The sequence below is a fragment of the Peromyscus eremicus genome, chromosome 6, assembly GCF_949786415.1.
Source record: "Peromyscus eremicus chromosome 6, PerEre_H2_v1, whole genome shotgun sequence".
Classification (NCBI taxonomy): Eukaryota; Metazoa; Chordata; class Mammalia; order Rodentia; family Cricetidae; genus Peromyscus; species Peromyscus eremicus.
In genome coordinates this window covers 128,661,935-128,734,023 of record NC_081421.1, presented here as the reverse complement: position 1 = coordinate 128,734,023, position 72,089 = coordinate 128,661,935, and the positions used below count along the sequence as shown (strand labels likewise).

At 41.8% G+C, this 72,089-nt stretch overlaps 2 long non-coding RNA genes across 2 annotated transcripts; both read right to left on the bottom strand.

Annotated features, from left to right (window-relative positions):
- Positions 1 to 24,339: 24,339 nt before the first annotated feature.
- Positions 24,340 to 45,489, bottom strand: LOC131912777 (uncharacterized). The gene is made up of 3 exons (XR_009379719.1): positions 45,322 to 45,489; positions 31,259 to 31,459; positions 24,340 to 25,179 (listed from the first exon to the last, which is right to left on the bottom strand). It is a non-coding gene; the product is annotated as an uncharacterized LOC131912777 (long non-coding RNA).
- Positions 45,490 to 55,634: 10,145 nt separating this feature from the next.
- Positions 55,635 to 56,124, bottom strand: LOC131912776 (uncharacterized). Its single transcript, XR_009379718.1, has 2 exons — positions 55,890 to 56,124; positions 55,635 to 55,792 (listed from the first exon to the last, which is right to left on the bottom strand). It is a non-coding gene; the product is annotated as an uncharacterized LOC131912776 (long non-coding RNA).
- Positions 56,125 to 72,089: the final 15,965 nt, after the last annotated feature.

Genomic DNA, 72,089 nt, shown 5'->3' with positions numbered 1-72,089 from the left:
GCTTATAACTAATACAAGAAAAATTATATCCAGTAAGTATATACAATATACACAGTCAAGATTACACTAACGATGTCTAGTCCATTAACATTTGACAGATTCAGATAAAACGTGTTGGCAAGAGTTTCCACCTAAAACTTGAGAAAAAAGATACTAAAACAGAGCTAAAAACAGTTCCTAGTTGTCTCTTTCAAGTTAGCAGCAGCCTGCGTGTTTGAGCTACTATGGTGGGTTCCTGGCGTTGGCGGGAATGAGGCCTCTGCAAGTGGCACATTAAGCTTCGTGGTGGATTTAGCCTTTGCTAGTACAAAACAAAAAAAGAGGTTTCTGGGCTACACACTGCTTTGATAGAAGCATAGACCCACTATTTCTGAGAGTTGATGGCTCCCAGAGCTGGCGGAAAACGTACCACCACCATGTTGGGAAGCTGAAGTGGGCGGAGCCAGCAGCCACAGCACCTTTTCAGTCTTAGAATGCTGCAGTTTAAAGCAATAGACTCAAGGTAATATAAAAAAAAATAAGCCACGTAAAGATGGCTACCACACAGAGAATCTGGATTATGTACTCTTAGATATTCATAACTGAAGAAAAACATTTGATTGTAAAGGCTGTTGAGTTATGCCAAAATGTATATTTTAAAGGTACCTTGACTTCAAAATTTAGATGTAAGGATATGTTTCCTTGGAAAGGAGGCTCTGCTTTTGTTTCCACAGAAAGCCAGAGGCTATGGATTTGTTCCAGATTAAGATACATCAGGTTTGACCAGCCAAGACCCCCTGAAAGGTCTCCAATGACACCAAGGCCCAGATGATCCAACATCCAGAACCGTTTCAAGACAACTGGCTCAGACAATACAGCCTCACGGACTACTCCATAATCCTAAAATTTTCTTTTGTCCCCATAAGATACAGTGGCCCCCTCCAGCAGGAAGTAGTAAGAGAAGCTATGCCCAGACTCCCAAATATACCAAGCTGGCTTTGGAGATGTGTAAAAGTTAAAACCTTCCTCTTTAAAAAAAAAAGAAAGAAAGAAAAGGGGAAGTGCTGTGGGATGGTCTGTATGTCAAATTGCTCTGATTGGTCAATGAATAAAACACTGATTGGCCAGTGGCCAAGCAGGAAGTATAGGCGGGACTAACAGAGAGGAGAATTGAGAGAACAGGAAGGCGGAGAGAGACACTGCCAGCCGTCGCTATGACAAGCAGCATGTGAAGATACCGGTAAGCCACGAGCCATGGGGCAAGGTATAGATTTATAGAAATGGATTAATTTAAGCTGTAAGAACAGTTAGCAAGAAGCCTGCTATGGCCATACAGTTTGTAACCAATATAAGTCTCTGTGTTTACTTGGTTGGGTCTGAGCGGCTGTGGGACTGGTGGGTGACAGAGATTTGTCCTGACTGTGGGCCAGGCAGGAAATCTCTAGCTACAGTAGGCAGTGCTACCCTTGGGCAGGTGCTCTTGGGTTCTATAAGAAAGCAGGCTGACCAAGCAATGCTGAGCAAGCCAGTCAGCAGCATTCTTCATGGCCTCTGATTCAGCTCCTGCTTCTAGGTTCCTAACTTGAGTTCTTGCCTTGACTTCCTTCCATGATGGACTGTGATGTAGAAGTGTAAGCAAAATAAACACTTTCCTCCCCAAGTTGCTGTTGATCATGTTGTTTCATCACAGCAACAGAAACCTGGGAATCAAGAATTACATCAAGAATTTCCAAGATATGGAAAACTGGGCTCTGGTGGATCCATCCTAAAACATAGACCAAATAGGCCTTTCTCTCTTCCAGCTTTAAACCTACAGGTTTCTAGGAATGTAACCAAAAACTCCCTTTGCAGTTAAAAAAAAAGAAAAGAAAGAGGGAAAAAAGTCCGAAACCCTTGTTTGTTTGTTTGTTTGTTTGTTTGTTCGTTTTTAAGACAGAGTTTCTCTGTATAACAACAGCCCTGGCTGTCCTGGAATGCTCTTTGTAGACCAGGACGGCCTTGAACTCACAGAGATCGGCCTGCCTCTGCCTCTTGAGTGTTGGGATTAAAAGCATGTGCCACCAGCCACTGTAAACCCTTGTAAATCCCTTGTAGTCCTCAGTTTTACTTATCAGATTGTAACCCCATCCAAGGCATCTCCAAGAGCTGCCCTAGTCTCACTTACCAAAAAGAGAAACAGAAAAGTTTAGCAATCCTTTGAGATGTAACTTTGAAAGCTACCAAAACAGCATATATGGCTAATGTTAAGACATCCTCAACTCTTCCTGGAGAAGCCTCTACCCATCCTTGGGCATGTTTTATTCTTTCCCTGAGCATCTCTTTCTTAATCCCTGTGCGTGAAGTCAGTGTTGGGGGCTGAGAGATGACTCCATTGGTAAAGTGCTTTCCATGCAGGCGTGAAGACCTGAGTCTGGGTCCCTCAGCCTGAATAAAAAGCCAAGTGCGGCAGTGTGTGAGTATAATCCCAGTGCTGAGAGATGGGTAAGTGCCAGGATACATACATACAAAATTACATTTAAAATATCTTTTAATAAACTGCCGTTCTGTTTTCTCTAAAGCCAGAGAATAAATAACGCCTCTGGCATCTTATTTTTAAAAATATTGCAGAAATCCAGCTATGGCAGAACCCAGTTTTAACTGCAGCACTTGTCAGGAAAACCTCTGTGGGTTCAAGGTCAGCATGATCTACATACCAAGTTCCAGGCCAGCCAGAGCTACATATGGAAACCCTGTCTCAAAAAAAAAAAAAAAACCAACAACAACAACAACAACAAAAAGAAAGCACTGAGGTGAGGTTTAGTGGTAGAAGATGCACCAATATATGCAAGGACCTGGGTTCAATCCCTGGTACTGTAAATAAATAAATAAATAAATACATAAATAAATAAATAAAATTTTAATGCCTGGTATCCTCTTGATTTTCAGAATCAAATAGCCTGTGTGTGTGTGTGTGTGTGTGTGTGTGTGTGTGTGTGTGTGGTAATTTTTTTGTGTGTTTTGAGACAGGGTTTCTCTGTGTAGCCTTGGCTGTTCTGGAAATAGCTCTGTAGACCAGGCTTGCCTCAAACTCACAGAGGGATATCCACCTGCCTCTGCCTCCTGAATGCTGGGATGTGGGGAGCCATGCCACCCCCATTTTTCCCCAGGGTACTCTTGAGCAGGAGCACCAGGAAAAATTAGATACAGAGTCGAAAACACAAGATAGCCTTGAGAGGGCCTGGATCTAATCCATTGGGCCCTGACTGTCTCTGCCAAAGGGCTTTTAAAGGAATTCCAAGGGGTGGAGCAGAAGATCTTTCCCCAGCACAGCCGTGGACAAGCCATCCACTAATGCAGCCCTGCTGTGTAAAGCAAGCTCAGATCTAACTAGGAAACCTTTGTGGGCTCCCACACTGGGATTAAAGGTATGTGCCACCACAGTCCAGCTTCAAATAGCCTTTGTAAAAGGCAAAATACCACAAACTGTGGAGTTGTTTTGTTAGCGGAAGGGTGGCCCTTCCTGTGTTGATTATCTAGAGTCCATCCTACCTTCCTTGTACAACATATACTATACCCTAATATTCTGTTCTGTCTCAGGAGTCTCATGATGAGCATGGATGATCAGAAACCCATCCTGATGGTCCCCTGTCTATAACAGTGGCTCTATCTGAACCTTGGTCTAAGATCTCAGACTCTTATGGGAGTTACCAGAAAAAAAGTCTCATCCCCTGTGGCTTAAGCCTGCCAAGGTGTGATGTGTACCAGCAGAGCTACTTCCCCATTGTGAAGGGGACACCCATCTGAGATGATATGGCATCTCCAAGATACGGAAAACTGGGCTCTGGTGGATCCATCCTAAAACATAGACCAATGCTGGTACATGTGGTGTTGTGGAATATTAGTTGAAAATGTGTTACATTCGTTTATGCTACGGAATATTTGTTTAATTGTTGCTGGATTCTAATGGCTCCCTCAGGGAAGGGAGTGAGAAGGCATGGCGTCAACAACACAGACACCAGGAGTCAGTTGAAGGCAAACATCAAACTCCTTTATTTAATAATGGGGAAGGCCTTGTATACCCTCCTCCCAGCATCCAGTCTGTGTCCCAATCTGGTGGCATTGCGTGGTCATCCCTCATTGGCTGGGCACAATCAGGAACTCTGACAGTGACCAGGAACTTTGACAGTGCCTGTTGCTAGGCCCTCAGGCAGACTTCAGGTTGGCTCATTAGGAAGTATGCTATGTACATGTCTTGGCAACTTGTTTGAGCCAATTTCCTTGACCCTATGGGCCTGTCCTACTACATTTAATGATGCAAAGATGTGTTGCATTTGTTTAATTCTGTAAAGCCGTGTTACTTTGCCTGTTTAAAACACCTGATTAGACATAGAGAGCTGAATGGCCAATAACTAGGCAGGAGAGAGAAATGGGTGGGGCTGGCAGGCAGAGAGAATAAATAGAAGGAGAAATCTGGGAAGAGAGGAGCAAGAAAAGGATAAGGAGAGAGGATACCAGGAGTCAGCCATGCAGCCACACAACCAGCCATGGAGTAAGAAGAAAAGAAAGGAATAGAGAATAGAGAAAGATAAAAGACCAGAGGCAAAAGGTAGATGGAATAATTCAAGAAAAGCTAGCTAGAAATAAGCCAAGCTAAGGCAGGGCATTCATAAGAAAGAATAAGTCTCTGTGTATTTATTTGGAAGCTGGGTGGCAGGTCCCCAAAGAATAAGAGTTAAAAAAACAACTATGTGCATCCCATGAACAAGCCTCTCCCCACTCCTCTTTTTCCTGCTTCTCTTCCTCCTCTCTTCCTCCTGCCCCTTCCTTTCTACTCTCCCCCACTTTCTTCTCTTCCTCTCCCTTTCTCCTCCTACTCTTCCTTCTCCTGCCCTCTCTCACCCTCTTATCCCTTTCCTTTCCTCCTTCCCTTCCCCTCTCCTTCATTCTTTTGTTTTTACTTTTATTAAGCCAATTTTTCTTTTATCTTTTGTTGCCACTGCTTTTAGTAACTGAAAAGGTTTTATCTGATATTGAAATGAAGGGAACATGCATTATATGATTAGGTCAATCTCACTAGATGTTGCAAGAAAATCCGATCTTCCATCTCAAGATCCTTATTCTCATTCAGTCCTTGTAAGATATTATTTTAAAGACCCAGCCATACCACTCTTGGGCATATACCCAAGGAATGCTCAATCATACCACAAAGATATATGCTCAACTATGTTCATAGCAGCACTATTTGTAATAGCCAGAAACTGGAAACAACCTAGATGCCCGTCAACTGAAGAATGGATTAGGAAAATGTGGTACATATACATAATAGAGTACTACTCAGCAGAAAAAAAAAAATGACAGCATGAGGTTTGCAGACAAATGGATGGAACTAGAAAAAAATCATCCTGAGTGAGGTAACCCAAACCCAGAAGGACAAATATGATATGTACTCACTCATAAGTGGATTCTAGATATAAAGCAAAGAACCATCAGACTGCAACCCACAGAACCAGGGAGGCTATATCGCAGGGGGGACCCTAGGATGACTGTGGCTTATAATGAGTTTTGGTTTTACTCAATTACTGGGCAAGCCTCAATGAAACATTTCACTATTAAGATAAGAATTTATACTATATCAAACTGATAATAGAAAAATAAATAAATAAATTTTTTAAAAAGATGTTATTTTAGCTACATAAAAACTTTTCATAAGATGTCTAACTCCATCACTGGGGCTTCAACCCCATAACCTCATGTAATCCTAATTATTTCTCAAAGGCCCCACCTCAAGTCTCATGGCATTAGAGGTTAGGGAGGTAGGGGTAGGAACAGGGGTGAAGGGAGGGAACTATATTGCAAACATTGAGTCTATAACAGAGAGTTCAGGAAAGATTACTGAAGGATGAATTAACATTTGTCTGGTTAAAAATAATGTGTATGGAGATGTGGAGGACTGAAAAAGTAGCCCAGGCAGTAGAGGGCTTGCTTAGCATGTATAAAGCCCTGAGTTCAATCCCTAGCACTCTATAGAATGGTTGTGGTGGCACATGCCTCTAAGTCCAGCACTCAGAAGATAATCAGAAGTTCAAGGTCATCTTTCACTACATAACACATTTAAAAACGTGTGTATATGCATGCACACTCAGATAAAGTACTTTTAATACCAGGACTCAGAAGCTAGAGGTAGGATTTTTTTAAGTTCTCAAGTTCAAGATCAGTTGTGGCTATATAGCAAGGCTGTTTCAAGAAAAAAAAGAACTGAAGGAAATTAATTTTACTTCATCACTGCCCCTACGTTTCTTTCTTGTTTTAGACTGGAGAGTGCTGGGAATTTAACAGCTTGTGCCTATTTACCCAGATAAGGTTGGGCCTTGGCAATTTATCGTGGCATTTATACATATTGATCTTTTCAGAGGTAGACTTGGCAATTTGCTTGAGAACCTTTGAGCTAATGACTGTTAAGCCAGGTAAAAGAGGCAAAGAGGATTCTGCCTTCTGCTCTATTGCCCCAAGCTCATTGACACAGATAACATCTTGAGGTCAGAATAAATAAAACTCAGCTCTTGAGTCTAGGATGGGAGAGAAGGTTACTCCCATCTCAGCAAATGCAAGGTTGACATCTGCCCACCTTATGCTTCCTCAGACTGGGTCAGGGATCCAATCACCATGAAGGAAGAATCATAATTTCTGTTTGTGTGGTCACTGTTCGCATAGAGATGGTACATCCAGATACACTCTTTCACCATCCAAGGCATGATTACACTAGCAGCTCTGACACTGAAATTAAGTTCCTAACAGGTCATTGGCTACTAGTCGGACTTTCTTGCAAGATAGAAAAAAGTGTATACTTCTGAGATGAAGCCATCCATATTTGAACACAAAGGCTGCCTATAGAATTGCTTAGCTGTTCAGAAAAAATTAGGAAAATAGCTAAACATTCAAAACATTGATAGAGTAAACACTTTGACTTATGAACACAAACTCAATTGTAGCTTGAGTTTTCCTGCCTGGCCCACAGTCAGGACAAATCTCTCTCACCTGCCAGTCCCACAGCCGCTCAGACCCAACCAAGTAAACACAGAGACTTATATTGGTTACAAACTGTATGGCCATGGCAGGCTTCTTTCTAACTGTTCTTACAGCTTAAATTAATCCATTTCCACAAATCTATACCTTGCCACGTGGCTCATGGCTTACCGGCATCTTCACATGATGCTGCTTGTCCTGGCGGCAGCTGGCAGTGTCTCTGACTCAGCCTTTCACTTCCCAGCTTTATTCTCCTCCTTGTCCCGCCTATACTTCCTGCCTAGCCAATGGCCAATCAGTGTTTTATTTACCAACCAATCAGAGCAACACATTTGCCATACAGAACATCCCACAGCACTCAATTAATTAATTTTTTGTTTCAGGACAAGGTCTTTTCTTTATTCATTTACTCAACACACATTTATTAAACTTTTACTATATGCCATGCCTGGATCAAGGTGCTAGAAGTAAAACAGTAAATAAAACTGATAAAATTGCTTATCCAAACAGGTCCAACACAGGAGTGGGGTGTGTGTACAAGCTATGAGAACGCCCCCCCCTCCAAGACTTCCCACAGCAGAGAGCAGGGAGGGGGGAAGAGAGCTCTGCTTGATTGGATGGATGGCTTTGTGAATACGGCAAAGAATACTGATGTGCTTGTGTGATCACTGCCAGGTAACCTTGTCTACTACCCTTGCATCTTCACAAAAGCCTGATGCATAAGTTATCTGTTCTGTTCCTCTCGTCATCTTGCAAAAAGCAAAGAAATGACTCCAAGTTTCCATGATGAAATACATCATGATAGGTGCTAATGAAGAGTTCTTAGGATCAAGAAGTCAGCCTTGGAATGCATGGAAGCTTTGCAAAAATCCTGGCTGGGTATACAGTGGGTTAAAATTGGACTTAACTGTGTCAAGAAGGATAATAAAGCAAGTATATCTAAGTTGCCAATATTTTGCTGGAAAGAGTTTATCTTGTGTCATATTCCAGAAGGCAAGGAGCAGGGGCCCTGGGCAACCTCACTGCCTGGATGCCAATGAAGAAAAACCTGCGTATGGGCATGGGCGTTCCAGACTTGAACACAGAAAGTGTTGAAAAGTGGGTGACTACCCAGAGAATGTCTGTAATTGTAGCAACCCTTGGGTGCCTTCATGGTCTTACTAGTGAGGTGACCATGACAATGACTTCTGCAGATAATCATCATTTCTGTTCATGCAGATACTGATTTCAACGCCTGTTTACTTTGAAATGTACTTAAGGTAAAGTGAAATCAGTGTAGAATCTCTCTAGGAATTTCAATTCTTATCCAGTTACTTTAATGATTTAAAATGTATGACTTGGTTTTGTGTGTTTGCATTTGAACTGACTGGATCTTGGGTCAAAATCACTGTAGTCAATGAAATTTTAGAACCATTCACCCAGCAATGCTGCCACTAAGGAAAAATAGCTTTAGAGCCCACAATTTGGTAGCTTCATTAGTTTTTTAAATAAACCTATAGATCATAGTAAACAAAACAGTTTAATTATTGAGTGAGGCAAGGCCAGTTTCTATCCAAGTAATTCTACATGATCTGGTATGGCCATGTCAGAGCCAGTTATTAAATTCTGTTACTCTGCAAGGAAGGTAAAAATTGAGGAACAGAAGATCGGTGCCAGCCCCTATCCTGTGATAATCAGAAGTTCTGAAGCAAAGACTCAGGGAGAAGCTTCTATTAGCAGAGGCCTCCTGAGGCTGGGGTGGGCAAGAACTGTTCATGACACACTTTAAAGCAGTGGTTCTCAATCTTCCTAAGGCCATGACGCTTTAATACAGTTCCTCATGATGTAGGGACCCCAACCATAAAAATTATCCCATTGCTACCTCATAACTGTAGTTTTGCTACTGTTATGAATTGTAATGTACATATCTGATATGCAGGTATCTGATATGTGACCCTTGCAAAGGGGTCATTTGACCTTCAGGGGGTCAAGACCCCAGGTTGAGAAACATTGCTTTAAAGTATTAGGACATCTTGGGGGTACATTTGCTGTGATTAGATAGCATTTGATCTGTGCTGGAATGAATAGTTTCTGTCTTTCAATACTATGCTGCTTGAATAAGACTCATGGCAACAGTCAACACATAAGAGCCCTGGCCTGCTTTCTACTACAGACACAGTTGTTTTAAAACTGACATCTTTTACAAATACACACTGAAACTTTTGCATATAAAATTGTCTAGTGCCTTGGATTCTGTGAGAACATGGCCATATGCTGTCATTTCAATCTGGAATGTTCCCCAAAGTTTGGTGCTTTAAAGACTGCATCACAGAAAGGAGAGGAGGAGCTACCCCTATGCAGCCAGCTGGTCTATGGAAGACCTTAATGTTACTGGGGGCATGCCCTGGAAGGGTGTTATGAGACCCTGACCCTTTACTCTTTTTTTTCTTTTTTTCTGTGTGTGTGTGTGTGTGTGTGTGTGTGTGTGTGTGTGTATATGTTGGGGGTATCTCGCTGTGTGTATGTGTTGGAAGGCCTTGCTGGTCAGAGGTTGCAGTCTATCATGGCCTAGCAGCTTTCTTCAAAGCTTGACAACACAAGGACTCCCTCTCCCCTAGTGAGACTTCCTGCTCTCTACCTAACCTTATCTAGAGAATGTCTCTAATCCTGGATGCCTGATGTATCTCTAGGGTGGCTGTTGGCACAGTTTCCTGCTAGAAGCCTTTCCCCTACTGCTCATATGGCAACTAAGACTTGTACTAGGATATTTGCTATAGGGCCCTGCTGCCACATATGAAGGCTTATGATAGGAGCATGCCACTTAATACTAGGGTTTGTCCCCAGGCTCCCCAATCTATAGCTGAAAGTTTCTCTGGTCCCACCCTGCCCTGTGGTCCCACTGCCACTTATAAAATAATCACTCAGAGGCTTATATTAATTACAGACTGTATGGCCAATGGCTTAAATTTCTTGCTAGCTAGCTCTATCATCTTAGATTAACCCATTTCTATTAATCTATGTTTTGCCACATGGCTGTGGTATTATCAGGCGGCTGGCATGTTGCTCCTTGGGCAGCAGGCTGGTGTCTCTCCCGCCTCTGCCTTTCTTCTTCCTGTCTCTTTCTTGGATTTCCCACCTAGCTATAACCTGACTTGCCATAGGCCAGAGCAGCTTCTTTATTAACCAATCATAGCAACACATATTCGCAGCATACAGAAAGACCATCCCACAGCACCAATCCTACATGTTCCCTGTAGTCTGGAATAAAGCTGAGCTGATTTGTTAAAGTCCTCTCCTGGAGGGCCATCTCCATTGTACCCACAGCCATCTGAACCCTGTTCCCTGCTTCTGCTCCCTCCACCCTTGTGGACTAATGCACCAATGATCCCGAGGAAGAAGCAGAGCCACGTGTATGTGTGTGTGCATGCATGTGGAAGCACAGGATTGATGTTGGCTTTCTTTCCTCCATGACTCTACTTTTTATGATTTTGAGAAAGAGTCTCTTATTGAACCTGAAGCTTATTAAATACATTGTCTAGGCTGGCTGGCCAATGAACTTCAGGATCTACCCACCTCCCCAAAGCTGAGGTTATAGACATGCACTGCCATGTTGGAGTTTTACATGAGTTCTGTGGATCTCAACTCCACAAGATAGAACCCATACCCTGTACCACTTTTAGGGCCAAGAGCCTGGGGCTAGACAGCTCATAGGCCCTAGGGGAGAACCTAATGTTATTTTTCTGCAAAATGGACATAGCATTAAGATGATTCCTCATGACTCATTGCTATACCCATAAATTAGTGAGTTTCTCAACCCTCATCAGAGAAGATTCATCTTGCAGTAGATGGCAATTAACACAGACATTCACAACTTACCAAGGTACAGAGAACAAGAGACTGCAGATTGCTTGGCCCTAAATGGGACATCTAAATCACACCTCTCCCCACAAAGGTTCAGAGGTCTTTACATAGGAGGGGACAGAAAGATTGTAAGATCCAGAGGTGGTGGATGACTACAAGAAAGCAGTGTTTTTCAAATACAACAGGGAAGTTGAACATATGAACTCAGTGATTTTGATAGCATGCACAATAAGTTTGCAAGCTCAAGTCAGATAAGAATCCTAGCATGGGGGGTGGGAGGAAGGCATAAGGTCCCAGTCCTAACTGAAGAGCTATAATTGAAAGCTACTGGGAGAAGGAGGGTCAGTTTTCTTAAGAGTGTGACTCCTGGTAAATTGATCACACTCCACAGCAGGCCCTACACCCAAGAGTATTTGAGCAGCACAAACTAGACTTGGTGGATTTTCTTTGCTTTCTTTCTTTTTTTGGTTTTTCGAGACAAGGTTTCTCTGTGTAGCTTTGCACCTTTCCTGGATCTCGCTCTGTAGACCAGGCCAGCCTCGAACTCACAAAGATCCGCCTGGCTCTGCCTCCCGAGTGCTGGGATTAAAGGTGTGCACCACCACCGCCCGGCGGATTTTTTTTTTTTTTTTAAGAGAAAGACATGAAGTTCGGTGGATAGAAAGGTGGGGGTAGACCTAAGAGAAGTTGAGGGAATTACATGAATATGATCAAAACATACTGTATGAAATTCTCAAAAGAGTTAATAAAAATATTAAACATCACCAAAAACAACAAAAAAAAAACAGACGGCATGGCAGGTACATCTCCTTAGTTCATGGTAGTGGGAGTACTTGGAAATAATACTTTCCCAAAATATAAAATTATTTCAATTACACAGACAAATGCTACCAGTTTTTAAAAAAATTTGCCTTCAACACAAAATGTTTATCAGACCAGGCAGTGGTGGCACATGCCTTTAATCTCAGCACTCAGGGAGGCAGAGGCAGACAGATCTCAGTGAGTTCAAGGTCAGCCTGGTCCATGTAGAGTGAGTTGCAGGACAGCCAGAACTACACAGAGGAACTCTGTCTCGAAAAACCAAAAACAAACAAACAAACAAATAAATGTTTATTGGAGTGTTAGTGTATATGTTTGCAATGAAACGGATTAGGTACAAATCAGCCATGCCCTGTGTGAGCTGCAAGCCTTTCAGCAACACATCTTCAACTCAGCATCTGTCAAGCGGAGAATTATGGTTCTTTCCTTATAAAGTTGTGGAAAGCAAAATTCTGTGACTAAAAGAAAAAGCTCCCAAGTGGAACTTACTGTTATTCACAGAGATGTGTCCACTTTTGTGGACTCATGTAAGTTCCAGCACAGATGAGTCAGGAGCGGAGACTGTGCCCGTGTCAGGGAGAAGATGCAGACTTGGTTTGAAGAGTTATATCAAAGTTTCTCACGTGGGATGATGAAGAGAACAGGTGTGCCAGTTACTCTCTTGCTGCTGTGGCAGAATTCCCCACAAAAGCAAGTTAAGGAAGGAGTTTATTTCTATCATAGTCAGAGAATAGTTCCTCACTGTGGGGGAGGCATGGAGGCAGGAGGGTGAGGACTGTTCACAGTGCAGCCACAGTCAGGAAACAGAGAGATGAGTGCTGGTGATCACTTTCTCCTTTTTATTCAGCCCAGGACCTTAGGACCCACATTCAGGGCAGTCCTGACCACCTTTGTTAAGCTTTTATGGAAATATCCTCTTAGAGACTCCCAGAGAGTTCCACAGAGATTCTAAATCATACCAACAAGACAAGGGAGGTTAGCCATAACCAGTAGGAAGGTCCTTGTTTGAAATGGGGGGAACAAGTTAAGAAAGGAAGCAGAAAATATTGACTCCTCCAGGTCCACTGAGGTGTAAGTGAGTCACACAGGGGACAGCCAGATCCTGAGACCCCTCTGTCCTCTCAGGTGCAGTCATATCTTGTCTCCATTCCCCTGGAGCACCTTATCCCTTCGGTGGTTGGATGAGCTCTCAGTGTTCAACTTATTTTTCCTTGATTGGATGTTGCTATGTAACCCTGACTGATACGGAACCTGCAGCAGCCTCCTGCCTCCACTTTCCCAGTGCTGGGATCACAGGCATGTACCACCACACCCAGCTTTAGAGCTGTCAGTGATGTCCTATTTAAGGCAAAGGACAAGGCTCCACTTTGAGTGGTTGATGTGAGCAGGGTTGAAACTTTTTGAAGAAAGCCTGGGGTTCAGGAACGCACATCCGTATGTATGCTTGGGTTAGAAAGTTCAAATTCACGGTTTTCCTGTTCTGCCAGGAAACCTGGCCTTTGGCCACTTTTCTCTCCAGGCTGTGCTGCCTCTTCAGAGGTGGTATTTTGTTACTCATGTGACTGAACTATGTTAAACCTTTTCCTTCTCTGATTTCTTCTTCTCACACTCTGAAAGAAAAGCTGTTGTGAGATCTCTTGACTAGATCACTGGGAACAGGCATAAATCTCACTCTCCTGGGTATTTATTCTTAGGCTACAGATCTTGTGTCTCCAGCTGTCACTTTTCTAGCTCAGTTCTGTGGAGTAGTCTTTCCCATCAATTCTACTTCAGAGACAGCAAACTCAGGATGACATTCCCTGTTGCCAGGCCATGTCAGCTCTGGGACTTGATCCAGATTTTATGTACGGGCTTCCTGAGGTGTCAGTAACATACAGCTTTCCTATCATTGAGGTACCAAAGATCAGACTTGGTATGATACAAACTCTTATATCACAACAGGGGAATGAAGAAATGGCTGGAACCAAATAAGAACCAAATAAGGAGTTTACTCATTTTACAGTTTTACTCTTTATAGGTTCTTCCCAGACAAGCTGCTTAGAGGAACCTGACACAGGGAAGTAGAGGTGGGACTACTAATGTCCCATGACCCTAGCTTAGTTCTGCTTCTTGTCTATATAATTGTCCAGTTGTCTGGAAGCCACTGCAGAAGGCAGAAAGCTGGGCTTGGTTCTAGGCCAACAGTCTGTTTGGGTCTCTTTTACCAATTTTTATGTGCACAAAACTGAGTAAGAACACTGATTACTGTCTTGTCTTCTTTTTAGTAACACTTTAGACTCCCTTAATATTTTTCATCCAACACAACCCACATGGAATCATTAATAATATCTCTTTATACTTAGATATCTGGTCAGGATTTGTTTTTTTTTACAGCTCATCCTTTATCATGCTAAAAGTTATTCATTGCAAAAAAATCCATTTTTTTTTCATTTTTCTTTATTAAGAAATTTTCTACTCACTCTACACACCACCCCCAGATACCTCTCCTCCTACCCTCCCTAAAAAATAAAAATCAGTGGAGCACCCACATTCAGTAATGTGTAACTTGTTCAAGTCCAAAGTAAACATGTTTGTATTTCACCATAGAAGGCTGCTGGGAGTGAAGCATTGTTCACTGTGATGAGCATGGTGTCCCTGACCTTTCAGTACTGTGGAATTTATGAACTCACAAGAGATAAGGAAGGATGTCCATTGGCTAGTTCAGAATGGTGTTACCCAGTCATAAAACATTAAGAAGGGCATAGGTGGGTACCAACCACCATTGTGTAACCAGGGCATGACATATGAGGAGGGACTTACATGTGTACTGCCCAACTTCAGTCTCCAATTCAACTCATCAGCAAAATTTGAAAGTCTGGCCAGGGGTGGTGGCACACGCCTTTAATCCCAGCACTTGGGAGGCAGAGGAAGGCAGATCTCAGTGAGTTCAAGGCCAGCCTGATCTACAAAGTGAGTTCCAAGACAACCAGGACTGTTACACAGAGAAACCCTGTCTAAAAACAAACAAACAAACAAAAACAAAAAAACCCACCCCAAAACTTCAATGTCTGGCTTGGTGGTGGTGGCAGCATTCAGAGGCAGAGGAAGGCCTATATCTGTGAGTTCAAGGCCAATCTTGTCTACATAGTGAGTTCCAGGAACAGCCAGAACTACATAGTGTCTTCCCCCCACCCCCCAAAAAAAGAAATAAAACTCCCCACAAACAAAACAAAACAACAAACAAAAAGAAACCCAAATGTAACAACAACAACAACAAAACAAAACAAACAAAAAACCTTCCCTCTTCTCATAGGGGTCACTTAGGGATAGAGTGACAATTTTCAGCTCTGGCTTACATGGACCCAGTAATTGTATTGTGGGTATTCCTCCAGCTCTAACTCATCTCACTCCCCATGACTCATTATTTACTGGCCAAGACAGAATGTTTTTAATTCACTACATATGCCAAACTTATTCCTGCCTCAAGGAGTTTCTCTGCCTTGCTTTGCCAGAACTCTTTCCAGTGATCAAGTCCTCTTTGGCATTTGGACCTAGGCTCCTCTCCAGCATTCTGGAAGGTCATATCTTCTCTGTTGATGGACTCTGCTGAGTAGGGAAGATTCACTTCTCCTGCTATTTATGGAGTCATATGTTGGGAACCGTCAAATTTGGAGCTTAGCAAACCAAAGGCTTTTGGGCTTCCCCAGCCTTTTGTTTCTGTTCATGTGCACCACCCCTCCTATGAGCCTTCTCTTTGTTCACCCTAATAGGCAACATGGGAAATAGGAAGTTGCTGTGTTCCCAGTATGCCCATCACAGGCTTGGACTGTGGAACTACAGGAGCTGTTGTAGCTGGAGTTTTCTCCAGTCCTGCCCAGCCCTACGGACCCCACAACCACTTATAAAATAATCACTCAGAAGCTCATATTAATTAAACTGCTTGGCCATTAGCTCAGGCCTAACACTGTCTAGCTCTTACACTTAAACTCTGCCCATTTCTATTAATCTATACTTTGCCATGTGACTCGTGGCTTACCAGAAACTCACACCTTGCTACTCATCACAGCAGCTGGCAGCATCTCCTGACTCAGCCTTCTTCCACCCAGCATTCTCCTCTCTCCTTGTCCCACTTACACTATCCTTCCTACCTGGCTACTGGCCAATCAGCGTTTTTATTTATCAATCAATCATAGCAACACATATTCACAGCATACAAGACATCCCACAGCAAGCTGTCATGCTTCTCTACCATAGGCATGGTGTGTTCCCTCCCACAGCAACCCTACAGAGATAGAAATGACTATCACCCAATTTTACAGAAACAAACTGCTCAAGTTTGCACCCAGCCAAACCTCTAGAGCAGCACAGTCCAAAAGAAACTTACAGGGCTATGGTCAGCCTTTCACAAATCAACTCCAGGGAACTGGAAAGTTTTTTTTTTTTTTCTTAATGGAAAGGTGTTTGCATCTTTGAAGTTAGAAATTTCACTCCTGAGTTTTTATTTTTTTTATTTTATTTTTTTTTAAATTTTTATTTTGCAATACAATTCAGTTCTACATATCAGCCACAGATTCCCTTGTTCTCCCCCCTCCCGCCCCCCTCACCTTCCCCCCAGCCCGCCCCCCATTCCAATCTCCTCCAGGGCAAAGCCTTCCCCACAGACTGAGATCAACCTGGTGGACTCAGTCCAGATAGGTCCAGTCCCCTCCTCCCAGGCCGAGCCAAGGGACCCTGCATAGGCCCCAGGTTTCAAACAGCCGACTCATGCAATGAGCACAGGACCCGGTGCCACTGCCTGGATGCCTCCCAAACAGATCAGGCCAATCAACTGTCTCACCCACTCAGAGGGCCTGATCCAGTTGGTGACCCCTCAGCCATTGGTTCATATTTCATGTGTTTCCATTTGTTTGGCTATTTGTCTCTGTGCTTTATCCGACCTTGGTCTCAACAATTCTCGCTCATATAAACCCTCCTCATTCTCGCTAATCAGACTCCCAGAGATCCACCTGGGGCCTAGTCATGGATCTCTGCATCCAGATCCCTCAGTAGTTGGATGAGGTTTCTAGCACGACAATTAGGGTGTTTGGCCATCCCATCACCAGAGTAGGTCAGTTCGGACTGTCTCTCGACCATTGCCAGCAGTCTGTTGTGGGGGTATCTTTGTGGATTTCTGTGGGCCTCTCTAGCACTTTGTTTCTTCCTATTCTCATATGGTCTTCATTTACCATGGTCTCCTATTCCTTGTTCTCCCTCTCTGTTGTTGATCCAGCTGGGATCTCCCACTCACCCAAGCTCTCTTTCCCTCGACCCTCGCCCTTCACTACCCCCACTCATGTCCAGGCTGTTCATGTAGATCTCATTCCATTTCTCTGTCATTGGGCGATCCCTGTGTCTTTCTTGGGGTCCTGTTTTCCAGGTAGCCTGCCTGGTGATGTGAGTAGCAGTCCAGTCATCCTTGTTCCACATCTAGTATCCTGTTATGAGTGAGTACATACCATGTTTGTCTTTCTGAGTCTGGGATACCTCACTCAGGATGATTTTTTCTAGATCCATCCATTTGTCTGCAAACCTCATGATGTCATTGTTTTTCTCTGCTGAGTAGTATTCCATTGTGTATATGTACCACATTTTGTTTATCCATTCTTCAGTTGAAGGGCATCTAGGTTGTTTCCATGTTCTGGCTATTACAAACAATGCTGATATGAACATAGCTGAACAAGTGCTCTTGTGGTGTGGTTGAGCATTCCTTGGGTATATGCCCAAGAGTGGTATAGCTGGATCTTGGGGGAGATGGATTCCCAATTTTCTAAGAAATCGCCATATTGATTTCCAAAGTGGTTGTACAAGCTTGCATTCTCACCAGCAGTGGAGGAGAGTTCCCCTAGCTCCACATCCTCTCCAGCATAAGGTGTCTTCAGTGTTTTTGATCTTAGCCATTCTGACAGGCGTAAGGTGGTATCTCAGAGTTGTTTTGATTTGCATTTCCCTGATGATTAGGGATGTTGAGCAATTCCTTAAATGTCTTTCAGCCATTTGAGTTTCCTCTGTTGAGAATTCTCTGTTTAGTTCTATAGCCCATTTCTTAATTGGACTGTTGGGCATTTTGATGTCTAATTTCTTGAGTTCCTTATATATTCTGGATATCAGTCCTCTGTCAGATGTGGGATTGGTGAAGATCTTTTCCCATTCTGTAGGCTGTCGCTTTGCTTTGTTGACCGTGTCCTTTGCCCTACAAAAGCTTCTCAGTTTCAAGAGGTCCCATTGATTGATTGTTTCTCTCAGTGTCTGTGCTACTGGTGTTCTATTTAGAAAGTGGTCTCCTATGCCAATGCGTTCAAGACTACTTCCTACTTTCTCTTCTAGCAGGTTCAGAGTAGCTGGATTTATGTTGAGGTCCTTGATCCACTTGGACTTAAGTTTTGTGCACGGTGATAGATATGGATCTATTTGCAGCCTTCTACATGTTGATATCCAGTTTTGCCAGCACCATTTGTTGAAGATGCTTTCTTTTTTCCATTGTGCACTTTTGGCTTCTTTGTCAAAAATTATTTGTTCATAGGTGTGCGGATTAATGTCAGGGTCTTCAATTCGATTCCATTGGTCCACATGTCGGATCATCTCACTAGATGCTGAAAAGGCATTTGACAAAATCCAACACCCCTTCATGATAAAGGTCTTGGAGTGATCAGGAATACAGGGAACATACCTAAACATAATAAAGGCAATTTACAGCAAGCCAACAGCCAACATCAAATTAAATGGAGAGAAACTCAAAGCAATTCCACTAAAATCAGGAACGAGGCAAGGCTGTCTGCTCTCCCCATACTTATTCAATATAGTACTTGAAGTTCTAGCCAGAGCAATAAGACAACATAAGGAGATTAAGGGGATACAAATTGGAAAGGAAGAAGTCAAGCTTTCCCTATTTGCAGATGACATGATAGTATACTTGAGCAACCCCAAAGATTCCACCAAGGAACTGATACAACTTATAAACACCTTCAGCAACATAGCAGGATACAAGATCAACTAAAAAAAATCAGTAGCCCTCCTATATACAATGAACAAAAAAGCGGAGAAGGAAATCAGAGATACATCACCCTTTACTATAGCCACAAATGACATAAAATACCTTGGGGTAACACTAACCAAGCAAGTGAAGGACCTATATGACAAGAACTTTAAGTCCCTGAAAAAAGAAATTGAAGAAGATGTCAGAAAATGGAAAGATCTCCCATGCTCATGGATAGACAGAACTAACATAGTAAAAATGGCAATCTTACCAAAAGCAATCTACAGATTCAATGCAATCCCCATCAAAATACCAACACAATTCTTCACAGACCTGGAAAGAATAATACTCAACTTCATATGGAAAAACAAAAAACCCAGGTAGCCAAAAGAATCCTGTACAATAAAACAACCTCTGGAGGCATCACGATCCCTGACTTCAAGCTGTACTATAGAGCTACAGTAATAAAAACAGCTTGGTACTGGCATAAAAACCGACATGTGGACCACTCCTGAGTTTTTAAATGGAGATAATTTACCCAACTCACACCAGCTTCCTACATTCCCATAACAAACCAGACCACCCTAGCATCCTTATTAGATGACAGGGATCAAGTGCATGTCTTTGTCCACAAGAAAGATGACCATTTAGGCTCGGTAGCACAATTAAAATGATAATCAAATGATTGTTGGTAACTGTAACCCATTAATTCAGCCAATATTGGTTTGGTGTATGCCTTAGTCTATTTCCTGTTCCTATAATTCAATACCATAGTACTTACATAGAGACTTACTTAGTCCATGTTTTTTAAGGCTGGGAAGTTCAAGAGTATGGGGCTGACGTCAGGTGAAGGCCTTTTTCCTGCATCAGAACATGGCAGACAGTACTTGATGGAGAGTCTGAAAAAGCTTTGCAAACATGTTAGCCTTTCTTTTTATAAATTCAGTAATGTAGTCGTCCAAATCCAAGCACCTCTGAATACTGTTATGTATGAATTTGGGATTAAGTTTTCAACACATCATCTCTAGAAGTACACACACGCAACCTAGGTATCACAGTGCCAGGCTCTTCAGGTAAACAACAAATAAACACAGCTGTTCACATTTTTAGCATTTAAAAATTATATTTATTTAATGTATCTTATGTGTGAGTCGTGTTCCTGCATGTATGTCTGAGCACCATGTCTATGAATGTCAGAAGAGGGTGTCAGATATACTGGGACTGGAGCTACGGATGGCTGTGAGCCACAGCTGGTGCTGAGAATTGAACCTGGGTCCTTTGCAAGAGCAGCAGGTGCTTCTAAGCTCTGAGCCACCCCGCCAGCCCCTTCAGTGCCCAATTTTACTGCCCTTTCTATTTTCACTTAAGTACTAGGATTTCTTCTTCAAAATCTCTGTTAAAAGGCTTGTTCTATATTGAGATAAAATAAAATGACTGGCAATAGCTTGAAGAACCAGAGCCTTCTCAGCATTATTATCTTTTAAATGAATATTGATATTTGTTAATAATATAGAAAATGTTGAGGCTTTGTGTTTTCCTAAATTGTGAAACCACATTCTTTGGCCACTTATTCTGTTTGTGCAAAACCCATGTTTATCACCCAAATACAAGATAGAAAAGTGTTTGGAGGGTCTCTAAGACAGTGAGAGGCTCACTAAGGACATGGAAGGTCTCTAAGGACACAGGAAGTCTCAAAGGCAATGGAAGGGCTTCTAAGGACATGAGCAGGCTTCTAAGGCAATGGGAGAATCTCATGAGCCTAGAATTTGTGGATTTTCTTTTTCCTTGCACTCTAAGGTTCAGGCCAGAATTGACCTTCTATTCCCATGGGATTTCTTGGGAGGCCATTAATTGGGCAATTAAGAATAGTATAATCATAGGCTGCAGAGATAGCTCAGCTATTAAAGGTGAAGTTCACAACCAAAAGCTTCAAGAATGATGGAACCAGTTTCAAGACCACAGGTAAAGGAATGTCCTAATGTGCCTAACAGCCAGAGTTGGAGCCCTAGGATCTACACAGCAGAAGGAGCAAGTTACCCTGTGACCTCCACATGTGTGCTTCGCACATTCAAAATAAATGAATAAGTGAATGTAATGAAAAAAGAATCATGGAATCCAGAATTTTATTTTTTTTTTACTTTTTATTGATTCTAAGTGAATTTCGTATCATGCATCCCAGTTCCACTCATCTCTCCATCCCTCCATATTTGCCCTCCACCCTTGCAACCTCCCCCACAAAGAAAACAAAAAAATAAAAACGATAAAAATTAAAATTAAAGAAAAAAAAATCTTGCCATGGAAGCTGCAGTATGTCATGGTGTGTCACCCAGTCTACCCTTTTGCCCAAACAGCTTTACTTGCAAATGTTCATTACATGAGTCATTGGTCTGGCTTGAGGCCTTTGGCTTCTGCTACACTATCAATACTGGATCCTCACCAAGACTCCTCTCAGATATCCTGTTGTTGCCCTATCTCATGGAGATCCTGAAGCTTTGGGTCTGCAGGGCCAGCCCCTTCACATGCTCCAGCAGTTCTTAGATGGGGTAGATTTTGGACCAACTCAAAGCTCTGGATCTGGGCCTGGGTGTTAGCTGAGTTGGTCCGGCCTACTCCTACACCCACGCCACCAGGGCCAGCTCTCTTGCTGGCGGGGCCAGATCTCCTGCCTATGGTAGCTGACAAAGGGCAGGATTAACTCTCCCCTGCCAATGCCACCAGGACCAGCTCTACTGTGTTGCCCAAGTGAGGTGTGGGGCACCTGAGTGCTATAGACCTGGCCATCTCTCCTGCTCTCAGGGCTAGCTTTCCTGCATGCTTTAGGCAGTCTTTGGGAGTATGTGCGTGTGGGAAGGCATCTTTCCCACACCCACGAGACCTGCAACTGCATGGCCATCAAGGCCTAGCTCTAGTGTGGTGCCCAGGCTTGGTGCTGGTCCAGCTCTTCTGCTCTCATGCCCTCAGGGCCAGCTCTCCATGCTGCCCAGGCGAGGGACAAAACCAGTTCCCCAGAGTGCCTGCAGCCAGAGAGGGGCTGGGCCAGCTCTGGAGCCCTAGGATATTAACATGGCTCCAGGCTGTTAATTAACATCCCCCAGATCAGGGATGTCCCCATGGCCTTTGGTGGTAACATGGGCCACACACACCGACCCAGACTGCTCTTGCTGCAGGGCCACCGACCCAGACATGGCCCTGGGTGGCAGCATGGGCTAGGGCATCTCCACGGCCTCAGGTGGCAGGCAGCACAAGCTATTCCCATTAGGCTGTTCCTCACCACCCTTGCATCTCCAGTTCTGCCTCACTTCATAGAGCAGGAGCCGTCCCACTTCTTCCTCTACCTTCTCTCTACCATGTACCTGCTCACTGCAGCGGCGCCCCCTTGCTGTCGCCTCTCCTGTGCCTTTCATGCCCAGCCCACACCACGTGGCTATGGGTGTGGGCTTCTCAGGTGTTCTCTACCTGCCCTGGGCCCAGCAGCCCAGGGTGGGTATGTGGGTATCTTCCACCGGCCCTGAACTAGCAGCTCTGGGTAGGCCCGTGGGTGTCCTTCACCCTCCAGGGCCCAGTGTTGCTGGGTGGTGAGTCCAGAATTTTAAATGGAGGAAAACTATTATTATTGTTAAATTTTATTTTTATTTTATATGTATGGATATTTTGCCAGCATATATGTGTACCATGTGTGTTTAGTGTCTGTGGAGGTCAGAAGGAGGTGTCAGGTACCCTGGGGCTGGAGTTACAGATTGTTTTGAGCCACCATGTGGGTGCTGAGAACCAAACCCAGATACTCTAAAAGAGCAACAAGTGCTCTTAACTGTTCCTTATTTTTAAAAATTCTGCAATGGTTAATCTAGGTAGTCAACTTGACCACATCTGGAATGCAGTAAAACCCAAGCAGCGGGACACTACGAGGGATTTTCTTGACTGGATCCTTTGGGGTTGGTAGACCCATCTTAATTCTGGGCCACACCTTCTGGTGGCAGTCCACACAAAAGGACATGGAAGAAGGAAGGATTTTGCTTTCTGCTTGTGTGCCCTCACTTGTGCTTGCAAGCTCATCCACCCTGTTGCAGAGGCATTCCTTTGTAGTATTAGAATCCACCCTGTTGCAGAGGCATTCCTTTGTAGTATTAGAATCCACCCTGTTGCAGAGGCATTCCTTCGGTAGTATTAGAATCTACTTCTTTGTGATTCCAGAATAGTCAGACTTCAGCACCAGACTGGGACTGCTGAGACATCAAGTCTCATGGACTGAACAACTACTAGATTCTTGGCCTTTCTGTTGGGAGACAGCTATTGTTGGATGACCTGGACCATGGCCTGTAAGCTACTCTAATATATATTCATTCTATCAGTCCTGTTCCTTTAGAGAACCCTGACTAATATAAATACTCTGATTTATTTTTACTTAAAATGAAAAACAAAACAGAACAGAACAGAAGTCTTTGTTCGGAAAGTGCTCATTGCACATCTGTTGCTGTGTTCCAGTCAGTCCACTGTGTGCTGCAGAAGTGTGTGCCATACCCATTCTCATCATGGGAATTGTTACGTCTCAGGTTGCTGAGATATCCAGAAATGAGGATACCTGGTGGTTAGATAAAGCCAGAATTCACTCAGGAACTTGTGAAAATCGTTCCCATCTGTCAAAAGGAGTTGTTTGCCTTACCTCTGGCAGAAGGGACATATGGCTTCATTGACACACACCTGTGGCTGCATATCAAAGATCATGCTGGACTCCATGCTCCCCAGGATCACAATGTTTCATAGCCCCTACGCAGTCCCCTAGCCCTTCCCTCCCCACGGCTGCTCATCCTCTTTGTAACCTGCTAATCTCCACAATTTCCACACTTTGTCTCTTATCCTGTATTCTCTCTTTCTGCTGTATTCTCTATCTCTTACTAACTTACTGTCTCCATTATTCTCTCCTGCTCTCCTGGGTCTGGCGATGTTCACTCTACTTCTTTGTCTCTTGGTTCTGGACTCTTCCATATACCTCTGGCTGTTTCTCTCTCTCTCTCTCTCTCTCTCTCTCTCTCTCTCTCTCTCTCTCTCTCTCTCTCTTCTACAATAAAAACCTTCCCTACATGGAGCAGTCACACTGGCAGTTCCTTTACTGCACCCCCATCTCATACATCTGACGCTGAAGTCCTGATATACAGAAATGACTGGCATAGCTCCTCTCCTGACAGGAAGGGTGGTGTTGTGAGGCTTAGGACAGAGCATGGAGGAGCTCCTAACTCAGTGAGTTATGGGAGGACCGAGGTTTTCTGAGGCTTTAACTGAGTGATGAGGCAAGAACTGGCTCTCAAAAGATGAGGAAAATTTACCAGACAAGACAATTTTACTTAAAATGAAAAACAAAACAAAACAAAACAGAGCAGAACAGAAGTCTTTGTTCGGAAAGTGCTCATTGCACATCTGTTGCTGTGTTCCAGTCAGTCCACTGTGTGCTGCAGAAGTGTGTGCCATACCCATTCTCATCATGGGAATTGTTACGGCTCAGGTTGCTGAGATATCCAGAAATGAGGATACCTTTAGAAAACCTTTAGATAAACCTTTAGAAAATATTTTTCAATAGGAAAAAGTTATCTACTGATCAAGGAAATGCTGATTTGGATAATTTGTGAAATCAACATTTCTATAATACAAAGCTTGCATTATTATTGTTGTTTCTCTGTAGAGACCTTTAGGTATTTATTTTCAGAAACCTTGGCTAAGTTTAACTGATTCTATTGAGCTTTATTGCAAAGAGTCAAATGTCCTTTGAGCAGTAGTTAGCTACTGGAACCCTATTCACAGACAACTGGGCTTGATCCAGAGTTCCCTTAGGACAACTAAGAAAAAAACAAAACAAAACAAAAACCAAGCAAAACAAGTTTAGCTAGTTCTCAAAACTAGCTTCTTTAGAACATCTTGTCTGGTTTCACAGGAAGCCAAACTCCACCAACGTAGGAAAGTCACATAAACAGAGCATAGATCGACACCTAGTGGCCCTTGAGGGAAGAGTCAACAGCTGGGAGTGAAGAGCTGTTCTAAGCTCTTGAGCCACTATTTTAGTCTTGCATTAAGTTACTCAAATGGTGAAGATCATGGAAAAGTGTTTGTAATTTCATCCTATGCTGTTAGACAGCACTAACTAACAGAGATATAGTCAGGTGGCTTCAGGTGATGGGAGTTTATGGAAAGGAGGGACATGAAATCAAAGCAGTGGTCAGACCTTTAAAGGGGAGTGGGGCAGCAGCTCTGTTTGGTCATCATAGCAGGGGCAGAGTAAGCACACTAGTAGCTGCGGATTTGCCCTCCAGAAACCAGACCCAGATTTTCCCAAAGTAAAGCTTGCCAGGGGCAGCCTAACACTGTGGTCTTCAAAGCCTGAAGGGGCTCAGACTCAGCCTGGAACGAAGGCCAATCTTCACATGTGGGCCAAGTTCCCGGTGAAGTTGAGGCTGTGAGTTGAGGAAATGGGTTCTGAGAACCTCAATAGTTTTCCAGATTCAACTTCTGTAACAGGAGCAAGCACAGGCTGTATATTGGAGGGCTAGGGAGATTCAACCCTGAAAGGAGAGAGAGAACAAAGTGGAGGTGAAGACAGCTAAGCAGGAGACATTCAGGATAACATCTCATTCATTCATTCATTCATTCATTCAGGCATTCATTCAGGCATTCATTCAGGCATTCATGCTTCAATAAATATGTGCCAGAAATTGTTTTAGGAGGAACTGTAGCAGAAATCTTAAAGAGTCTTATTAATAAAAACAAACCTGAGCCAGGTATTGGAGTGAACTGGAAGATCAGAGAACCAGAACAAGCCACAGCTACCTCACCTCGCCGGATCCTCAGCTGATCTTGTTTCCTCAGACTGGAGGCCTCTGAGTCCTCATCCAGAATGGGTCTCAGCTGAATTGCTGCTCAAAAGCCTGAATGCTTAACCAGGCCAAATGCTTCTTGTTCCTGGTCCTCATGCTTTATATATCTTTCTGCCTTCTACCATCACTCCCTGGGAATAAAGGCTCGCTTTCTGGGATTAAAGGCATGAGTCACCACATGCTTGGCTGTATCCTTGAACACATGGATTTCTGCCTAGCTCTGCCTCCCAAGTGCTGGGATTAAAGGTGTGTGCTACCACTGGCTATCCTCTATGTTTAATATTGTGGCTGTTCTGTCTCTGACCCCAGATAAGTTTATTAGGGTGCACAATATTTCGGGGAACACAATACCACCACAAGGAACTGCGTATATTGCCATCATGAGGCGTTTGAGGGAAAATAACTTTCAACTAAGTGTTGTTGAAATGAATTTTGAATGAAGGGACAGATGCAATTAATTTTGGGTATGTGAAGTGTGCTCTTTCCCCATGGCTTTTATTTTGTAGTGAAGAATCACGAAATATGCTCTAGCAAGTAGATGAAAGGGAGGAAGAATGAATCTGAGAAGCAGTCTGTTTGCTGTTCAGGGTGGATCTGCAGCTTCTACAGATCCTAAGGTAGTGCCTCTAATTCTTTGCTGTCAAGATGCTAAGCACAAATATCAGACATATTTCATATTTAGTATGGAATGTGGTGCAAACCATCCAGGGGAAAGGCTAACTACATTTACTAGAGCTAAGGTTGGCTAAGCCTCTATCCCTTTGTAAAATAGAAAAAATAAGGCACCCACACCTTAGGATTGCTTTGAGGCAATGCTGATCAACACTGGCTGACTATACACCATGTAAAATATTCAGATGCCTCCATACCTCCCCTAAAGAGGAGGCTACAGCCCCATTCAGGAGATCAGAGGTGAGGCCAGGCACCCCACATTTTCAAAGAGCTCTTTTGGGGATTTTTTATGATCAGCCAAAACTTTGGAAATATTGTTCAAAGACAATGGTTTCAAAAGTAACCCACTGAGGCAAAGCCTCTGCAGTCTATAGTTTTAAAAGCACTCTAGGTGATTCTGAGTGCACTATAGTTTAGGGCACATTGCTAGAAGCTGGCAGTGATGGTACATGTTTATAATCCCAAAACTTGGTAGGTAGAAGCAGGAAGATCAAGACAAGTTCATCCTTGGCTACAGGTAAGAGCCTGTGCTACGTGAGGCCCCATCTCTCACTACCCCCAAAAGAACCATTGCTACAGGTCTTAAAGTACTTAATCTAAAATTGGCTTAAATTAGATATATTGGGCTGGTGAGATGCCTTAGCAGGTGGGGAAAAGCACTTACCATGTAAACCTGACAACCTGAATTTGATCCCTGGATCCCGTGGTGGAATGAGAGAACTGACTCCCACAAGTTGCCTCTGACCTCCACAAATGCACTGTGGCAAGTATGCACCTCTGCTCACAAACATGCTTCACACACAAATAACAACACCCAAAAAACCACATTGGGACTGAAGAGTCAGCTCAGCGGTTAAGACACTGACTCCTCTTCCAGAGGACTTGTGGCTCCCAACTATTCATAATTCCACTTCCAGAGGATCTGACGCCCTGTTCTGGTCTCCTCCAGCACTGCACATAGGAAGAACACATGCACATAAAAGAAACCTGTAGCTTGAGTTTTCCTGCCTGGCCCACAGTCAGGACAAATCTCTGTCACCCACCAGTCCCACAGCCGCTCAGACCCAACCAAGTAAACACAGAGACTTATATTGGTTACAAACTGTATGGCCATAGCAGGCTTCTTGCTAACTGTTCTTATATCTTAAAGTAATCCATTTCTATAAATCTATACCTTGCCACGTGGCTCATGGCTTACCGGCATCTTCACATGCTGCTTTTCATGGTGGCGGCTGGCAGTGTCTTTCTCTGCCTTCCTGTTCTCTCAATGCTCCTCTCTGTTAGTCCCACCTATACTTCCTGCCTGGCCACTGGCCAATCAGTGTTTTATTTATTGACCAGTCAGAGCACACATTTGACATACAGACCATCGCACAGCAGAAACCAATCTTAAAAACTGATAAATTAGATATGCTTAGCTAATACCCATCTAAAACATTTCTAATGATTATTAGTGACAGAAAGATTAAGTCATTTTGTCACCTTCTAAAATGGTGAATGAATTGGTTTTCTAGTTTCCAGGCATTTTTTCAAAATATTTTTGTGTATGTTCATGTGTATGCAGATGCATGTGTGTATGAGCTTATACATGGAGGCCAGAGGTCAACTACTGTTGGTTGGTCTTTTGTCTTTTTGGGGACCCACCAGCCAGCTCCCAAATAAATCACACACTCTTGCCAGCCACAAGAATATATTATAGAGATTTAGCTGTGTATTAAAGCTATACTTTGACCAGCCAAGGGTCTGTCAAAAGGCAAGCCATTTATTATGAATATTTGGTGTTATCCAGCTTTTAATATTTCAGCTGTCTTCTGCTATGAAATTCTTGCATGCCCAAATATTCCAGACCAACTGGCAAACAGTTCAGTTCCTCAGACCTGCTGAACTTCTGGGTAATAACTTCCCTGCAGGAGCCAGTACTTGGATAAGGTCATGTAGGCAAAGACAAGCTGGGGGGAGACACATAGCTTTGTTCCTTGTGCTAATGAAGCTCAGAGCAGCCTCTTGCCTTGAGGCTTAGTGGCTCTCCAGAGCAATTGGTTAAGAACAAAAGAGGTTTTTACATATCAAGGTGGAAGGTAGAGCAACATTCCTGAGGAGGCAGAGAATCTTGTGGCCAGGGGAAGGACAGACAGGCATTTTTCTGTACAGTGGACAGAATGGCATGACCAGGGAGAAGAGAAGAACACAGAGGTAATGTAGATGGTAAGGCAGAACTTTTGAGCCAGGAGTATAGAGCAAGTAGACATGGAGGGAGAAGAAGGCAGGAAGCATAAGAGCTTAGTTGTTAGCAGGACTTTGAGGGAATAGTAAATGAGGGGACAAAGAGTAACTGAGTGTCAGGATGGAACTGAAGCTATGTAGACAGGATTTCATCCCAGAGAAATAAAGTAGACAGATAAAGAGCTTGGTGTATCTAGATTTATTCTTGTCCTGAATGCCTGATGGAGCTGTAGCTGAATAGATGGAATTTTGTCTTAGAGGAATAAAGTTAACAGACATAAGAGCATAGTGTATGTAGATTTTTTCCCTCAGATATCCCATGCTGGATGAAATGAAATCCCTGGACCCTGGGTAATCCATAACACATAGAGCCTTATTCTTAATTATGAGTGTCTGGCCTTAGCTTGGCTTAGTTTCTAGCCAGCTTTCCTTAACTTAAACTATCCCAAATACCTTTTACCTCTAGACTTTCCCTTTTCTCTAACTTCTGTAAACTTTACTTTTTCTCCATGGCTTGCTGTGTAGCTGGGTGGCTGGCACTTGGAGTCATCCTCCTCCTCTGGCTGCTTGATCTTAGATCTGTCTTCCAAGTTTTCTCCTATTTATTCTCTTTGCCTGCCAGCCCTGCCTATCCTTTCTCCTGCCTCGCTATTTGTCAGTTCTTTATTAAACCATCAGGCGTTTTACACAGGCACAGTAACACAGCTTCACAGAGTTAAATGCAATATAAACAAAAGTAACACACCTTAAAATATTCTACTACAGTCAACCTCAGGTGTCATCCCTCAGCCTTGTGTTTCCTTTTCAGATTTATTTATTTTATTTTATTAGTATTATGTTTTGCCTGCATGTGCATGTATATATAGCATGCATGCCTGATACTCTCAGAAGCCAGAGGAAAGTACTGCGTCCACTGAAACTGGAGTTATAGAGGGATGGGAAGCACCATACAGGTGCTGGGAACTGAACCTGGGTCCTTTGAAAGAGCAGCAAGTGCTCCTAACCTCTGAGCCTTTCTCCAGACATGACCTTGGTTTTTGAGACAGGTTTTCACTTGGACCTGGGGTTTGCCAGTCTCTGTCTCCCCAGGACTGGGATTACAACCGTGTACCACCAAGTGCTGTGGGATGTTCTGTATGGCAAATGTGTTGCTGATTGGTCAATAAAACACTGATTGGCAGCCGGGCGGTGGTGGCGCACGCCTTTAATCCCAGCACTCGGGAGGCAGAGCCAGGCGGATCTCTGTGAGTTCGAGGCCAGCCTGGGCTACCAAGTGAGTTCCAGGAAAGGCGCAAAGCTACACAGAGAAACCCTGTCTCAAAAAAACCAAAAAAAAAAAACAAAAAACAAAAAACAAAAAACAAAAAACACTGATTGGCCATTGGCTAGGCAAGAAGTATGGGCGGGACAAGGAGGAGAATAAAGCTGGGAAGTGGAAGGCTGAGTCAGAGAGACACTGCCAGCAGCCACGATGAGAAACAGCATGTGAAGATGCCGGTAAGCCACTAGCCATGTGGCAAGGTATAGATTTATGGAAATGGATTAATTTAAGCTGTAAGAACAGTTAGCAAGAAGCCTGCCATGGCCATACAGTTTGTAACCAATATAAGTCTCTGTGTTTACTTGGTCGGGTCTGAGAGGCTGTGGGACTGGCAGGTGAGAGAGATTTGTCCTGACTGTGGGCCAGGCAGGAAAACTCTAGCTACAACCAAGCCTGACTTCTTTTCCACATGGGTCCCAAAAGGCTGAACTTAGGTCCTTGTCACTACAAGTCAGTCACTTTACTGAGAGCCATCTCCCTGGCCTCCTTTCTGCAGTTTGCTCATGTTGCTTTACATGTGCACCTGGAAAGAATGGCAAAAACAGACATCTCAGGTTCTGGGTGTCTATTAACGTAACACGACAGCCTTATTTAGTCACTATTGGGCTTTGAATATATATCTGTGGGTACTAAGATGTTTGAGACAGTTCTCGTAATCAAGAAGAAGCAGGTTGACAAGGTCAGAAACACTCGTATGAGGGTGGGGAACTTACTTTCTCCATTCCCCTTCCCCCAGCATGTGTTAAGATAACCACCGCAGTCTGCTGATTCTTCCTCCATAAAATTTCCTGTCATTTCTCCCCATCTACACAATTGCTTCCCTAAATCAGACCTTTTGCTCTTGGTCTTTTTAGGCCTTCCTGCCCTGAAGTTCTTCCTTCCTCTCATAGCTAGTTTGATGTTTATAATAAAAAGACACTCTCCAGATGTCTTCCCTCTGGACTTGGGCAATCTTCTAAGAGGCAAATCTCACTTGTCATTTCCTTTCTTGTAACCCACAAGGGCTTTTCGTTGTGATGAAGTATAAACTGTTGAATGCCTGCATAGATTTATCCTGCTTTGGCCAAGTTTAGAGCAGGATACAAGACCATAAGGGGACAAGCTGGGGTGTGACTTATGAGGTGGGCTGTAATTAAATTTCCAAGTAATATAGATAATATGCCAGTATCTAAGCATCAATCAACAGGTGTAGATTGCCCAGCATACTATATAGCTGTGACGGCAAATGAATAGGATTTCATAGCTTAATATTATTGTACACACGACATTTCTGAACATTTAAAATGGTATCTACTTTAGTGATAAAATACCCTGACAAAAAAGCAACTTAGAAAGGTTTTATGAATCCATCATGGTGGGGAAGACATGGCTGATCATATGGAAACCACACTCAGGCTGCAGAGGCTGTGTTCTGGTAGCCCCCCCCCCCCCCCCCCCCCGCCTTGTCTAAACAGCTTTCAGCTGGGCTCTCGCAGATGGGAGCACTCCCAAGTTCTTAGTTCTGGCTGTGACAAACCACCATAGATGTGCTGGCAAGGTGTGGTGTGGTACCTGGGGAGGATCCAGGGTGTAGGTAGCTGCAGGTAGCTGCCTTCTTGACAGCCTCACATGTAGAAGGGAGAAAGAGGAGTCAGCTGCTGATTTTTCTTATAAATGCATGGATTTCATCATGAAGCTCTGCTCTTAGGACCAGGTACCTCTCCAAGGCTGCCATCTTCAAATACCTTCACATTGAGGTTCCTACAGATGAAACTTGGGGGATACAAATACTCAGTCCATAGTAGGTGTTCTAGGTGACTGAGTATTACAGGCATCCCTATAGCATGCTGATCCCTCTATACCCAGACACCTCTTCATGTTCTCGCTCTTTATCTTTCACTTCTATGACTCCGTTGTTCTGTTTATTTGTTAACATTGATACTTCCACTGTCTCTCCCTCACCTCTTGATTCTATTGATACCTATTTCCTGTTTTGTCCACTTGTTTGTTTGCTAACTTTTTGTGTATACTGAAAACAACTTTTCCTTTAAGAATTACCTCGAGCCAGTTGGTTTTCACTATTTGACTTGGGTTGATAGTTCTTGTCGTCCTTATCTCTTATTGTGTGGTATCTGAGGGGGACAGAGTTAGCATTATTGTGTTGGTGTTTGTTTTTTTTTTAGTTTAGTTTTTTGTTTGTTTGTTTTTGTTTTGACAGGGTTTCATGTATTTCAGCCTGGCCTCAGACTTGCTATGCAGCTAAGAATGACCCGGAACTCCTGATCCTTCTGCTTCTAACTCCTGAATGCTGGGATTACAGATGTGCATCACTCCTCCCAGTTTATACAGTGCTGGGGATGGAGGCCAAGGCTTTGTGCATACCAGGCAAGCATTCCACCAACTGAACTGCATCTCCAGTGCATTACTGCTTTTTTTTTTTAAAAGTAGATTTTCCAGGAAGATTATGTAGATGAAAGTGTACCTGAAATTGATTTGGATGACTTCTCTCCTGTGTTTATTGCTGTGACTTTTGGTAGAATTCTGTTCCAGTGGTATCTGGTTCTAGGACACTAGTGTACATGTACATCCTCAAAGAGTGTCGCTTGCTTGTGTGCATTTTCAATTTCTTTTCTGCTGCCATGATCTGGTTTCTGCTCTCTTTACTAGTCATTTTTATCACATTCTCAGTTTCTTCATTTACATTGCTGTGTCTTGAATGTGAAGTGTCTCTCACAGACTCATATGTTTTAACACTTGGTCCCCATCTGGTGGTGCTGTTTGGAAGGCTGTGAGACTTTAAAGAGGTAGAGTCCGTGAAGCAGGTGGGTCCCTGGAGAAGGGCCTGAGGGTTTTATAGTCTGGTCTTACTTCCTGGTCCCCAAGATGAGAATTTTTTCCACCTACTCAAATAAAGTTGAAAAACAAGCCAGAATATAGTAGAGACAAAAGTTTATATCTTATTGATTGAAAAGGGTAATAAAACTTTAGTATTTCCCTCCTCCCTTTGATCTCTTTTGAAGGTTCTGATGAGAGGTCTCTGTGGACCCGGCTTGCCTGCCAGTTGGGAAGTTCCAGAGAACAAGGAGCAGAGGGTTGATTGACATTGACACTGACAATTTCTGGCTCTAAACTGTTGTATTTTCTTTCTTCTTTTAGTTAGGTCATAGTATAAACTTCTGCCCATCTCCACTTGAATCTTTCTTTGTAGTATATAGCATGAATTGTTAGAAGGTCTTATTAATGAAAACAAACCCAGGAGCCAGATATTGGGGTGAATGCTGAAAGATCAGAGAAACAGAGCAAGTCACAGCCAACCTCACCCCGCCAACTCCTCAGCTGATCTTGTTTCCTCAAACTAAAAGCTTCTGAGCCCTCACCTGAATGGATCTCAGCTGAACTGCTGCTCAAAAGCCTAAAAGATTAAAAAGCCTCTAGTTCTTGGTCCTCATGCCTTATATATCTTTTAGCTTCCTACCATCACTTCTTGGGATTAAAGGTGTGTGTCTTTCCCAAGCAAGACATGAGATCTCAAGTGCTGGGATTAAAGGTGTGTGCCACCACACCTGGCTCTGTTCTCAGTGTGGCCTTGAACTCACAGAGATTCACATGGATCTCTGCCTCCCAAATGATAGGATTAAAGGCATGAGTGCCACCACTTTCTGGCCTCTGTATCTATCTAGTGGCTGTTCTGTTCTCTGACCCCAGATAAGTTTATTAGGGTGCACAATATATTGGGGAACACAATATTACCAGAGTGGTACTTTTTTATGTGTTCATGTTTCATTTAATTTGAAAAAAAGGTTTAATGTAATATAGTTGATAAAGAAATTTAAGGCAGTGAGCTTGTGCTCTAATGAAGTCACATGGTTCACTTGACCCCTCCCCCTTTTTTGGTTTTTCAAGACAGAGTTTCTTTGTGTCCAGCTCTGGCTGTCCTGTGTTGCTGAAGTTTTCCTGGTCCTGCCCAACTCCTGAGGCCCTGTGGCCACTTGAACCCAAGTAAACACACAGAGGCTTATATTAATTAAAAATGCTTGGCCATTAGCTCAGGCTAACTATTGACTAGGTCTTACACTTAAATTAACCCATAATTCTTATTTATGTTTAGCCACATGGCTTGGTACCTTTTCTCAATTCTGTCTTCACATCTTGCTTCCTCTGTGTCTGTCTGGCGACTCCTGACTCAGCCTTCCTGTTTCCAGAATTCTCCTCTCTGCTTATCCCACCTATGCTATACTTCCTGCCTGGCTACTGGCCAATTCCTTCTTTAGAAACAAATAGTATTTCTCATAAAATCCTATTTATTCTGCATATAGATTAAAATGCTAATATAAATGAAGAATTTAAACTTCTCCTGCAATACCAACCCCCTAGGCAAGGTGTGCCCACTGCAGCAATATCAGCATGACTGACAGATGACAACCGATGCCTGACAAGATTTGAGACTGTCTCAAAGAAGAATAACTTCATGATGTTTCAGATACCTGTGAGATACTGACAAGACTGGGGAAGACAGTGGCTTTAGGGCCATTCTTGTCAGTGTGAGGACCATGTCTGCCATACACACTGGCCTCATCACTGGGAAGCTTGAGTCATTTTTCCAAAAGGTTGTCACGCCACTCCCAGATTCAGGTCCTCATTTCCAACTTCATGTCTTGGATCTCCAGGTCCTCCCGTTTCATCCCTCACTGTGTGAGTAATCTTTTCAAATGTGTTTAGCCTCTTATGGAAGCTGAAATAATGATCCTTCTTATTAGACTCCCTGTTGCTTCTTTACAAGAACAGTATGAATCAGACTCTAGGAGCAAATTGTGCCCTTATTTCTCCCTAGAGCCCAGGGAAGGAAAATTCTTATAAATTCTAATTCATTTAAATTGCCTCAAGGATTGGTCTCTGTGGCTTATTTCAATTTTATATAAAGTGTCTAGAAACCAAAATAAAATAGAGTTATAGAGTGAGGAGGAAGAAAGGATTTCTAGAGCCTCCCCAAGGAGCAGTAGGGAAATACTCAACTGTTGAATCAATTTAAAGCACCCTGAAATCTCTGTAATAGCTTGATGACAAGCAATGAGTCACTCACAGGGAACCTTTGAAGTAGTTCTTGTGAGATGAACTTAGAGTAAAAATGTATTTAAAACTTGTGATTTGGAGGAGAGTGCTGTCTGCTTTGTCCTCAAATGCCAACCAGAGGAAGTGCTGTGTGCTTAGTGAAGTGCCAGTGCTGCTCTCCGTAGTGAGGCACACATCTTAGGGAACATAGAGTCATGTTCACTGAATGGTTGTCCTAAAGCAAGCATGGTGCAGTGGTGATGGTGATGACCTCTACTGGGTAGTGAAGGGAGAGGGCCGACATTTATGGGTTAGGACGTAAGAGCCTCGGAGTAGTTGAAATCAAGCCAATATGTGACCAGCAGTGTCCTTCAGTTGACTTGTTCACTCGTAGACTTAACTGAGTTTATACACGGACTGTTTAAATGGAGTGGCTATGGCTTTGTCAGTCTTCCCTCGAGAGCTCCAATGAAGATGATAGGAACAAGAGCATCACCTAGCCTTCAGAAATGGTGAGGTATTGAAGAGGCACAGCTTTAAACAGCAGGAGTGTTGGGGAACCACAGGCAGAGGTCAGAACGTGGAGAGCCGTTTGAACAGAGGACAGAGGACTGAGGTCCCAGGATGGGTGGTATTGTGAAGCACTAACACATGTGGCTTCCTTCCTGCCTTTGAGATTTTTGCTTAGTTCTTAAATAATATAAGAACTATGAATGGAGCTCTTCCAGTGCTTCCTTCTGCCTTATGTACCCAGCATCTCCAGGCCTTGCACTGAGGAAGGAACTAATGGGGACTAGTAGGGTCAGGAGAATGGTGTGGGAGGAATGCTGGGCCATCACTACACAAGCAGTGAAGTCAACGTGAGGATGCATTCTGAAAGCTTTCAGGACATTTTGTAACACTCCAGAAAAGCATTTATTCTTTTCCTTTCTTTGGAAGAAGTTCACATATTTTGTTCCTAACAACTAAAGTCTGTTTTGTGTGCAAATGGATTCAAATGCACATTGAAAGCCAAGGTATCAAAGCACTGTTCTTATATCTTTAAATTCTGTGTTTCTATTCTGCTTTCTCTGAGGTGCTACCGTATGAATGTTAACTTTATGTGCAGGTTCTTTGGTTATGTTATGGCTCATGAGGTCTCTGCAGCTAGCTGCATTGTAATTAACAGTCCAGGAAAGTGTAACCACTTTCTAGTTGCTGCTAGAATCCCATATACCTCATATACGGTATAGTCAGCAACGGCAAGGAGTTGGTTTTACAATCATAGGATGAAATTTTTAGTGAAAGCCTGGCATGGTGGTACACACCTTTAATCTCAGGAAGGCAGAGGAGACAGGTGAATCATTGAGTTTGAGGTTAGCCTGGTCTACATAGTGAGTTCCAAGATAGCCAGAGCTACATAGTGAGACTCTGTCTGAAAGAAATTAATTAAAAATGAAGTAGTTTTGTAGCCAAAGGAGGTAGAATTAGTTAATACTTTGGTTCCCAACTAGTTCTGGAAAGCTTGCAATAGAAAGCATTTTTTGTTTGCTTATTTTTATCTCAGTGTTAGGGACTGAATCTAGAGTTTTCTTCATGAAAGAGAAATACTTTACCACTGAGCGACAACCCCAGGACTCTTTTTACTTTTTTCCCCTTTGAGTCAGAGTCTCTAAGTTGCCCTAGCTGGTCCTGAACTGACTTTGTAGTCCAGACAGGATTTGAAGTTGTGATTCTCCTGCCTCAGCCTCTTGAATAGCTGGGATGACAGGTATGTACTGCCAGGCCTGGCTCTTTGGATCATTTATAAGCAGTCTACTCAGTCCTTTATTCTCTTTATATGAGGGAGAGTCCTGGTTTGCCCAGGACTGAGGACATTCTAAAAGCTTCTGTGAGAGACTGTGGTAGGGAGGCATAATTCTAGCCAATGTTCTATGACTGTATTTATTGATTACATAAATTGGTACCTTCAGGCACTGATGAAAGGTGGTGCTTCTCACCACAGCCTGAATCACTTGAAATCTTTGGCTTGTTTAGAAGCTAGGAAGAGTTTGGAGATTCAAGCTGAATCAATTACCACAAACTTCCCTTAATGTTTGAAATTCACAACTACTTCAGGGGAGAAACAGCATCTTCTGCCACTTGGCACCCAGTTGCTGATTAAACCAATAAAAAGCAATCTCTTTTGTGTTAGCACCTTCATTTCCTCTGCGAGCTTCCACGTCAGCTCTCCAGCCTGTTATCCTGGCTTACGTCAGGGAAATGTTCTGTGGAAGGCCCAGTGGCAACAGATTTGCAGCTCCACCTCATCTTCTCCCTCTATTCTTGTCCTTTGGAATACCTTAAAGGTGTCTAAATCATTCTTAGTCCCACAGTTGCATTAAAAACAGGCTGTTGGCTAGGTTTTGCCACTGCCCCTCCAGCCCACAGCTACCACTAAACTCCAATTTAAGGATAACTGTGATCATAGTGACATCGACTTGCTGGAGTCCTAAGACAGGAACTGTATGATCTTGGACTTAAACATTTCTATACAATTCCAGCCTTCCAGGTTTGTGCGGCACTGGAGGTAGAACCTGGGGCTTTGTGTCTGTTGGGGGGTGCTCTACCTACTGGGCCACGTCCTTTCCATTGCTCCAGTTCTATCTCCTAGAGTTGATCCTTGATGCTGATAGCTTTATTTTCACAAAGAGTGAACCTTTGTAAATAACACAACATGACTAGCTACTGCTAGAAAGAATATACCACTATTGATTGCACTAAAACTAAAATCACTGCATTTGAATTTTTCATTATTTCATGAATGAATTTACTGACCATTATCAAATGGCTACCATATCTTAGCACTTTTCTGAGAGCTGGAGCTATAGCTGTGCATAAGACAAACTTGTTCCCTCTGCCACAAAGACTTAACACTGGACTGAACACTGGAAGGCAAGAGTCATAACTGAGGGTCCAGTGGTTTTGGATTCCTGATATTGCCCCCATCTAGTCAATCAATATATGCATTCTAGAGTAGATGGATTGGAGGTATAGTAATCTGGAGTGCAGAAGAGAACTTGGATTAAGGAAGAGTTTTAGTCATTTGGTTTATCAAATTAACTTACCACTATGCACTTCATACAATTCTCAGATATTTTAGTTAGTCAAGGTTCCAGATGTTTAAAAAGGCAACTTCAATACAATGATCAGAGCCTGTGCTCAGTGATGCTCTAATATTGCTCTAAGAGCTTATTAAGGGATAACTTGTAAACACACCAGTTTCTAGACCTCCTCTCAGAGATTCTGACTAAGGATGGAGCCAGGAAGGTGTGTTATATTAAACTCCTCATATAATTCTGAAGTACACAGTCCATGGTGTATACTTTGATAAATAACTGCTTAATGTAGAAGGCAAGGGTCTCCTTCTTCCTCAGTCCTTCAAGAACGCAACAGTTGTTACTAGGACCCCATTCTCCAGGCCCACCTTGGACATCCCTTAAGAAGCCTTGGTCTTCTGTCTTATTTGCCTGTACAGTTACCCAACATATGCTTCCTCCTCTTTGATTCTGACTAGAGCTGTGTTTGGGTTTTCTTTTCTAAAAAAAAAAAAAATTAAATTAGTCCATTTTATGTGTGTGTGTTTTGCCTGTATGTATTTATGTGCACCAGGTGTGTGATTGGTGTCTGCGCAGGTCAGAAGAGGGCATAAAATCCCCTGGAAATGGAGTTATATATAGCTGTGAGCCTCCATGTGGGTTCTGAGAATTGAATCCATGTCTTCTGCAAGTGCACTTAACTGCTGAGCCATCTCTCCAGCTGGGCTTTCTTGCTGTATTTTCTTGATTTATGATGTTTTCTTGTTTCTAGTCATGGCTCTTGTTGAATGCTAGATTCCTTAGAAGTTTTCCCAAAATAATGATAAGACAAAGTTGAATTATGCTTACAATGGTCAGGAGAGCCCATCATTGGCAGTGTCTTAGCTTCTTAATGGAAGAACACAGAGCCAGGATGTTCATGAGTGCTTTGAAGTCCAGGCTACATCCACTCCTGTAACACAGGCACTCACTTGATAGGTATGTGGTGATAGCTTTACATTTGTAGATTTTTGAGGTGAGGGATGCCAAGTATCTTGGGATGTGAACTCTTACCTTTTTTTTTTTTTTTAAAGAGTTGATGGTCTTTCACGAGATTCTTGAAATAAACAGAAAAGTTATTTTCAGCTTTTATATTTCTAGGTAAGAATTTTCTGGAAGAATGATGTCATATTAATGGCAAGGGTGGAATGATGAAATCATATTAATGTAGACACTGAGTGGGATGTATGAAGATGGTTGGGGCTCCTTTTTTTATAAATAAAATAATTCTAGTTATATAGATTTTCTAGTAATTTCTTTATTGATTTAGCTTTACTTTCTTTTTTTTAAAATTATTTAAATATTTTTATTATATTTATTTACTTATGTGTGGGGTACTTGGGGTGGGGAGGTGCACTCGCCAGGGCATGCAAGTGGAGGTCAGAGGACAATTTTAGGTGGTCAGTTCTCTGCTTCTACCAAGTGGGTCTCGGGAATTAAGCCCAGGTCACCAGGCTTGGCACAGGTGTCTTTACCCACTGAGCAATCTGACCCATTACATTTTATATATGCCTCTTGCCTTTTATATTCCATAAGAGTGCAACCAGCAAACAATAGGCAATATACTGTCCAGGGCTTGATTTATTTTAATTTTGTGTTTGACCTCTATGTTCTTTGTAAGGCTGAGACACATTAAGCACTTCCTCTCTCTTGCTTAATGTGTTGGGAATATGCTCATCCATCCTCCCAGCATATCTCATGTCAATGTTGGTGCACACTCCACATTTTTAAAAATAATTGGGACTAGAAATGCCATTCTTTGGCTAAGAGATGGCCCAGTGGTTCAGAGCACTTGCTGCTTCTACAGAGGACCCAGGTTCAGTTCTTAGCACCCACATGGTGCCTTACAACCATCTGTAACTCCAGTTCCAGGGGATCTGACTCCTCTTCTAAACTCCATGGACACTGCATGATATGGTACACATACATACATGCAGATAAGACACACACACACAATAAAATAAAACTTAAAAAGAAATGTCATTATTGTTCATTACTAAAATATATTAGGAGATTAATGGATTCGAAGGGATATTTTTATAAGTCATGTGCCATCAAGATTACTATTGTGTTATCTTAGTAAAGTATCTTATTTGAAATGATAGCAAATATTTTTTTTTAAACCTTGAGTGTTACTTGAAATTAAAAAAAAAAATAGAGCAAGCACCTCTTTACAGCTTTTAACAAAATTAAAAGCTTGATTCTGACAATGAAATAGCTCCAAACGGAGGATGGTTCTTCTGGCTTGGACAATCTTGGTCGATACACAGAGGACAATGGCTTCCTCTCGTAGTGAGACGCTCGCTCTTCAATCTGCTTCAGCGTTGCTTCCCATTTCCTCATTGTTGGTTCAGAAGCACGGAGAGACTAAATCCAACCTCAGAAACCTTTCTATCAATGACTACTATGGCAATGCCTTTGTCTTCAATTTTGCAGAAATCTTTGCAGTGACAGAATCTCATCAGCAAATGAAAAGGAAAATCTCATCACCAAATGGAAGGCAATGGCCACTCCAAGCTCCTCCACTACTTTGGAAGCCCTCTTACTCCAGCTGCTCCCACCTGGAAAGCATCACTTTGCTTTTCCTGAATTCTTCCTCTCTGGGGAGACCCAGAACCCCTTCTGCTCCCTCTGGGTCACCGCTGAGGTGATGCATGTCAGCCGGAGGCCATAGCCAGCCTGTGGAAGCTTTAGCTTTACTTTCATACAGTAAAGTATATGCTTGAATTTGTAGTATTTCCTGGAGTCAGTCAAGATTGAGAAAGTGTACTATTTTTTTTTAAATATGCAAAGTATTTTGTTGGGATATGGTGTTATAGAGACCTTATCTTTCTCTTTCTCTTCTTTTTATTTTGAGACAGAGTCTCCTCTACATAACCCTGGCTGTCCTAGAACTAACTCACTGTGTAGATCAGACTGGCTTCAAATTCAGAGGTCTGCTTGCCTCTGATTCCCAAAAGCTGGGATTAAATGTGTGAGCCACCACTCCTAGCCTGAGTTCACATATTTTTGTTTTATTTTACGTGTATGAGTGTTTTATCCACATGTGTGTATGTATGCTATGTCTGGTGCCTAGATAGGATCAGAAGACATCAGATCCTCTGGAATTGGAGTTGATGGCTGTCAGCCACCCTGCAGATGCTGGGAATTGAAACCAGGTCCTCTGCTCAAGAGGCTGCCTCCACTCTCAGCACCCAGGGTCTGGGAGAAAACCCAGCCACTATGAGCTGTGGCTTCCTTAGGTCCCATTACCTGCTTCACCAGTGGTCCTGTGACTCAGCACCCTGGGTCCTGGAAACCTCTATCTGCTCTGTTTCTTGCACAGCTGCATGTAGCCCCTGGGCAACTCCATGGTTCCAGCCACACCCTGCTGCTCTTCCCGCAGAGCCCCAGCCTAGCTTTTCAGCCTGGAGCATGGCTCTCATCTCCAAAGCTTCCTGGGCTCCAGTGTGTCTCAGCTGCTCATCCAGCACTGACAACACTTCTCTGCCCCTGGCAGGAGTCTGGTCTCCACAGTCTCCACTGCTCACTACTGCTCGCCCTTCACCTTTCTCTTGGCACGGAGTCTCTGCTGCTTGGCCTGTCAAGGTTGAATGTAGCTGTCAGCCATATCTTTCTGGCTGTCTGACTGTATTCTCCCTCCTTGGCTCTTTCATAACTGGCAGAACCTCACCGCTAGTGCTGGCTCTGCTTTCTCTGGCTCTTGGCATCTGCTGCTTGGGAAGCTGTGATGCTCCACGGGTCCATTGTTGTTGGCAGCTTCTGGAACTTCTGAAGCTGCTCAGTCTGACAAGCTCAGAGTCTGTTATGGACACTGTTTTCTGCATCCTATGTTGGGAAAACCTACTCTACTCTAAATTACTTTATTAAACCTTCACCCTATAATCCCTCTATTAAACCTTCACCATGTTCCTAGACCTAAAGCCTATATCTTACTCTAATATACCTAAGCCTACATTTCCATGACTTACTTCATTGACACTTCTTAAACTTAGTTTCTACAGGACTACTTTATAAACCTTAACATCTAGAAGAGATCTCTGAACTATTATCACTTTACATATCACATATCTCTTAGAAAAGATTTCTTAGAAGCACTATTTACCAAATTTATATTTAAGAGAAAATTATAGAACTATTAGACTCATTAACAAAACTAACTTACATTAGAAAGAATCTAAAAGATTTTTTAACACCTAGAAAAGCTTTCTAAGCTAAACTATTAACAAGACCAGAAGTACGCAAATCATTTCTAAAGTTCAGAGTTTATAGTAAAGTTCAGAGTTTATAGTCAGCTTTGATATCATTCTGAAAGTTCTCATGACAGTTGGAAACAAGAGCCTAATTTGTCAATGGCTCTCTCAACACAGATTTAGTGAGTTCTGTTTCTAAACAGTACTTTATGCATTCCAGATCTTTTATAAAAAGTCTATTAAGAGATATCTCAGTTTATAGCAAGCTCATAAAGGAAGAAAAGAGGATGAAGAGAAAAGCCTCCTAAGGAACATTCTGTTTCTGAATTGCTCAGGTAGCAATTTTACAACAGTTAATTTCCTTTGATTGTCTAAGTTGGAGTGGGGTTCCACACCTGCATGATTCAGCAGGTTCTCCTGCTAGACTATTGTTGGAGCCGAGCAAGACTGCATGAGGATGATTGGACATGGGTACCAGGTGTCTGAGATGGTCTGTACTTGGCTGTGCTGGGGCGAGGTCTTTTGCTTCACCCCTTGGCATTCCTTTAAAGATCCTTTGGCAGAGACAATCTGGACCTGAAGGATTAGGATCCAGGTCCTCTCCATTCCAATATTATATTTTCCCTCTGTATTAAAATTCCTGTAGGAGAATGCTTAGAAGGTAAAATAACCAAAATGCAAGAAGATATTCTGTATTTTCTGTTTCTCTTACCTCTATACTTCTAATATTTCCTGTTGCTCCTGCTCAAGAGTACCCTGGGGAAAAGTGGGGGTGGGATTGCCCCCCACAGACTATTTGCCTTGAAAGCTTAATGTATTTCTAAGTGACTTCACTGCCCTTATAGGTAGCTCTTTGTGCACTATAGTAGTTGTTAAGGCTGTCTATCCTTGGGGTAAAGCTATTTTTCCCCAGTCACCTTTCCCATCAGGTTCTCTCAGCCGTTCTGGAACTGGCAGAGAAGTACCCTGTGGTAGATGGCTTTTTAGCTGTCATTTTTTCTCAAGCTTATCGAAGCTTGCCTGTGCCACAATTCAGACAAACGTTTCTGTTACAGCAGAAAAGCTACGGGAAAGCCTCGTCTTAGGCTGAGGGTGAAATTACCATATTGAACTGCCATAAAGCTCTTCACAAAAACTCTTGCATAGCTATTAGGCACTGTTTCAAACCTGCATTGATACTATGTTTCCAAGACTACCTTTCAGGTATGCTACTTCCCGTTTTTGTTTACAGGCTCTGTGTGGTTTGTGTTCATACTGAAATCAAGCTTCTGCTTTTTTTTTTTTTTTTTTTAAATAAAGGGAGGTTTTTGTTTTCCCTAAGCTCTCATTAGGACAGGTGTACTTCCCTAATCATGCCTTTCACCTGATACTGTCCTGGAGCTGGTTGTGTCTGTCTGCCCACACACACTCAGATGGTGGCTTATTGCCAGAGGAAGAGCCTTCAGGGTTTCACTTCCTCTCCTCACTGGGTGAATGAGGGAAACTGAAAGCACTTGAAACAAAGTTGTTTCAGAAAGGTCTTTTCCCTGATAGAAAAGAGAGCTTTTTCTCCTGGACAGTTCTCCATTCTGTCCTGGCTTGGCTCCTCCCCCAGATAGTGTCCCTGATGCTGCAGCTGCAGCTGAGGCTCAGCTTTACTGCTTCCTCCTTGCGAGTAGACCCTTCCCCAGGTTCCATATCACCTCTGTTGTGGCTCTACCTTGGGGGTGGCTGTCCCTGCTTCAGCTTTCTGCCTGCACTTTCTCACTAGGCTCTAACCACAGTGGACTTGGGGCTGCTGTTTTTACTAGCAGAGAGGATTTGCCATAATCCAAGAGGTTTTGTTGTTTCTAAAGCCTTTATAGGTGATTCTCCCATACTGATATCTCCAGGTGAATCTAATTATGCCCTTACAGAAAGAGAAATCTCTGAGAAGCAAAGACCTGAAAAGCTTTTGAGGTTTTTTTACAGGGAGATTAAGTTTTTCCCAAGAAAGCTTTCAGTTTTGGAGAGAGAAAGACCATCAAGTTTTCCCAAAACTTCTGTTTTCTAAACTTTGGATTTATGGCCAAGAGGAAACTAATTCTGATGGCATGGTGTTTCCATACAGTGGCAGCACCAGTAGAGTGAAAGTTTTATTTCACCCAAATTTGCCTCAGGAAAAATTCTCTCCTCTGCCGATTGGGACCAAAAGCTTCCCACAGGAATCTTTTCCTCCCTGTTAAGCTCGTCTTTGATAGATATTTTGTAGCATGAATTGTTAGAGGGTCTTATTAATAAAAACAAACCTGGAGCCAAGTATTGGGGTGAATTCTGAAAGATCAGAGAAGCAGAACAAGCCACAGCCACCTCACCTCACCAGTTCCTCAGCTGATCCTGTTTCCTCCGACTGGAAGCCTCTGAGTCCTCATCCAGCATGAATCTCAGCTGAACTGTGCTGCTCAAAAGCCTAAAAGCTTTGTAGTAGGTAGCCATTCCAGCTTTGATCTGGAAGTTCCAACCCCCATTGAGGCTTCAGCAACTGTCATGCCTACAAGGCAGGGCCAAAGGAGGTGCTGAGAGACCTGAGATCTGGATGGGCCAGCGTGCGCTCTGTTCCTAGACCCAAGACAGTGGAGGTTGACCTAGCAGAGCTCCTGAGAACACCACTGGACTGCGATACACCTTCCCCAGACCCCGCGACCTACCTATCCCTTCATTTGTAAGTTACCCACTAAATAAATCTTCCTTTTAACTACGTGGAGTGGCCTTAATAATTTCACCAATATCTGATGCCCAATGTGGGGCACGAACCCATGACCCTGTGGTACATTGGCCGGTCAAAGAAAATTCAAAAGAAATATGATGAAAGGAAAAAGAACACTAAAATCATGAGTCTTCTGGAGGAGCAGTTCCAGCAGGGCAAGCTTCTTGCCTGTATTGCCTCAAGACCAGGCCAGTGTGGCAGAGCAGATGGCTATGTACTACAAGGCAAGGAGCTGGAGTTCTATCTGAGGAAGATCAAAGCCCAGCTAGCTCAGTCGGTAGAGCATGAGACTCTTAATCTCTGGGTCGTGGGTTTGTGCCCCATGTTGGGCACCAAATATTGGTGAAATTATTAAGGCCACTCTGTAGCTAGAGTTTTCCTGCCTGGCCCATGGTCAGGGCAAATCTCTCTCACCCGCCAGTCCCACAGCCGCTTAGACCCGACCAAGTAAACACAGAGACTTATATTGGTTACAAACGGTATGGCCGTGGCAGGCTTCTTGCTAACTGTTCTTACAGCTTAAATTAATTCATTTCTATAAATCTATACCTTGCCACGTGGCTCATGGCTTACCGGCATCTTCACATGCTGTTTGTCATTGTGGCGGCTGGCAGTGTCTCTCTGACTCAGCCTTCCACTTCTCAGCTTTATTCTCCTCCTTGTCCTGCCCACAATTCCTCCTGCCTGACTACTGGCCAATCAGTGTTTTATTTACCAACCAATCAGAGCAACACATTTGCCATACAGAACATCTCACAGCGGTGTTGTAAGTTAAGAAAAAAAAAAAAAACCTGTTACATAAGTGTCCAGGGGAGATCACCATGGAGATAGCAACTACTTAGAGCTGGGTGATAATGGAAGCCCTATTCATCAAAAACTGCTGAGAAAAAGAACATAGATCAATTTGAAGATAATTGGGTTATGTGCCAACTCAAAGAGCTAAAGAAAATTGATGAAAGTAAGGTTGAGGACAGAAAAAAAAGAATAAAATAGAAAAAAGAAATAGCAGAAATCAATGAAAGCAAAAATCAGATTTTTAAAAATTTATTTTGTGTGTATGTATTCAGGTACACGTGTACATGTGTGTGGAGGACAGTGGTCAACATCAGGTGTAGTTTCTCAGGAGCTGGCTGCCTGGAACTCACCAAGGAGATGAGGCTGGTTGGCCAGTAAGCCCCAGGGATCCCCCTGTCTCTACCTCCACAGTGCTGCAATTTTAAGTGGGTGCCACCATGCCTAGTTTTTTTAAAAAAATTATTTAACATGTGTGGGTGTTTCGCTTGCTTATATGACTGGGCACCATGCACACATAGTACTCTTGGAGATCAAAAGAGGATGCCATATCTTCTGGGACTGGAGCTACAAATGGCTATGAGCCACCCTGTTCTTGAAATTGAACCAGGATCCTCTGGAAGAGCATCCAGTGCTTGTAACTGCTGAGGTTTCTTTAGCCTAGTGTTGTAGGTGGGTTCTAGGGATTAAACTCCCATTCTCATGCTTGTAAGGCAAACACTTTACTGAATGAGGAATCTCTGCAACCACAAAATCGGGTTATGTACTAAGATCTTAGGCACATATAACCTTTTGTATATGTGAAATTCTGTCTACCGAGTGTTCTGTCAAAGAAGGGAGAGAAATGTATTTACATTCCTTAGAATGTGTAGTGTGCTTTATTATCACATTGTACAGATGTCATACTTTCTTTAGCTCTCACTGCTTGCTTATATTCCAAGAATCAAGAAAATGTTGCCTTTTAAAATTCACATAATTTTCCAAAGCATGATAGTCCTGTTATACATTTGAAGCAATTTTCTTTTTTTGTGTAGTGCTGGAGATCAAACCTAGGACCTCATGCATGAAAGGCAAGCACCATACCACTGAGCCACCTTCCTAGCCTTCAAAGCAAAAATACCTGAGACAAAATGAAATATAAGTGTAAAAGTGCGTATTCAAGGCAGAAATAATTTTAAATTTCTTACAGGAAGGTGAAGTAGTGTAGCAGGCTTTGTTTGGGTCACCAACTAGCTCCCAAATCACGACACAGAGACTTATTATTAGTTATGAATGCTTGGCCTCATGCTTGGCCTACTAGCTCTTCTAACTTAAATTAACCTGTTTCTCTTCATCTAGCTTTCTTTCATTCTATGTGTCCTACTCTGTGTCTATCTGTCTGGCCCCAGGCATTTCCCTCTTTTTCTCCCTCATTCTCTCCTTTCTAGCCTAGATTCCTCCTACTTATTCTCTCTGCCCTCCAGCCCTGCCTATTCCTCCTCTGCCTAGCTATTGACTGTTCAGCTTTTTATTAGACAAATCAGGTGCCTTAGTCAGGCAACAAAAAACAGCAACACATCTTTACATAATTAAACAAGTGCAGCATAAACAAATGTAACACATCTTTACATAGTTAAACAAATGCAGCATAAACAAATGTAACACATCTTTACATAGTTAAACAAATGCAGCATAAACAAATGTAACACATCTTTACATAGTTAAAAAGTGCAGCATAAACAAATATAACACATCTTTACATAATTAAACAAATGCAGCATAAACAAATGTAACATCTTTACATAGTTAAACAAGTGCAGCATAAACAAATGTAACACATCTTTACATAGTTAAAGTAATATTCCACAGCAGAGTAGAAAGCATATGTGGCAAAACCAGTGTCCCTGTGTAGTGTGAGGGGTTTGTTTCAAACACACATGAGATCTGGTGGATTGTATATTTCTCTAAAAATTTCAGGGTTCAGGCTTTATTTAGTTTTGGTGTAGTGCCCTGCAGCTGTGTCTACTCTTTCATAGTCGAGCTCTGTCCATATCCAGAATGGTGCCACCTGTTTTATTAGTTACTCGTGAACTGTTTGCATAGACTTTTTTTATTTGAAGCACTAACGAATGCTAGAGAAAAGCCTGTGTTTTATTGAGTAGTTACATTTATATAGCTGCAGTTTCTACTATTTTTATCCTCTATGAAGTTCTAATTTCCTTGCCCAAATTGCTCAAAATAGGTTGCTCTCAAATGCTGTAAAATAAGTAATGAAATGAGTTTTTCAGTCAGATTATGTTAGTAGCCTAATTTAAGGCAATCATCTTAGATGCTAAATCAAATAGGCTCTTTATCTTTCTCTTCCATGCTTTGTAGTTAAGGAAAAATAGTGTTATTACTCTAGAATAGTAATGTTTTGTTCTTTTTCAACTCAAAATGCATACTCTACCTCTTTAATTAGAATTAGCTTTGCTACCATGGAGTTCCAGTCCTTTTGTCTTCAAAGCCAAGCTGTATTTAAATCATATTAGGGTAAAATTGGCTTTGCTGATCTTTGTCAAAAAGAAGTGGGCAAGACTAGAAATTGTGTTTAGTTAAGTAGGTATTTATTGAACATCTAACTATGCTCTTTTTCTCTTTTTCTTCCCTTTCCTTTTCTCTTTTTTTTTTTTTGTTTTTGTTTTTGTTTTTTTGAGACAGCGTTTCTCTGAGTAGACCTCCTGTCTTGGAACTCACTTCACAGACCAGGCTGGCCTCAGACTCGGAGATCCACTGCCTCTGCCTCCCAAGTGCTGGTATTAAAGGCATGTGCTACCCACCACCCGGCTGTATGCTTCCTTTTGTGAATGAAAGATAACCAGAAAAAGTATTTTGCCTATTGAAAGCATGAGTGACTGATGGTGCAAAAGCCAAGCATCACACTGGACATTTCAACTTTGTCTATAAGAAGTGTCAACACTGGAAAGGTTGGATTTGACTCATTCACATGACAAATACTTGGTGAGAACCTATAACACAGGGCGGGATACAACTGTCAAGAATACATAGTGGGGGCTGGAGGGATGGTCTAGTAATTAAAGCCTTATACTGCTTTTGTAGAGGACTGTTCACTTTTCAGGACCCCTGATAGCAGGCTCACAATCTCCTGTCACTCCAGCTCCAGGGTATCTGACACCCTCTTCTGGCCTCTAGAGGCACCTGTATCCATGTACACACACACACACACACACACACACACACACACACACACACACACATATTATTATAAATAAAATAATAAACTGTAAGAAAGTTTTACTGACTGAGATGTCACCTAGTTTGCGACTGCTCATCTTTATAATGAGACGCTGGAAACTCAGTCTCCCCTTCAAACTTCATGTCTAGTTCTCATTTTCTTGCTATTTCCACCACATCTGCGGCTATTTACTTCACTGAAGTTTAGAACCCCCCCAGGCCATGCATCAGATTTGAAGTCAACTTTTTCCAAAATCCTCCTAGTGTTTCGTATCTTGATCACCTCTCATGAATCATTAATGATCTAAATGCCATTCAGAATGAAAAACACTTCCCAGAAGAGTTTCAATGGAGATTTCTCAGATGCATTAGAGGAATCACAACCTCTGGCAGCCATAGCCTTAAAAAGACTTAAGAAAGTCTTGACAGTCAGAATTTTTTCCTCTCTCATGGGCTGTTGTTGTGTTAGAGATGTATAAACAAGGCTAACCTCACTGTATATCTACATTGCAACTCTTGGATAACCAGGTGTATTATCAATGGTTTAAAAGGAGTCTTCTTTTCTGAGCAGTAGGTATCAACAGTGGGCTTGAAATATTAACAAAACCATGCTATAAACACACTCAAGTCGTCCAGACTTTGATGGTCCCTTTATAAAGCAGGAGCAGAGTAAGTCTAGGATTATTCTTAAGGCTGTAGGATTTGGGGAATGTTAAATATGTGTTGGCTTCAACTTGAACTCACCAGCTCCATTCATCCCTTACTAGAAAGTCAAGCTATCCTTTGAAGTACTGAAACCAGCCATTTTATTAACCATTTTCTAGTTAGAATGTGACTTAACTAGTCATTCTTCTTAAAGTCAAGAAAACCCTAGATGACATCTTTGTCTGCTGGACAGCTGTTCCATATACACTGGAATCTGGTGCTTACCATCATCTTCATCGTTCATTTTAGCCAGATCTGGATGCTCACTGCATTTCTGGCACCAATATTTGCTGTATCACCTGCACTTTCACGTATGGAGATAAATTTTTTCCCTCATCAACCAACATATTACAGCCTCCAATTCTCTCCCAAAGCTTCCTTACCTCCCCCAGCCTTCATATAATTAGAGGGAGTTGGGACCTTGCTCTGTATTTGGCTTGGGCTTAAAAGAATGCTGTGGTTGACCAGATCTATCCAGATCACTGGAGTGTTCTCCATATCAGCAGCTGTTTTTGGTTTTTATCCCTCACATGTTCCCTGGAGCCCTAAAGACTTTTGCATCTACAACTTGGCTATTAGTGCAAGATACCTATATTCCATCCTATCCCAGCTTTCTATCTGCTTTCTTCTCAAACTTAATCATTTCAAATTTTGATTTAAAGAGAGAGAAGTGTGGTGCTTTCTTTACTTTTACACTTAGAGCCCACTGTAGGGGTATTAACTATCCAGATAACACTATTGTTTTTTTCTCATGGAATAGGGGCACAGAGGAAAGGAACGACCACCTGACATCAGGCAAGGGGCACAGACTGGACACACAAACTTTGCTAAGCTTGACATCTCAGACAGATGAGTGTGGTGCCTCCAAAACAACTGCAGTAGTCTGTAGCTAGAGTTTTCCTGCCTGGCCCACAGTCAGGGCAATTCTCTGACACCCGCCAGTCCCACAGCCACTCAGACCCAACCAAATAAACACAGAGACTTATATTGGTTACAAACTGTATGGCCGTGGCAGGCTTCTTGCTAACTGTCCTTACAGCTTAAATTAATCCATTTCCATTAATCTATACCTTGCCACGTGGCTTGTGGCTTACCAGGATATTCACATACGGCTTGTCATGGTGGCAGCTGGCAGTGTCTCCCTCACCCAGCTTCCTGTTCTCTCAATTCTCCTCTCTGTTAGTCCCGCCTATACTTCCTGCCTGGCCACTGGCCAATCAGTGATTTATTTATTGACCAATCAGCAACACATTTGACATACAGACCATACCACAGCAGTAGTCACATCAAACATTTAGTCTCAGGTCAGGGTACTTGCTAGAACAATGACAAAAATAGTATGGTAATTACCAAAATGTGGCACAAAGAGAACATACACTATTGGAAAGTGGTACTGGTAGATTTGTTTGTAAATATGTAAAAACCATAATACCTGTGATGTGCATGAAAGCAACCTGCACTAAGTGAAGATATGCCTCCATCAGAAGGGGAAAGATGCCAGCAAAGATCTGAAGAAAAAAATGCTGAGAATTTTTCAAAATTAAATATAAGTACTTAACCATAGCTCTTGAAGCTCAGAGAACAGGAAACAGGATAAATACCAAAAAAAAATCTCCTTTGAAGCATCTCAAATTCAAATGGAAAAAGAAAACTCCGAAAACCAAAGATAGGAAACATCTTGAACAAAGTCAGACAAGAATAAAACAACTAGAACCATAAACAAACAAACAAACAAACAAATAACAGGATCCTAAACCCTTCACAACCTCAAGTTATTTCTAGAGAAGAAAGGATAAGAGCTAGTTGACCCACTTTTTAGAAACTACAGAAACAAGAAAGTAGTTGATAGCAATATTTAATGTGTTTATGGTAAGAGGGAGGCAGTGAAATTCCCCTTTAAAGTCAAAGGGAAAAAAAGATATTGTCAGAAAAACTGGGAGAATTTATGGACACTAGATCTATTTTGTAAGAAATGTAAAATAAAGTCATCAGGAGAAAATGATTTAGATAAGGAACTTGGATATAATTAAGCAAAAGTATAAGAGAATAAATTAAGATAACATAAACATAATTTTGAAATTTTCTTTCTTAAATTTAAAATTTTTATTTTAATGTTTTAAAAGATTCATTTGTTTATGTATGAGTGCTCTATCTGCATGTACACCTGAATTCCAGAAGAGGGCATAAGATCCCATTGTAGATGGTTGTGAGCTACCATGTACTTGGTGGGAATTGAATTCAAGGCCTCTAGAAGAGCAGCCAGAGTTCTTAAGCACTGAGCCAACCCAAAAATTTTTTATTCTTAGTTGACCAAACAGATGTTAAAATTAGTAATCCAACAGTGTGTCCATAAAATAGCTTACAAATATGTACATGGATGACGTGTTAGAAGGGACAGAAGGAAGAATGAAGATGTTATAAGTCATTTGAACTATTTGAAAGAGGGTGTGGACAAGCTATAAATGTATCCTGAAGATTCAAGGAGAGCAGCTGTAGAAAAAAATCTTAAAAAGTATAGTCAATATAGTAAGAGAGGAGGAAAAACAGAATCATATAAAATGCTCAGTTACCAAGAGAAGGCAAAAACAGTACAAAACAAAAACAAAACACACAGAAACAACAAAGACTCCAGTACCCAGCACAATGACAGAAAGTATAACAGAGATACTGGTAGATATTAATCTGCATTAGCTACCTTTATCATTGCTGTAACAAAATACCCGACAAGAGCAATTTAAAGACGGGTTTATTTTTGCTCCCAGTTCAAGAGACTATAGTCAGCCATGGTAGGGAAGTCATGGTCATGAGAGCTGGAGGAGGCAGCTGGTCATACTGTTTGTAGTTAGAAAGCAGAGGGAGATGAATGCTGATGCTCAGATGCCTTCCTTCTTTTCTCCTTTTTATCCCATCTGGAATCCCAGATATTATGATAGTTCCACTCACCTTCAAGATATGTCTTCTCGCCTCAGTTAAACCTCTCTAAAAATACCCATATGGATACCATGTGAGGTATACCACCCAGAGGTATATCTTCTAGTTGATTCCAAATCCAGTCAAGCTGGCAATGACGATTGACCAGTATATAATCTAACTACATCAATAATCACCGTAAACACCAAGAGTCTAGATATACCAACTAAGAGATGATTGATGGCTTTGAGTAGCTGAAAAAAAACAACAAGATTCAATTGCAGGTTGTCTAAAAAGAACCAGCTTTAAATGGAAAGACACAGATGAAAAATAAAGGGCTAAAGAAAAATATATCACAGGAAATAGAAACCAAAAATGTTGTCTGGAAGTAGAGAAGCCATCTTGTGGTCCTAAGCATGCAAACTCCTTGGGTCTTAGGTAAATTTCTCATGTATTGCATCCCCAGACTTTGTGTCTCCATCCTTGCTATGTTATAAGAAGAAATACCTAGTGTGGTTGGGTTAAGCACAGAGCCTTACCAATCTTTAATGGACACTGCAGGAAAAATTTATCAGCAATTTTCTTTTAGAAGTTTCAAATATTTTATTTAATTCCACAACAGTATTTTTTTTTTAAATTTTTATTTTGCAATACAATTCAGTTCTACATATCAGCCACGGATTCCCTTGTTCTCCCCCCTCCCGCCCCCCTCACCTTCCCCCCAGCCCGCCCCCCATTCCAATCTCCTCCAGGGCAAAGCCTTCCCCACAGACTGAGATCAACCTGGTGGACTCAGTCCAGGTAGGTCCAGTCCCCTCCTCCCAGGCCAAGCCAGGGACCCTGCATAGGCCCCAGGTTTCAAACAGCCGACTCATGCAATGAGCACAGGACCCAGTGCCACTGCCTGGATGCCTCCCACACAGATCAGGCCAATCAACTGTCTCACCCATTCAGAGGGCCTGATCCAGTTGCCAGACTGCTGGCAACGGTCGAGAGACAGTCCGAACTGACCTACTCTGGTGATGGGATGGCCAAACACCCTAATTGTCGTGCTAGAAACCTCATCCAACTACTGAGGGATCTGGATGCAGAGATCCATGACTAGGCCCCAGGTGGATCTCTGGGAGTCCAATTAGCGAGAATGAGGAGGGTTTATATGAGTGAGAATTGTTGAGACCAAGGTCGGATTAAGCACAGAGACAAATAGCCAAACAAATGGAAACACATGAAATATGAACCAATGGCTGAGGGGTCACCAACACAACAGTATTTTTAATATAAGGAACCTAAGACTCAGAAATAAATTATCTAGCCTAAGGTTATATGGCTGTACATTATATGGAGAAGCTTGATTCTCAACCCAGTCTTTGAACTCCCATACCCCAAATAAGCATCACCATCACTATGGAGTTGATATTACTTTTGGTTCATTAACATTTTGTGGTAGAAGTGGTTAATGAAGACATGCATAATTCATTGTTGTTGCTTTTGTATTTTTCTTTTCTTTTCTTTCTTTTTTTATTTTTATTTTTTGAAACAGGTTCTCACTAGGTAGCCCTGGCTGACCTAGATCCTGACATGTAGCCCAAACTGGCCTTGAACTCAAGAGATCCACCTGCCTCTGTCTCCTGAGTAAGTGCTGGGTCCTGGTCATAAATAATTCTTTAACATAACTTTCAGTGAACATGAGCTCTTGCTTTTATTTGGGATGGAAAGTTTTAAGAAATGAGAAAGGACACAAGCTTTTCCTTTTTTTTTCATAACCCCAAAGCAAGAGTCAAGAAATAGTCAAGTATTCACTTGGCCTCTATGCATGGTTGTCAGTAAAGAACACCAGTTGAAATAAAATCACAAAGCAATGAATATAAAGCTTTAAAAAAACCTTTTACTTCAAGTTGGAGAGATGGCTTAGCTATTAAAAGCACTGACTTCTCTTCCAGAGGACTTGGGTTCAATTCCCAGCACCCACATGGCAGCTCACAGCCAGCTTTAACTCCAGTCCCAGGGGATCTGACACCCTCTTCTGGCCTGCATGGGTACTGCATGTACATGATGTACAGATATACATGCAGGCAAAACACCTATATAAAAATAATAAATAAAGAAAATATTTAGAGAATTAAAAAAAACCCTTTTATTTCTCTCCATTGTGAGTCTAGTTAACATGATGTCATGATGCTAAGCCCAAGAAATGTGTAATTGGGAAAGATCTGGGGAGGCTGGATCAGAGCAAGGGAGTGCACTTACTTGGAGAAACATCTTGAAGGCTCATAAAGAAGAAAGATCACAGGCTGTATTTATGTGTTTTTTTGTCAGAGGTGGGTGAGTCTAAATGGCTTGCACTATGAAGTTGTCTTGTAAAAGTTTCTGGAATGTATTAAATTCAAGATCATGGGTTTTTGTTTTTTGTTTATGACAATTACCTTTGTTTTAAATGGAGAAAATCATCTGATTTGTTGAGAACCTAATTTGCTCACGCTTCACCCCCACTTTATCAATTCACTGTAATCTTAGAATAAAAGGCTTTGGGAAGAGCCGAACTTAGGTTTTCTTTTGTCCGGGTGGGTGGGTAGATAATCAGAGTCCAAAAGTTCTACTCCAGAGGTTATAAGTGGTCTCTGAATGTCACTTCAGGTGAGCCCATTTATTATTAAGTTGATGTCCACAGTTCACAATTTACTCACATTTTTCTCACAAATTTATTTCCATCACACGGATGCAGTAGTGACTTCTCATTTTGCAACTGCGATGTTACAACTGACAAAACAACTTAAAGAAGAACTTATTTCAGCTCTTGTTAGGGTGCATTTTATCAAGACAGATGAGGTATTTTAAATTCATTGTATTTAAGATTGATTTTAGCTAGGCGTGGTGGTACATGCCTTTAATTCCAGCATCCGGAGGCGGAGGCAGGTGGATCTTTGTGAGTTCCAGGGCAGCCTCGTCTACAGTGCGAGTTCCAGGACAGCCAGGGTGAAGCAGATAAAAACCCTGTCTCAGGGGGAAAAAAAAGGGCTTACTTGTATTTATAAGTGTGTGTATTTAAGAGTGTAAAAAAAAAAATTCTGCCTGGGGAGAATGCTCTTGTGTTCCTTTGGTGTCATGCTCTACTTGGGCTAAGTGTGACCCATTGTCCACCACCTTCTGAAGCATACGGAGGCTACCTACCTCAGATGGTGACCCAGAGTTGGCAAGAAGTCTCTGAAGGCTCCTTATCTCAATGCCACCAGGGCCGCGGGGGGTGGAAATCTAGGTATTGTCCCTACCTCAGATGGAGATGGAGCTGGGGATGAAGTCTTCAAGCAATGAAGGGAAAACGATTTGGGGCTGTAATGTTGGTGCGCTCCCTTCCTCAGATGGCCACAGTGAGCTGGGCGGAAGTAGTCACCTGGAGCTGCACTAGAACTCTAGGCAAGTGCTGTCCCTGGGAAGGAGAACCCGAGGAGAGGTTCTGGTATTCGCTGGCTCCCTACCTCAGACTGAGATTTTCAGCTGGGGCCGAAACCTGGTTTGGTCCTCACCTCAGATGGCCACAGTTTGTGCTCACCCCTCAGGCCTCTGCCCAGGAGCTGGAATTGCAGTTGAATTAGAGGTTGGCTCTTCCTCAAGTGGAGACAGAGCAGGGCCTTGGGGCTGAAGTCTCGGGACGCTTGCTGACACCTGACCCGGAAGTCTTGATGCTCCTTCTAGCAACCCAAAGTTGGGGAAATAAGTACAAGGACCCGGAGCGAGTTGCTGTGGATCTGCACTCCTACCCCAGACCGCTGCGGATGCTGGGCAGGCTCACAATCTCTGATGTCAGATGCGGAGGTCGCGCCATACCTCAGATGCCACCAGGAGTTTGAGCAGAAGCCTTGGCAGGTTCCCTTCCTCAGATGGTGGTGGGGTGTTGAGGCTGAAAGGTCAGCAGGGTCCCTGCCTCAGATGGTGGTGGAGTAGGTGTTGAAGTCTCAGGGCGCTCTCTACCTCGGATAGTGCTTGGAGCTGTGGAGGACCCATGAAAGATTCTCTACTTCAGATGGGATTGGGTATCCACCGAAGTATGGGCAGAAAGGAGTTGCAGAGTGTGTTGGAAGCCTCAGTTGGCTTCACACCAGTAGTTGGGGGCTCAAAAACGTATGTTTTAGAGGTATATCAAATCATTTAAAATTGATTTTTATTATTTTTAACTGTATGTATGTGTCTGTGTGTGAGTGCAGGTACCCACAGGAGCCAGAGGTGTCAGGTTCCCTGAGCTGGTTGTGAACCTTCTAATGTGGGTGTGGAGAGTCAAACCCACGACCTGGAAGAGCAGGCCACTGACCCCTCCATCCCTCCATCCCCAAGTGGATACCAAATTATAAATCATTGTGAATAGATCACATACAGCGACCTTGAAAAGCAAGTGGACATGCTTTGCACATACGTCTTATTTAGTGTTGAGTCAAAGGAGGGGTTACATGGAATAGAGCAGGGACGGGTCTAGGGTGACTACTCTGTGCTGTGGATATCGCTTTATATAAATAAAAGTACTGATTGGCCAGTGACCAGGCAGGAAGTATAGGCGGACAAGGAGAGAGGAGAATTGAGGAAGGAGGAAGGAAAGGGAGACCGGCTGGAGCCACCGCCAAGACAAGGAAGATGTAAAGTACTGGTAAGCCACGTGGCAAAGTAAAGATGAATAGAAATGGGCTGAATATAAGAGTGAGAGCTAGACAATGATAGGCCTGAGCTAATGGCCAAGCAGTTTAAATAATGTAAGAGTCTGTGTGTTTATTTTATAAGTGGGCTCCGGGACTGGAGGGACTTGGCGGTGGGAGCTGGAGAAAAATTCTCCAGCTACAACTCTGTGTCTGCTCAAATATCAAACAAAATGTAGCATATGAACAGATTTTTTTTCCCCTTTCTTTAGGTACTAGAAATGAACCCAGGGCCTCATGCATGCTAGGCAGGTTTTCTACCATTGAGCTTTATCTACATCCGTGAAGCATTTTTCTAAAGATAATTATTTAGATAATACTCAATAGACCAGTGGTTCTCAAGCTTCCTAATGCTGCGACCCTTTAATACAGTTCCTCATGTTGTAGTGACCCCCAACCATAAAGCTATTTTCATTATTACTTCATAACTGTAATTTTGCTAGTTATGAATCATAAATATCTGATATGCAGGATATCTAATATGCGACCCCTGTGAATGGGTTGTTTGACCCCCCAGAGGGGTCACGACTTACAAGTTGAAAAATGCTGCACTAAATAATCTTTAATTTCTAGAGGTCTTGCACAGTGTCAATTGAAAATTTGTTTTTTTTTTCAAATTCACCATAATTAGGTAAAATAACTGAGATTCTAATTATATACAGTGACATTTCATTAATAACATCCTGCTTGCTTGCACCATTGAGTGTCAGTAAGGAATACATGGGTACTGGACTTACATTGCTCCTATAGTAATTCAGTGGGTGATCACCAAACACCTTAGGCCATTTTTCTTCATGTAAACTTAGATAGTAGTTAGCCAAATATCATCCTACTTTGTATACTAGGAAGCCAAATTATTAAGTATCACAGTTCACATCCAGTTTGTAGAGGTAATTATCAGTGAACTAAATGTAGTCCAGGGCTAAAAATCATGGATTCTGCTCCCTTCTCCCAAGCCCTTTCTTTGCTCTTATGCCATATGTCATGTGCAGAACAGATCAGGGTATAGGTAAAAATGAGAAGGGCGAGAAAGGTCTGGAGACTTTGGCACTGCTTTCCTTGCTGCCCCCTCCCCCGAAAGGCCTCTTCACATGTGGTGCATAAAGTTTGATTAGATGACAGAACTGAAGGCTAAGGAAAGTTTCTAATGACTCACAAGGAATGGTATTACCGTGTTTGTTGTGAGAGAGATGTACTGTTTTTTGGTCTTATTACTGTCTAGTACTTTGTACTAATTTGAATTATTTTTGCTTTGAATAATTTTCACTTAATTTTGGGACAAAGTTGCCGTTGCTCATTTTGCTTTGATTTATAAAATTACTTTCCAATTTATTTATGTATGCTTTTGGATTAACTGGCATTTGCCTATTAGTTTTTAACTTGACCATTAGTTAAGATTATCTGATGGGATTATTTTCTAAGAAGCAGGACTTACCTACTAGATTGCCAGGGCTAGAACATGAAAGAACTAAATAAATACTTTTTGAATGAATAAATGAATGGAAATTTTAAATATATTTTATAAATTCCAATTTTCTTTCTTGAAATTGCAATGTTTAAATATGTTTTTATACTTGGTTTTATGTATTTAATCTTTGTTGTTTGAACTCCATACGCCCTTAAGTCTTTCAACTCTGAGTAAATGGTTTGACTTAAATCACCTTCTAGTTTCTAAAAACAGTAACACAAATTAATCTAATTAGATCTAACTAATCCGTTATAATTTAAATGTTGGTATTAGTGAAGACCAAAGTCTTAGGCTAATTTATTTATTTTCACCAATGATCTTTAAATTCTTGAAACAGGCCCTTGGGGATAGCTAATCCAAAGCAGGTTGTTTTAAGTCCGCTCATCACCATGCCCCTATTTTCTTATTTCTGTTAGAGCACTGTAAGATCAGCAATTTTAACACATTGACCTCATGGTAAAGTTATCCAAAGAATTTACACCGACTGCCAACTGGGAAAATTCCTGACATATATATATATATATATATATATATATATATATATATATATATATATATTTTTTTTTTCTTTTTCTTTTTTTGAGAAAGAAGGACTGTACTTCAGAAACTGGGAGCTTTTGTCAAATCCTAGGTGGTGATTCCTTGATGTTCAATAGATACAGTGCCTAGGAGGCTGTGGCTAGCCTGCCATCTCTCCTCATCTCAAGGTTGATTTATAAGGAAAATAGAAGCAGTTCTCTGATATTAACATCCTAGGATTCTGGTATCTGTTTTGCTTCCTGTTGGGGTTTGTATGGAATGAGCTGAGAAGCATGCTGGTTCATCTGGGCTTCTGTGATTAAGCTGACTGAGAATCTGTCTGTTCTCTGTTTAAAGCTCTCTTGGTAGAAAGTCAATTTTTTCACTTCTTACTTTACTAAGCAAATATCTACTATCTATCTGATATGTGACAATCCCTATTCTGGGTTTTGGATTTTAACAGGAAACAGGCAAAGAACTGTGTTGCAGTTCAGTGACACAGAGGAAAAAGAAGCAAAAATGGGCAGTGTGCTCTTGACATATGACACATGCTGCAGAGGGAAAGTACAGGAAGAGCTACTGTGTATGCTGAGGGTTCTATTTCTAAACTGTGTCATCAGGGGACCTACTGGAAAGTGTGACATTTGAGCAAAATCATGAATAGGTGAGGGATGAGTCACTGAGTTAATTTTTAGCAATGTCTCATTAGGTGGTTATTAATTTGGAATAATAATTTAGCTTTTAGCTGTAGCAGGAATCTTAGAGAGTCTTATTAATAAAATCAAACCTGAGGCCAGTTATTGGGGTCAATGCTGGAAGGTCAGAGAAGCAGAACAAGCCACAGCTACCTCACCTCGCCGGATCCTCAGCTGATCCTGTTTCCTCAGACTGGATGCCTCTGAGTCCTCATCCAGAATGAATCTCAGCTGAACTGCTGCTTAAAAGCCTGAAAGCTTAACCAGCCAAATGCTTCTAGTTTCTGGTCTTTACGCCTTATATATCTTTCCTTTCTACCACCACTCCCTGGGAATAAAGACTCGCTTTCTGGGATTAAAGGCGTGAGTCACCATGCTTGGCTGTATCCTTGAACAGATGGATTTCTGCCTCTGGAATGCTAGGATTAAAGGCGTGTGCTACCACTGCCTATCCTCATGTTTAATATTGTGGCTGTTCTGTCTCTGACCCCAGATAAGTTTATTAGGGTGCACAATATTTTGGGGAACACAATACCACCACATTTAGCCAATTCAGAATATATATGTAACATTTTTCAGGATGATGAAAATCATAAGAAAATTTCCCAGATGCAGCTCAAAGCTTTAGTGACACGTGGAGAATAAAATCCTGACCGAAGCTTCTGGAAAGTGTCTTTGGAGGCAATGCATCACCAAAAGGAAGGCTTCTCCTTGTCTGTGTGTTGGGGAAAGCTGAGGCCTTGGAAATTAGATACAGTAAATTACAGTTAGATACAGTAATTTCCCTCCAAGACTTTTTATTAGTGACATAATTCTAGTGCTCATGAAATTGCTAATTTCAAGGTCCACTATTTTTTCGAAAATATTTACTTATTATGTATACAGTGTTCTGCCTGCATGTATGCCTGCATGCCAGAAGAGGGCACCAGATCTCATTATAGATGGTGTGAGCCACCATATGGTTGCTGGGAATTGAACTCAGGACCTCTGGAAGAGCAGCCAGTGCTCTTAACCTCTGAGCTATCTCTCCAGCCCCCTACTTTTTTAAAAAATTATTTTAATTTTAACTTTTTTTTAAACTCAAACTTACCAAATAGCCCCAATTATTTTATGTGAAAGGAGTAAACAGCACTCTGACATTATAAAGATGACAGCTAAGCAGGGAGACATGTTAGTTGGTAAAGTACTTGCTGTGACACATGAAGATCTGAGTTCAGTTCTTATACTTCACATAAAAAACCTGGGTATGGGGGGCTGGAGAGATGGCTCAGAGGTTAAGAGTACTGGCTGCTCTTCCAGAGGTCCTGAGTTCAATTCCCAGCAACTACATGGTGGCTCCCAACCATCTGTAATGAGATCTGGTGCCCTCTTCTGGACTGCAGTCATATATGCTGTATACATAATAAATAAATAAAAAATCTAAAAAACTTGGATATGGTGGTGTTCATTTCTAATCCCAGTCCTAGGGAGGCAGAGGCAGAGGCTCACTGGCCAGCTAGTCTAGCTGAACAAGTGAGCACCAGGCCAGTGAGAAACACTGTCTCAGAAAACAAGTTCGACGGCTCCTGAGGCGTGACCACTGAGGTTGTTCTCCCCCACCTCCACCCCATGTATGTGTACACACACACACACACACACACAGTTCCTTCCACAAGATTGTCTGGAGGAGACATTTTCATTTTCAATGAAGACGTGTATAACAGTGTTCATAGTGAACTGGTTTTTTGTCTATCTTACACAAAGCATTGAATTAACACATGTCAGTATTCACTTTCACACCTACCACTGCCTATACTTATTTAGAAATTATTTTATGTCAGTAAATGATACAAAGTTCTTTGCTGTCCTGCAGTGTTCATTTTACAGAGGCAGACAGATGATAAACAATAATTAAAATAAAAATTAAATTATCTCCAGGCATGGTGGCACATGCCTTTAATCCTGACTCAGGAGGCAGAGTCAGGAGAATCACTGTGAGTTCAAAGCTGACCTGGTCTATGTAGTGTGTTCCAGGTCAGTCAGGGAAACACAGTGAGATCCTGTCTGAAAAAAAAGTAAATTATCTAATAGGGAATAAATATTTGTGATTAAGCTACCAAAAAGACAGAAAAAGGAAATGAATAATGTATTTTCAGTTTATCTCTAGAAAGTGGAGATGTGTGTATGTATGAAAATATATTTACATATGTATTCATAGACCACACAGATACACACACACACACACACACACACACACACACACACACACACACACACACATATATTGGCCAACTTATTATATATACATATAACAACACAATACACATATTGACAATGAAAGATGTAAATCAAATTCATATCCCCAAAGCATAAAGGTTCTGTGAATCTAGTACTCACATCTGCAGCTTTTTCTCTCCCAAGTTGGATATAGTCAACAGAGTATGGACATAGTTTACATCTTAATCCTGACTTCTGTGTACCCTTAGGCAAGACAATTTATCTCTCTGAGCCTCAACCTTTGAATCAATAAGATGATGGTAGTATCTATCTTTGTATTATTATTATTATTATTATTATTATTATTATTATTACTACTACTACTATTTTGTTTTTTTTTAAGACAGGGTTTCTCTATGTGCTCCTGGCTGTCCTGGAACTCACTCTGTAGACCAGACTGGCCTCAAACTCAGAGATCCACCTGCCTGTGCCTCCCGAGTGCTGAGGTTAGTGTGCACCACCACCACCCAGCTGATAGTATCTATTTTTAATAATTATTGTGAAGATTGTGAAAGTCATTGCATGGAGTGAGGATTCTTCATAATAACCACATAATTGTTGCTTATATAGAGCATTTCAAAGAATTTAGTATGCAGGATGATGTTTCATGTGCTGGCACAGCATAGCAAATAAAACCAAATTTCCTATCTTGTATGTTTCAAGAACTACTCCACAAATGGGAAATTTTGTAATAATATGTAGTTGAAAGATTTCCTGTGTCCCACCCAGCCCGTGGTCAGGACAAATCTTTCTCACCCACAGTCCTGCAGCCATTTATAAAATAATCACTCAGAGGCTTAATATTAATTACAAACTGTATGGCCTATGGCTAAGAATTCTTGCTAGCTAGCTCTTTCATCTTAAATTAACCCATTTCTATTAATCTATGCATTACCACGTGGTCATGGTGTTACTGGTTTGCTGGCATGTTGCTCCTTGAGCAGTGGCTGGTGTCTCCCTTACTCTCCTTTCTCATCTCACTATCTTCCTTGGATTTTTCCCACCTGGCTCCACCCTGCCCTGCCATTCGCTAGTGCAGCTTTATGTATTAGCCAGTGGGAATAATACATATTCACAGCATACAGAAAGACATCCCACAGCAGTAATGGGATGTAGGAGATATAAAGTCTGCTAATTTTGCAACCAAATATACTGAACCAGAGAGAGCTTATGTAACTTCCCACAAGGTCAGCTAATTAATGTCAGCCACTGTGTAATGAGTCCTGCAGTGGGCCTTGTTCCTACTGTGTTTATTGGAGGAGGATACTGAACATCTTTGCCCATGTATCTTGGAATCTTCTGCCTTTCTTAGGACATATATAAAAAGTTAAATTCAAGACATTTATGTTCAGGATAGATTGACAACTTATTATTAATTTTGTTATGCTCATCTGTCCTTAGGTTAGCTCACTTAGCCTGAGACAGTTATCACAGTAAAACACATTGATTTTTAAGAGTGAACATGCAGTCATCCTGGCTATCTTCTATCAATTATCTTTATTCAGAATGCAGTTAGCTGCCTCTGGTAAAGGTTGTTATTTGCTGGACTCAGTGATTTATCACCATTAGAAGCAGACTGTGAGCTCAGCCTGAAGCCTCCAGAATGAGGCAATTCAAAGTTGAGGTAGTCAGGAGACTGCCTTTAGCTCAGAAGCCCAGGACTAAGCTGCCGGGAAAGGAATGTAGAAGAGAACATGAGGGGCCTTAACTGTTGGTAACCTAACATGTCAGTAATCATATCTGGTGCAACCTTGTAGTCCCTCCAGAAACTGAGAAATGGATTTGGTAGAAGGACAAAAGCAAGTGGAATGTCCTCAAGTAGGAGATTGCCAATAGTAAAGCAAAGCCAAGGAATTGAGCATTTTATTTCCTCAGATTTCATTGATAAACGGGAGGTGCTGTGAGATCTGCTTTGCTGTGAGACTGGGTTTACTGTCAGGCATATTTTATGAGGGGGAAACGAGGTATATATTAGCCTTTATTAATATACAATGAAATAAGCAGCACTCCCTTGCTAAAAAACCATTTCTGCACCACTAGCAAATGTTACACAGAAAAGACCTGCTGTGAGTATATTGCCACTCAGAATAAAGACTTTGGATGATCTTTTGCAAAAGGTTAGCTGTCCTAAACTGAATTGACTGAAGGAAGATCATCAAGCACCAGTACTCAGATTCTCATTTCTCTTACTGCCTCTGGCCTTTTTTCTCAGTTTCTCCAAACCAGACTTCAACATTGTAGAAGAATGGACCCAGTTCCTCGATGTTGTTCTCAGTGTGTTCTTTGAATGTCTCTTTAGACTACAGTTCTTGCTGCACTTTATTCTTTTTGTTCCTGAGGACAGCCCAGAATCTTTCTGTGACTTTATGGTTCACAGAAGCTGAAAGAGCCTATAAACCAGAAAATACTGTGTTTAGACATTAACCTTCACCAATGGTTAAAAGCATATTGGGATTATTCAGTACACACATAGAAGCTTCTTTTCCTCCCTGAATAACCTGCTTTAGAAAAATAATAATATCAACTATAAATAAAATAAAAATGACTATGGCATAACTATTTGGAAGACAATCTACTCCTAACTGACCTTTCTTTTCAGGGTTGGATTTCTGAGTGGTGTTCATGGGGATTTGCTGGAGACTCATGTTAGTTTCCTTGTGGAGATCAAGGAGTAAACAGCTCATCGCTAATGGGATGACAGCAGATAATGTACGCAATTCCTATACTAAGCCAGAATTTCTAAATGGCTTATGCATATTCATGAGGCTTTTATCACAGAATGTTATTTAGTGGTTTTTGTTTGTCATCCACCATTTCTCTTTGTTATAGGTCTTTGTGTGGAAGAAGCTGGCTGTGGAATAGTAGATTGTCCTGTACATACACAAGTGGATGAGCTGTTAGGACTGTAGGCAGGCATCTAATTTTTGCATCATTCTTTGTATATTTTCACGGAAGTAAACTTTTGAAGACTCAGTATTTTCCAGTTGTTTGATGAGAATCACAATAAGAACTTGGAGTTGTTCTGAAAAAAAGTGTATGTGTTTTAGTTTAGGGTTTCTATTGCTGTGAAGAGACACCATGACCATGGCAACTCTTATAAAGGAAAAACATTTAATTGGGGTGGCTTGCATTTTCAGAGATTTAGTCCATTATCCTCATGGTGGGACATGATGCTAGAGAAGGAGCTGAGAGTCCTACATCTTGTCCCACAGGTAACAGGAAGTGGTCTGGGACACTGGATGTGGCTTGAGCATGTATGAGACCTCAAAGCCTGCCTCCACAGTGACACACTTCTTCCAACAAGGCCATACCAACTCCAACAAAGCCACACCTCCTAATAATGCTATTCCTTATGAGCTTATGAGGGCCAATTACATTCAAAGTACCACAGTGTAACACTGAATACAGATGAGTGTTCAGTGGGTATGTTGGCAACAGTACCTCACAGAGCACCAGACCTGCATTAGGGGACTAAGTTTATCATTATATTACAGTCACTTTCAGTGAACACTTGTTTCTGCACTGTCCCAAGCACGGCATTGGGATGCCAGACAGTAGTGACTAATATAGAAACAGTAGAGCTCTTGGCTCAGGTGTCAATGATGGTGACCACTGAAGGGAGGGAACAATAAGGGGTTCTGATTTAAAAGACCGGGATGTGTCACTTGTTTGGAAAGCTTGGTGGAGATGGCTTTTATGTGCCCTATGGCTGGCATAACATCATGTCTAGGTTGGGTTTTACATCCTTTTAACAAGTGATTCTTTGCTGCCTAACAGTATTATCTGTTTCACATGTCTTTGGTAAAGCCATGCTTCTGGATAAGCATTTTGTGCAAAGTGGCCTGTAGCAATAGCTTTCTCTGAAGCCTTATGGGAATGAAAAGTAGAAAAAAGAGTACAGAATAACACATGCAATTTAAGTAATTTTTAGCGAGACGATGCTATTCATATATAGAAGGGCAATGCCATTACACCGGTTCTTGGTCTTGTGAGTTTGGTCCCAAGGCTATGTCTATAGTGACACATTTTCTGTTTAGTTTCCTTTGATCCCACCTGTTGTATAACTGGGTTCTCAGCAGAACTTCTGTGGGCATTTTACTGACTGTTCATTTATAGTTGTTGGGGCTCTGATCTGGCTGCTTGCTTCAATTGTTGTCAGTTGCTCATAAAATATCCTGTGAAGAAAAAAAAAACATCAGTTCCTCTCTCTCTCTCTGAAATGTCTCCCCAGTAAAGCTAAAGATGTCTTCTGCTTAAGAATTTCCCCAGTGTCATGGCATACACAAATGTTATTGTTCGCACCATGTTTACTTGAGTTTTGGGGTGTGTGTTGGGGGTATCGTATTTTTTAATCTTAAGCTCCCGAGAACAGAGATTTTATTTTGCTTTCTGTCTCCTGTAATGCCCAGCACAGTTCATTGATTAGAAAAATTTAACAAAGCAAAGCAACCCTGTTAAATTAGAAAATACCAATCTGAGCAGCATGATATGTAAAACTAGCTGGCATGTGATCACTGGTTGAAGCAAAACTAAACAAACAGTTAAGAGATAATCACTGTGATTTGTCTTACTGTTGGGTTTTAGAGGGCAATGAATCTGAGCACACATACAAATTAGCTAAGATGTCAAGGTGCGATTCCCCATGAAACCCCAGCCTAGCAGAGTTAAATATGAGAAAACATTTGCTGAATGGGCTATAGGTCCAGGTCCTTTCTGAGGCAGATCAGGCAGTGTCCTGCTGGGTGGCACCAAGGACAGGTTACTGGCATGGTTGGCATATGCCATTCAAATGCCAAGTGTACAATAAGTTTTTTTTCAGTTTAAGAATTTTTTTTATTCATTTTACATACCAACCACAGATCCTCCACTCATCCCTCCTCCCACTCCCCTCCAGCCTTCCCCCCCACCCCGACACCCCCATCCCTTCCTCCAAAAGGATAAGGGCTCCCATGGGGAGTCAGCAAAGCCTGGTCCATTTAATTCAGACAAAACCAAGTCCCCTACCCCTCCTGCATCTAGGCTGAGCAAGGCATCCCTCTGCATACAAGAGACAGTTGTGTAGCCTGGTCTGTTTGAGGGGCCTCTGGCAGTAAGTGCTGGTTTTTATTGAGCACTAATAACTATGAAGACGATGTCCAAGCAAGCAGAGAAATTAAAGGTAATGGAGAGTCTTCCTAAGCTAGGAACTGTGATGGTCACCAGATGACTTAATCTTTGTCTCCAGACATCATCAAACACCCCACAATTTGCCATCTCCTTGACTTCTTTATTTCTTATTTGTTTTAGTTGCTAAAGCCACCTTGACACAGACTCTACATTGAGTAGTGTGTGTTTGAGTCTCTGATTTTCTCTCAACAGGAAACTGTAGTGTTAACTTTGAGGTAAATCTTAGGAAAGGCACAAAAAGATCACAGAAGTCATTTTTGTGAATGGTAGGAGGTATGTGATAAAATGTATTTTTACTTGCATGTGGATATCTAGTTATTCCAGCATCATTTGTTGAAAATGCTATTTTTCCTCATTGTTGGTGCTCTTCTTTTGCTGAAGTTCAGATGGCCACATTTATGAATGTATTCTAGCCTTTCTTATGGTGCTCTGTTGTTCTGTTTGCTTATTTGCCCATAGCACACTGCCCTGTTTGCTATAGCTTTTAGTAAGTCTTGAAGTTGGCTGATTCCACTCTTCCAGCTTTGTTCTCATTAAATACAGTTAGGTATTCTGGGTTGTTTGCTTTTCCATAGGAGTTTAAGAATCAGTTTGTTACTGCTCACAGAATTATGGAGTTTTTACTGCTTCTGTGAGTGATAACACAGCAGTAAACTGGGTAGAGGAGGTGACAGGTGCGAAGTGTGTTGAACATTCAGCACAAAGTGGCTGCATGGGTGTACTTAAACCATTACAAGGCAGGGATCATTGGTATGACATAGACATTTCTTTATCATCTATCCATCTGTTACTTATAATCTATCAATCATCTATCTGTTTATTTCTTATCTATCACCTATCTACATACCTGTCTACTTATCATCCATCTTACGTATCATCTATCAACTATCATGTTTCTATCTATTCATCTCTCTCATCTTTCTCTTTCTATTATCTATTTATTATCCAATCTATCATTTACACCATTATCATCTATTTCTATATGTCTGTCATTATCAATTACTTGTCTATCAATGTCTGTCATTTATCATCTTTCTATCCATCTCTATCTATAATCTATCATATCTATCTATCTATCTATCTATCTACCTACCTACCTATCCATCCATCTACTTTCCTAACTACCTACCTATTAATCGTCATGTATTTATAAAAATCTCCCATTCATTTTGCTTCACCAGAAAGCCTTGGTTAATTCAGGTGGTATTTCTGGAAAATTATTGTCTCATAAAAGTGGCTGTGGTGGTCAATAAGTACCTAAAGTTAGGAAATGTGTAAAGAATTCAAATATAATTATCACAGTAAAAATCTACAGTTGGAGAAAGTAGTATTTTAAATGGAATTGATTGTTTTATAAGGTATATTATTCAAGATAAATGTGCAAGTAATAAATCAAATATTTTTATATTTAGGTTTTAGTGTTTGTATTTTTTGGGTTTTGCAGATATTTATCAGGCCCTTAGTCTCATTTTATTGTGCACAATCTCACTTGGATGTTGAAAGATCTATTTATATTTTGAGTTGTCTTATATTCACCAACTAGAGTACTAGACTGGTCAAATGTCGTCTAGTACTGTGTCATCACCTCAGTTGCTGCCATCCAGTCTCTACTTCAATAGACCCACTTTAAAGTGACTTTTCTGAGTCTGCCTTCATCATTCCTGCTTTTCCAGGACATTGCTAAGGTTTTGCCAAGGTATGTTAGCTCATGGCAGGAAGTCTGAGAAACAGCTTTCCTTTATCTGTGGCTACTTCTGGTAATACTCAGAAAGCTGATAGTTGATAATCAATGTCTACTTTACCATGCTTTTCCAAGGCATAATTTCCTTGGGAACCCCGAGATATTCATCCCCTTTACTTGTATCTGTCTCCTTGACTTCCTCTCCTAATATCTATACATCCCTATATACACTTCCCACACTCCATCCAGTCAATCTTGCTGGTAAGTTTGTCTTTTTTCAAAAACTGAGAGTACTTAAGAACAACAGTTGTAGCTCTTCTTATTATATGTTATTAGCCTTGTATGTAACAAAGTTGATGCTCAACTAGTACTTACTTGTTGATGGCTATACCACAGTGGTGGGAGGCAGACATGGAGGTATATACAGAGCTCAAATATAAGGTAGTCAAATGGTTTGTTGGTGAAGTGGTGAAGGCTGGTGAGTGATCTTTTGATTTGGTGATTAATCAAATCAGGCGAGTAGGATTACTACTGGGAAAAATTCCAAGAAAGTGAGATTAAAATTTTCTCTCTGTTTCCATCAGTGGTTTTCAACTTGGCATGAATATTGAAATAAGATGTTTAAAAAACTCTGTGACTCTTTCCTTGGCAACACTTTAATTATAATTCTTTCTAAAAATTATTTACTATGGCTAGTATTTCTTTGATTGACATGCATTTTTTCCTGCAATTATGTTTTAATTTAGTAGTGGTCCTGGCTTTGGAATATGTTTAATGTGTCCTGTTGTCTGTTAGAAGCAGCTGAGGCTGAGGATCTTGGGATTTAATGCTCAGTGCTGCAGTTCCTTCCACTGCTTCTCTGATGAGCCCTGAGCAAAGTTAACAAGAGGACCCAGGAGTTCTTCCTGCCAAGGAGGCTATCTGGGTTTACATGGAGGGTTTAGGGGATTCAGGAAGTCTGGTGACTTAAAAAGCACATATAATATAATCAGCAGTTTACTCTTAAAAGAGAAAATTCCTATTGTTTATGTAACTCAAACTATGAAAAATAAATACTCATAGGAAATAAAAGATTGCTTTTTTTTTTAATACAGGTGTGTTCCCTTGAGTGTGTGTGTGTGTGTGTGTGTGTGTGTGTGTGTGTGTGTGTATGAATGCTTCAAAGATGGCATGTATTTCAGAGGTTGTGAAAGGCTGTTTATTAGAATAATGTGCACTCTTTCTCTGGCATCCTTCTTATCTTGTCTTAACCCTCATCGTTAAATTTCCCACAGCATGTGCTGTAAGGACTTCTCTCTTCCTCCATTAGCATATAAGGCCATTGAAGGGATGGCAGTGTGCCGTTATCTCTTTATTCCTCTCTTTTATAGCCAGTGGCCCTCAGTAGGGTTTGTGGGTGAAGAGCAAGAGTGATACTAAATAAGTAATAAAATACTGATTTGGCTGGAACTTGAAGAAAGTGAAGACATAGATGTGAGCTCAGGCTGGAGTGCTGCCAGTTGGTCACTCAGAGATATTGTCTCATGACCACGAAGCTGCTCCTCAGCCTCAGACAGATGCTGTGCATATGGTGATTCTGTTATCTTCTCTCATATGAAAGATAAGGCAAAGGTCGGGGAAGATAAAATTCACCAGTTCTCTCACTGCTCATCACTGTGTATTCATGTTCTTTCATTGTACACTAATGCTCTCGTTATAAGTCATGACTCTACATTTGTTTATGTATGTACACATTTCAGTGTCAATGACACTAAGCTACAAAATACAGTAGAAGTTATATTATTATTTGTGTGTACATGTCTATGTTTGTGTGTATGTGAGTGTGGGTATACAAGTGCCACAGGGCATATGTGGAGGTCAAAGGACAACCTTAGGTATTGGTTCTTGTCTTCTACTTTGTTTGAGACAAGGTCTCTTGTTTTACTGCTGTGCACTCCAGGCTAGGTGGCTTGTGAGCTTTTGGGGATTCTCCTGCCTCAGCTTCCCATCCAGCCACAGAAGCATTAGAGTTCCAAATGGTTGCTGCTGCCCTTGCTTAAGGTGGGTGCTGGGGCTCTGAACTCAGGTCATCACACCTGTGTGACAAGCACGTTACCCACTCAGTCATTTCTTCTAGCCCACTAGAAATTATTTTTTGTTCCTACAAAAAGCTCTCTAGTATTTGTACAATGAATAGATACCAGATTAATTAATTCATTAATTTTAATATGTTTACTGATGCCTGCTTTCAAGAGATTCAAAGCAGATTAAGGATAATGCTCATTAATTAATTTATTCATTAATTTATTATGGATATCTTCTTTTCATTAAAAGTAACTGTAAAGTTTTATATCTGACCATTTATTTTCTAACCCCTATATCTATCATGTTTTATGGAAACATTGAGCAAGGTCACTTCAGCACTCTGGCCATGAGGTCTATAATTTCCTTATTTTTTTTATTTTGTCCCCTGTTGCACCTGTCTTAGACCAGTTTTTTTCAGATAGCAGATTGTGATCTGTTAGTGAGTATTTAAAAGTCTCTGCTATTTAAAAGTGAGGCTCGAATAGAAGTAAACATATTAAATGTATTTACCAAAAATGTAAAAATCCATTCTTTTGAAGACTGTGTTCTGAAGATCTGTTAAATATGACTCTCAACATGCTGCTCTCAACACTGGCAGCACCGCTGACACCCCAGTTCTTCCCTACTCTTTTGTTCATCCCCTTTCCCTCCCTACTGTGGGTCCATCTCCATGTTTACTCTGCGTAGACATTTAGCTTTCAGGGTCTCTTACTCCTCACTTCTACCCTTTTCCAGGTTGATACCAAAGTCTGTTGCAGATGTGGTGAATGACCCCAGCTTCTTGATATTTTTCCCTCCCATATCATGTAGCTGGTAGGACCATTGGTCTGCCTCTTAAATTCTGATTCCGATTAGCCTAGAGAGTAGCTGCTACCCTGGTGACAACTTTGCCACTGTGTTCCTTTGAGTCCCTGCCTGTGAGTCTCCAGTAAGCTCTCAGAACCATCCAGTTGCCTTGACAGGCTTCCCTAACACATTTGCTTCCTAACTCCAAGGCGAGCCTCACTCCTTCCTGTCTTTATGAATGCACCATAGCTGTGCTCACTCCGCTCCCACATGTTGAACTCAGTTACTGAAGAGATGAGAATAGTTATGCAATCAAATCTCCTCTCTACTGTTAAATTCCTAGAGCGTCTTCATTCCCAGAGCCTTCTCCCTCCATGACCCTTGACTTTTCCAACTGCTGCCCAAGG